The sequence below is a fragment of the Salmo salar genome, chromosome ssa24 (assembly GCF_905237065.1).
Source record: "Salmo salar chromosome ssa24, Ssal_v3.1, whole genome shotgun sequence".
NCBI classification, from domain to species: domain Eukaryota; kingdom Metazoa; phylum Chordata; class Actinopteri; order Salmoniformes; family Salmonidae; genus Salmo; species Salmo salar.
The window spans coordinates 31615490-31687578 of record NC_059465.1 but is presented as its reverse complement, the minus strand read 5'-3'; the positions used below and the strand labels follow the sequence as shown (position 1 = coordinate 31687578).

Genomic DNA, 72089 nt, shown 5'->3' with positions numbered 1-72089 from the left:
ACACAGGACAGGGAGAGGGACAGGGACCATTGAATCTACTCACTCATAAGTTGAAAACATTTTCTGTGTCTGTTTTTCCAACACGAGTGAAAAGAAAACTTGAACTGCCGTGAAACTTTAGGACATGCTGCATCAGATTTTAGCCTTGTTCTGTTGCTGTCAAGAGTGAGAATTTCTGACACTGCCTGCTGTGAGCTCCTCTGTACAACACAGCTTTGTTGTCCTAGTTTTCCTTCCTACCTCGTTCTAACTCCGGAAAGCAGATCCCTTGAAGAGCAGAATTACTGAGTCATCCTGTTGGGAAACATGACAAACAACAACACAAAGATAATAAGCTCTCTAAGTCTGCTACTGCCTGCTCACTAAACACCACATGTTGGATTGTGTGAAAAGCCCAATTTGTATGGCACTCTTTAAACAGAGTGCCATAAATATAAACATATACTCTTTAAACATGTAAAAATGACCGTTCCAACCATTTGTGTTTACAGGCAAATACCTTTCCAAGGGCTTTCTGTGGTGAAATGATACAGAATAAATGAAGGCAGTACCATCAACTGTCCAGAAGAGGTCAGATATGACATGTCTAAATTCGATGAGCTGTTTGTGGCTGCAGTGTTTTTTGACTAGCAACGGGCATACACACACACACACACACACACACACGCACACACGCACATACGCACACACGCACGCGCGCACACACACACACTTCTTCACTTCTGTGTTTGGCAAAGTGATGACTCAAAGGTGAAATCATCTGACTGCATACAAATCAGTTTTTCCCCCACATTGCCTCTGTTGTGTAATAGGACTACTCTATCACTAATTTAATTGTTATATTCATCACTTAGACGCTTGTAAGAGGTGCTTTTCTAAATAATGGACAGACTTCACATCAGGATGTCCTAATACCTACTGTATGTATTTACATTGGAGCTAGTGCAGTGTACATAATTGCAGTGTAGGTACCGTATAATGTATTGTACTATAATACATTGTACTTCGTTATAATATAATGTATTGTACTAAATTGTACTTAACGGTCAGTCGTAATGTAAGTAACCTAATTTATGTTCCTCTAAATGCCTCTGTTAACCTACCGTCCGCAGTAATCATGTGTCTGAACCTGAGTTATTTTTATTTTCATTTCACCTTTATTTAACCAGGTAAGCTAGTTAAGAATAAGTTCTCATTTATAACTGCGACCTGGCCAAGATAAAGCAAAGCAGTGCGACACAAACAACAACACAGAGATACACATGGAATAAACAAGCGTACAGTCATCATACTTTAGCACTGAGAAGGTTTGCCCTAGTAGGAAGCCCACTGTGAACAATTCACCCTGCACTATCGGCTCAATTATAAATATCACTGTCATGTCTACTTCTGATAAGCCTCCCGATAAAAAAAGTGCTAAAAATAGCCCACATTAACATATGTAGCCTAAGAAACAAGGTTCATGAAATCGATAACTTGCTAGAAACAGAAAGCATTCATATACCGGCTATCTCTGAATATCACTTAGATAATTATTTTGATGATACTGTACAGTGGTAGCAATATATGTTTATAACATCTACAGAAGAGAGAATTGCCACTGGATGAGGTCTTGCTGTTTAAATTTAGAGTCATATTCCTGTAAGCTTAGAGAGGATCTCATGTCAAATGCTGTTGAAGTAATATGGCTACAGGTTCACCTGCCTCACCTAAAGCCTATACTTGTGGGAAGTTGCTATAGACTACCAAGTGTTAACAGTCAGTATTTGGATAATATTTGTGAAATGCTTGATAATGTATGTGATAGCAACAGAGAGGTATATTTTCTGGCTGACCTAAATATTGACAGGCTTTCATGAAAAAAAAAGCTTCAAACTATAACCAGCGCCTCCAATCTGGTTCAGGTCATCAGTCAACCTACCAGGGTATTTACAAACAGCACAGGATTGAAATCATCCACATGTATTGATCACATCTTTACTAATGATGCAGAAATCTGCTGTAAAGCGGTATCCAAATCCATCGGATGTAGTGATCATACTATAGGAAACCATAGTTCCTAAGGCTGGGCCTAAAATGGTGTATAAGAGATCATAGATTCGGTTTTATAGGGATTCCTATGTTGAAGATGTAAAGATTATTTGCTGGTCTGTTGTGTGTAATGAGGACAAACCAGACACTGCACTTGACACATTTATTAAATTGCTTATTCCAGTTACTAATAAGCATGCACCCATTAAGAAATTGAGTGTAAAAACTGTTAAATCCCTGTGAATTGAAACATTTTATGGTTGAGTGGGACGAGTCAAAAGGAATGGAAAATAAGTCTGGCTGCACAGCGGATCATCAAACGTACTGTAAATTGAGAAATCATGTGACTAAACAAAACAAAAATAAGAAGAAACTGTACTATGAAACAAAGATAAATGATATAAAGAATGATAGCAAAAAGTTTTGGAGCACCTTAAATGATATTTTGGCCAAAAAGGCAAACTCAATTCCGTGCTTTATTGAATCATATGGCACATTCACTACAAAACCCTTTAACTATTTTTTAATTGGAAAGATTAGTAAACTTAGACATGACATGCCAACAACAACTCTGAACCAACACATCTATTCATAACTGATCAAATTATGAAAGACAAGCATTGTAATTTTTTATCATGTAAAGCGAGTGTGGAAGAGGTGAAAAAATGATTGTTGTCTATCAACCATGACAAGCCACCTGGGTCTGACAACTTGGATGGAAAATTACTAGATTTCCACTCCTATTTTCTATCTCTTCAATCTAAGCCTACAGCAAAGTGTGTCCTCAGGCCTGGAGGGAAGCAAAAGTAATTCCGATACACAATAATAGCAAAGCACCCTTTACTGGCTCAAACAGTCAACCAACCAGCCTGCTACCAATTGTGTTTGACCAGATACAATGCTATTTCACAGTAACCAAATTAGCATCTGACTTTCAGCATGCTTATAGGGAAGGGCACTCAACATGTATGGCACTTATACAAATGACTGATGATTCGCTGAAAGAAATTGATAATAAGAAGATTGAGGGAGCTGTTATGTTAGACTTCAGTGCAGCTTTTAACATTTATCGATCATAATCTGCTGCTGGAAAATCATCGGTGTTATGGCTTTACATCCCCTGCTAAATCGTGGATTGAGAGTTACCAGTCTAACAGAACACAGAGGGGGTTCTTTAATGGAAGCCTCTCCAACATAATCCAGGTAGAGTCGGGCATTCCCTAGGGCAGTTGTCTAGGCCGCTTTACTAATGACCTGCCACTGGCAGTAAAGCCTGTGTGTCGACTGTATGTATGCCGATGACTCGAAATTATACACGTCAGTTACCACAGTTAGTGAAATCACTGCCACACTTAACAAAGAGCTGCAGCCAGTTTTAGAATGAATGGCAAGTAATAAGCTAGTACTAAATATTTCAAAAACTAAAAGCATTGTATTTGGGAAAAACCATTCACTAAACACTATAAACCTCAACTAAATCTCATAATAAATCATGTGGAAATTGAGCAAGACGAGGAGACTAAACTGCTTGGAGTAACCCTGGATTGTAAACTGTCATGGTCAAAACATGTTGATGCAACGGTAGCTAAGATGGGTAGAAGTCTGTCCATAATAAAGCGCTGCTTTGCTTTCTTGGCATTGCTATCAACAAAAGAAGTCCTACAGGCCCTAGTTTTGTCTCACCTGGACTACTATCCAGTCATATGGTTAAGTGCCACAAAGAGGGACATAGGCAAATTACAGTTGGCCCAGAACAGAGCAGCACAGCTGGCCCTTAAATGCACATGGATCTAACACCAATGACATCAGCCTGGTCTCATAGACTAGACATAACGTAGTAAATGTAAATGTAAATACCTGGGACACTCAAATTAGTTTGATATTTTATGTTTGGTGTGGTTACATCAGATAGATGGTTACTTAAGGCAAAAAACAAGAGTGGGGTGGGTGGTTGGGGTAGATGGGTGGGCATATAACGTGAATGCCTAGCAACCCAAAGGCTGTGAGTTTGAATCTCATCAGGGACAACTTTAGCATTTTAGGTAATTAGCTATTTTTCAACATCTTACACATTTTTAGCTACTTTGCAACTACTTAGCAGGTTAGCTAACCCTTCCCCTAACTCTAACCCTTTAATATAACCCTCTCCCTAACTTTAACTTTAACCTGTCACAGTATCCACAGAAGGTGGCGCCCCTCCTCGGTCGGGCGGAGCTCGGCGGTCGTCGTCGCCGGCCTACTAGCTGCCACCGATCTATGTTTCTGTGTTCTTTGGTTTTTGTCTGTTTAGGTCCGCACCTGTTCCTTGTCTGTCATTAGTGGAGGGGGGTATTTAGTTTGTCCTTTGTGTTCTGTATTCATGCGGGATTGTTTGTATGTCTACGGGCAGATGGTGGTTAGCGCTGCCTTAGATTTCAGCGTGGAACTTATTCTTATTGTATTGCCGGGCTGCGCCCTGTGCGTTGTAGTTTTGGGAACTATTCTCCCTTTTTGGGTGTTGTGCGCACCCTGTGCCTTTTTCGACTACCTTGTTTACGGTGGCAATAAACTTTGGCACTACCGGACCTCAGTCTCCTGCCTCTTGACTCTGCCCCTTCTTCCTGCCCTTAAGAAAACGTGACATAACCCTTTAACCTAACTCCTAAACTTAACACTAACCTTATTCCTAACCCCTAATCTATAGCCTAGATCAGTGGTTCCCAAACATTTTAAAGTCCCGTACCCCTTCAAACATTTAACTTCCAGCTGCGCACCTCCTCTAGCACCAGATTCAGCACACTCTCAAATGTTGTTTCTGCCGTCATTGTAAGCCTGCCACACACACACTATGCGATACATTTATTAAACATAAGAACGAGTGTGAGTTTGTCACAACCCGGCTCGTGGGAAATGACAAAGTGCACTTATAGGACCAGGGCACAAATACTATAATAATCAATAATTTTGCTCTTTATGCAACTATCTTACATATAAAACCTTATTTGTATTAATATCCAAGGGGAGGCAAGAGAATGGTCGTGGACAGGCAAAAAGATCATAACAAGGTCAGAGTCCAGGAGGTACAGAGTGGCTGGAAGGCTCGAGGTCAGGGCAGGCAGAATAGTCAGGCTGGCGGGTACAGAGTCAGGCAAGGGTCAAAACCGGGGGGACTAGAAAAAGAGAGATAAGAAAAAGCAGGAGCATGGGAAAAACACGCTGGTTGACTTGACAAGACAAGACGAACTGGCACAGAGAGACAGGAATCAGAGACAAATACACCGGGGAAAATAAGCGACACCTGGAGGGGGTGGAGACAATCACAAGGACAGGTGAAACAGATCAGGGTGTGACAGTACCCCCCCTTCTAGGGATGCTACCTGGTGTCCTACCTGGGCGCATACCTGGCTGACCGGGGTGTCGGCTGTGAAAATCGGCGATGAGGGCCGGGTCCAGGATGTCTTTAGCAGGAGCCCAGCACATCTCCCCTGGGTTATAACCATCCCAGTCAACCAGGTACTGGAAACCCCTGCCACGTGGTCGAACCCTCAGGAGGCGTCTCACCATATACGCTGGCTGGCCGTCGATGACAGGGGGGAGGGATGGGCCTAGAAACAGAAGACAGAGGATTGTGAGGCAAGGGCTTAATCCTGGGAACATGAAAAGTAGGCTGAACACGGAGGGTACGGGGCAACAGTAAGCGGACAGCAGTGGGACTAAGGACTCTAGAAATGGAGAAAGGACCAATGAAACGGGGGGAAAGTGTGCGGGATTCTACCCAGAGGGGTAGTGGACAACCATACCCTCTGACCAATATGATAGCGGGGAGCCTGAGTCCGGTGGTGATCCGCTTGTCAACGATACCTGAAAGTGGTCTTGAGAAGAGCCGCCCGAGCTCTTTTCCAGGTACGCCGACAGCGGCGGACGAACATCTGGGCTGAAGGTATGTTGACCTCAACTTCTTGCTCTGGGAAAAGCGGAGGCTGATACCCCATGGAACATTCGAAGGGGGAGAGTCCAGTGGGCGAGCAGGGGAGAGTGTTCCTGGCATATTCCACCCAGACCAGATGCTAACTCCAGGTGGTGAGGTTACTGGCAACAACTGTAAGGATCTATGTGTAGCTGGTGCAGAGGAGTCAGGCGCAGGACAGCAGAGATGAGTAAATAAAAGTAACTTTACTCAAAGTCATCAAAATACAAGAGAATTACCAAGCCCACAAATACGGACCACAATACAACAAACAATCACTCACAACCAAACATGGGGAACAGAGGGTTAAATAATAAACAGGTAATTGGGTGAGTGAAACCAGGTGTGTAAGACATAGACAAAACAAATGGAAAATGAAAAGTGGATTGGCGGTGGCTAGAAGGCCGGTGATGTCGACCGCCGAACAAACAAGGAGAGGGACCAACTTCGGCGGAAGTCATGACAACGAGACACCAAAGTACCGTCTCCATGTCCTGATTGGCTCGCTCTGACTGGCTGTTGCATTGGGGATGAAACCCGGAGGACAGGCTGGCCGACGACCCGATAAGGGTACAGAACACCTTCCAGAATTGGGATGAAAACTGAGACAATGTCGACCGGGAGTCCATTGATTCGGAAGACGTGCTGCACCATGAGCTGGGCCATCTCCTTGGCTGAAGGTAACTTAGGAAGAGGGATGAAATGGGCAGCCTTGGAGAACCTGTCAACCACCGTCAGGATGGTGGTGTTGCCATCTGACGGAGGAAGCCCAGTGACAAAATCCAGGGAAATATGGGACCAGGGGCGATGAGGAACAGGAAGTGACAAAAACCAGGGAAATATGGGACCAGGGGCGATGAGGAACAGGAAGTGGCTGAAGGAGGCCAGACGGAGCTTGCCGCGGAGCCTTGCTTTGAGCACACACCATGCATGCGGCAACGAAGGCCGAGACATCAGGAGCCATGGTGGGCCACCAGAAGCGTTGTCAGAGGAAAGCCAGGGTACAACGAGCACCAGGATGACAGGTACGCCTGGACTGAGGCCAAGCCGAATCAAGAAGGAACATCAAGCCTCCCCCCGCCCCTGGATCCTGCCCAACGGGCTTGCCTTGAGTTAAGGCGCTTGGCAGTGCGGAAGTATTCTAAATTCTTATGATCAGTCCAAACCCCCCAAAAGAATTCCGCTCTTTCCAGCCAATGCCTCCACTCCTCCAGAGCCATCTTAACCCTGGAGGCAGACGTTCCAGGGAACACACCTTTAGGCAGTGTGAATGGCAGAACGGGCTTCAACCCAGGAATGAACCCGTGGTCCAGTCAATATCGGGATTGTGCTTCTGAGGCCAAGAAAATCCCAAAACAACAGGGATGTGAGGAGAAGCTGTATTGACTCACTGTGATCACCAAATATCCGCAGATTAATGGGAATTGTGCTTTGCATAACAATGGAACAGCCGTCCAGTGCTCTGGCATCCATGGGAACGGAGAGGAGTTGAGTGGGAATACCTAGTTCCGATACCAGGGTAGCGTCCATGAAACTCTCATCAGCCCCAGAGTCAACGAGCCCCCATAGAGACTTTGACTGGTCTCCCCACAGCAGCATAACAGCAAACGGGATATGGGTAATAGGAATTAGAGGATTCCCAGTCTGGCTAACCAATGTACTTTAGGCCTCTTCACAGGGCAGGTAGATATGAAATGCCCCGCAGCACCACAATACAGACAACTGTTGGAGCTTGGTCTATGTGAACGTTCACTAGGCGATAATCTAGCTCTTCCCAGTCGCATAGATTCCGATGTAGCCGACTCACCCGTCGTCGGTGATTCTCGAAGGAGCTCGGGTGGCTTCAGATCCTCTCAGAAAAACAGTCTTCAGGGACTTCCAGATTCCCTCGGAGGTGAGCGAGCCACAGCGGATGAACGAGTGTGACCTATGCCAGACCTCCTCTCACTCCTGTGTTCCCGTAGACGTCCATCAATCCTAATGGTGAGAGCGATGAGGGAATCGAGATCAACAGGTAATTCCCGAGCAGCTAGCTCATCTTTTATTACTTCTGATAATCCGTGGAGGAAGATATCAAAAAGGGACTCCGGATTCCAGGCACTCTCGTCGGCCAACGTGCGTAATTCTACAGTGTAGTTTGACGCACTATGGGAGTCTTGGCGTAATTCAAGAAGTTTTCGGGCCGCCTCTCTCCCGGATACCAGAGAATCGAACACCTTCCTCGCCTCTGCCAAGAAATCCTCTAGATAATGACAAATGGAGGATTGTTGCTCCCAAACTGCCATAGCCCAGGAAAGCACCCTTCCCGATGTCGTGTCTTTGGCTATGCCGGATTAAGTGATATGACATGCTATTCTACAAAATCCTTTCTCTGTAATTAATATTACCTGATTCAGCTAATCATGTAAATGTAATTAACTAGAAAGTCGGGGCACCACGAAATAATGTTTATAGAGCTGTTATCCTCCGAATAAACTCTTAAAGACCTAGTAATGTTTTACATCAATAGCAGTCAATATTAATCGTCACCTTATTTCAGTCTCATATGAAAGTTGTAAATTCTTGCTTATCTTCACGAACCCTGGCTAACAAGTTGAATCAGCAATACAAAATTGGGTTTAATTATTTATTTACCAAATACCTAACTAATCACACAGAATTACATATACACAGAATACAAATTATGTCATACAGAAAACGTCCCTGGTGGACGGAACCTGTATGATGGCTTGTTACACAAAGCGAGGGGGTTGGGCTTGAATGAAAGAGCGGGAAGACTGAGGAACAAAGGGAGAAGCTGTGCTATCGTAAATACAGTATCTTATGCGTTCTAAATTACCGCCCATTTGGAAAAGGAAAATGCAATAAATATTTACTCTGAGCTGCGCTTCGGTAGGTTGGTTGTAGATGCTGGCCGTGCTGGCCAACAGAGATCTTAAAATGTAAATGTAAATCTTCCTGTCCTCGGAAGAATGTCTCTGGTGGTAAAGTGGATATGTTGTAGTATCTTCGTTGTGTGTTAGGCTGGATACGTCGTCCGTCCTTTCCTAGCCCACGTTTACAGCGGCCGCTGCTAACTCAACGGCTAGGAGTGAATAAGAGTTCAAAGTTCATACCATTCACAACCAAAGCTCACGCTGAGGTTGGCTTAGTTCTGTACTTGACATGTTAGTCCTTTTTAACGCAGAGGCTGCAGACTTCACGTACCCGGAACATGAGCTTACATTTTCGTCAAGGGTTTATATAGTGGAGGGGGAGAAGGGTGTGTTTCATAGTTTAAAACCTATGTCTCTTCACAGGGGCGGGCCACTGATTGAGCAGGGCTCTAACCTTATGAAAACTCAATTCTCTCATTTGGAAGCTAAAATTACATTTAATCTTATCACAAATAGTTTCATATTCAAACGTTTAATTTGCACAACAATTCCATGTGAATCTGATAACTAGAATGTGTAGACTTTCCCAGATACAGTTTATGCCGTCCTGTCATCAGTCATAATGTCTCAGATGACAACCGAACAGACATTATATACATTAAGTACCAACGCATATTTTCAACTGGTTCTATTACCGAAATATGGTTCCTTTCAACCACTTGTTTGATGTTCCCAGACTCTCTATGTTTAACAAAGGCTATTCAAGAGTCCTTCAGTAGAGTCAGAGAGAGAGAGAGGGAAGGGAGAAAGGTATTTATGGGGGGGTCATAAACCTTACCCACAGGCCAACGTCATGACAGTCCCCGCATGTTGGGATCAATCTTGCGATTAACCTGCATGTTGCAAACCAACATAAAAATGACCGTGGGTTGTCCTGGATGTGGACCATCGTTGTGGTCCCCATCTGGTGGTCGACCCGGGTAGGGTTTCTGCAAATAAAGAAGTCCGCTCCAAGGCTGGGCAGCAGATGTCCAGTTGGTGATCGCTGTTGTAGTCCCCCCTCTGGTGGTCGACCCGGGTAGGGTGTCTGCAAATGAAGAAGTCCGCTCCATGGCTCGGCAGCAGATGTCCGGATTGGGATCGCCATTCCGGACCCGCCGTCTGGTCGTCCAGACTGGAATATCTGGGCAGTAACTTAGGCAGATGTTAACAACGCACACACACTCATGAAATATATCATTACATTTCCCCCCAAATGAGTGGCGTTGTGGCACTAACTGATGGTTCTATGGGGAAGTTGTTTATGGCTCTATCACTTTCTATGTGCCGAAGAAAATGAAACAAAATGAATGAAATCATAAACAAAACAAAATATAGTTATGACACCTTAATCATCTAATTGGAATGTATTCTATCTACCTCCATGGTCTTGGCAAAATGACCCTATCATGGCATTGTCTAATGTCATATCTAGGGCTTTCTTAATTTGCGGTGCGTTGCTTAGGGTACTATCCTAAGTTGATAACTATATGATTAGTCTACAGCTGAAAGGCACTAGTTGTGGGCAGTCTACAGGGATGACCTATGGACTTCTGAGAAGAAAACTGTTGAGTGCTGTAGCTGTAGAGTTAAAGGCCTCAAAATAAATGTTCAACTTTACTAAGGCTGGTATTTTGCTCGAACCCTTAAGTGATCCTAGCATAAATCCTAATTGGATGTTCCGTTGGGCATGTACGTTTATGCTTACACAAGCGCACATGTCAAAGGAAGAAAACCAAGTATCCTGGCAGATTACAACTTGTTAAGAATGAGTCTGACGTAGTCAGGTACTTTTCAGGTCAATGCCTGGAGGTCAGTCAGAATTGGTGTCGAGGGAGTCTGTAGTGGTTTTACTACCAGTCACTGTCTTCCACTATTGTAGTGGCGGTAGGTATGAAGAAGTCTACTTCATAGCTATGTTATCCACGGAGGAGCTAAGCTCACAACGGAAGTACTCTAAGTATTAGACCAGTCGTACGTGGTGTGATCATGGTGATCATGACTTCTAATAACTTTTCTCCTGAACGGAGGGTTCTATTTATTAGTGGCATGTGTTAACCATTGGAAGAGTGCAATGGAGATTCCCTTCCCCGTGTTGCACTCTGAGTGACTCCTATGTCGCTATTATCAATAGCAATTTAACTTGTGAGTTTACTAATCCTCTGACTGAGTATTGCTGGACTGACTGTGGTATTGGTACTGGTATTCAAGGGGTCCAGTTGTCCTACCGATTTATTCTGAAATGTTATCCTACAGGAATACATGATTAGAGCATTTCACTAGTTGTCTTGTAGTGGCTACTACACATGGCAAGGAATGATTATTGTTGCCATTTGTTTTGGAGGTGGACAAGTCCACTGGACTTCCTTTACGACCAGTGTGGTACACCTCAGTACTATCTTAGATGTGTTCTAAAATAATCCCCATCTAGGGGCGTGTCTGCTCCTCACTGTTCTTAAAGGGGAGTTTACAACTAGATTTAATTTATGCTCTGGCGGCCTTGTACGGTGTTGTCCGTAGTTTCGACCCCCCCACCGGCCTCGATAAGGCTCATCATGGGTCTGGGCTACTATTACCCCCTTTGTGTCTCGGGACCCCCCCCACCAACGGGTGGTGTTGGTGTCCGAGGCAGAAACAAAAAGTTTGGACCCTATGTACGAGTTGTCAGTGGCCGCGTTATTATGAGAATAGCTGTAACCTTTCAACCAAATCTCCTGGTGTTTGTACTTCAAAACGCTCAGTGGCTGTCGAGGTCTGTCAGTCACCACCGCGTCCGCGTGTGGCAACCTCTTCAGTACCTTCGAACTGAGACGAGGATATCGGTCTGTGATATCGCAAAGTGTTTCACCAGTGGGAGTCATCAGGTCAGTTGCTGGACTGACGCCATTAGTGTCATTGTGAGAGGTGACAGTCCCCAACAAAGCGGAAGGTGTATCATCGGAAGCAGAGTATACTCTGCGCATCGATGTTTTTCTTGCTGAGACGGCTGCAGTGCTTGCGGAAGTGTCCGAAGGGCAAGAGAAGTTCATCTCAACTACCGTATTGCACGACTGCAAGGAGGAGAGAAGTTGCTTATTCACAGAGACAGCTGGCTCAAAATCATGAAAAGAATGGTCAATCAGATTGGCTGATGGAATGTGTCGAGATATCGTAATATCTCCTTGGATCGGATTCTGCACCAAGAGGTTTCTAAACGTCTTTTTCCCAAGGGGTGCTTTTGACAGATACCCCTCGTGAATGACTGCATTGCAGCTAGCGTTAGGGGAAGACAGTGTGGTCAGTGGTGAAGGCACTGTAGCCTGTGACCATACCTGGTTGGTTTTCCAATCCATCAATGGGAGTAACCGATCCATCAAGTCTGCTCCCAGTAGCAGGGGTACAGTTTCGAGGCTGGTAACATACACAGGGTGAATGAGCGAAACGTCCTGGAAGTGTAGTTTCAGCATGACTCTCAATGTGAGAGGCGAGGTAGTCTGAGTGACCCCTCGAAGTGTAGTGTCGCACGTTCCACTTTTAACCAACGTTTAGTTGGCTTCAAAGCTCTTTTGAGATCATCGAACAATGTTTGAGAGATGAGTGATATTGTCGCACCCGAAGCAATTAGCGCATGACAAGTTAAGCAGTCCTCCAGGACTGTTTCCAGGTATGGACGTTTCGATTCGTGTTTAGTGGACATATTCCCCACAAAGCGGAGTGGTCGTTCGCAACAACGTGATGTGTCATTTCTGTTTAAGGTGGAAGCAGATCGACTTTTCAGATTTTGAGTGGGCTTGGCTTTAACGAAGCGTTTGACCTTTTTCTTCGCAACCTTTGTATCAGAGTCTATAGACAAAGCCCATGGGCTTGTTTCTTGATCAAGCGGGCCCTGGATAGGGTCTCGAGTGAGACCGGGAGAGATTTTCATTTTAACGTCCTTGCTATGGGTGTTAATTCCTGCGGACCTGGTGTCCGGTAATTCCCTGTCTAGTCCTTGTGACTTATCTTTTACCCTTTTCTCAAATGTTTCTCGCTTTAGTTCTTCACTTAGTGGAACTTCTGGAGAACATTGGTCTACATTTTGATCGTCCTTCAACCCTTTGTTACCCTTGTGCTCTGACACTTTGTGTGGGTTGGGTGCAGGAACGTAGCGAACAGGTCGATTGTAGCGGTAGTCGTTTTGAAGGCGACATACTTTACAGTTATTTCGACCGCGGCGGTTAATGGATTCGTGGTTTCGTGGTAGAAACCGTTGTTGTGCGTCATCTCTCAACACTCCAATACCTGATAATGCACCCTCTAACTGGAGTGAGTGCTCCTGGTCAAACTTCAAAACCGAGTGGTCAGGGCTCTTAGCGTTGTGAGCTTTTGATGCCTCAAAAGCTGTGCTTGCAAGCTCTCTGAGTTGTAAGATAGGCAAGCCAACGTGGGCTGCAGGGCCCAAGTAGGTAACGAAGGTGGGATACATGTTCAACAGAAACATTTGTTTGAATGGTAACAGCTCTTCCATTCCTGTTTCTGTGAGTAGGCCAAAGTAAGCTGAACGAAGCCTATGATAGAAAGCCTGTGGGTGTTCGTTCCGAGCTTGTTTGACCGTGTTAGCCAGTGAGCTATCGTGTTTGCGAGTCGCAGAACCACTGAATTCTAATTTCAAAGCTGTGGCAAGTTTAGCGTAGACATTTAGCACGTGTTGCTGTTGTAGGCGAAAGAACCTCGTCACGTGTCGATTCGATGTTCGCTTCAACAGGTAAACCCTGTCAGAACCCGTAGCGTTCGGGTAGCCACCCAACGCGTCCTCTATGTGAGCTAGGAACGTCTCAGTATCGTTTGGCTGACCTGGAACGGGGTCAAAGGTGGAGAAATTCTTGACGAGTTTGTCAAGGTATTCCGCATCAAGCGGGCGGAGAGGGTTGGCTTCATCCTGTGGGGAAAGTGGGGTCGAAAGGCACTCATACATTCCACACAAGACATGGCACCAGGGGTCCCTTCACAGTCCCCAAGTCCAGGAAAAACTCCCAGAAATGCACAGTACTACACAGAGCCACGACTTCATGGAACTCTATTGCATATCAAGTAACTCATGCAAGGAGTAAAAATCAGATAAAAAAAACAGATAAGACTACACCTTATGGAACAACGCAGACTGTGAGGAGTCACACACACAGGCACACACACACACACACACACACACACACACACACACACACACACACACACACACACACACACACACACACACACACACACACACACACACACACACACACACACACACACACACACACACACACACACACACGCTAGCACAAGCACTCTACACACACATGCACTGTGGCAATGTTGTATGGTGATATTGTATTTGTTGTGTTGTGGATAAGTAGTGGTGCAGTAATGTTATTTGATGTACTGTTTTAGTTTTTAATGTTTTTTTGTATGATGTGCCTTAATGTGTTTGGACCCCTGGAAGTGTACAGTAACTGCTGCCTTGGCAACAGCTAATGAGGATCCCTAGTAAAATACAAAAATACAGGTAACTGTTAGGCTATACCAATTTGAAGGATTTAGCAAATATGCTAGATCAACATTTAAATGGCCTGATACAATCCATATCGCCGAAGTATCTGCCTAAAAATGTAACGTTTTTTTTCAATTGATCCGACACATGGAGCATTTAGCGTGAAAGCAGTCTATGTGACCACTGGAACATTGCATTTAATTGTCAATAATGTTATAAAGCGGATCTTCAGCGCTATGGAATGAATAGAGCCCTTATACTCTGATATACTTTTTGAAAATGGACCCAGGTCTGAGCCACTCCTTCTCCTGGAGCCCTCTCCTCTCTACTCTGCTCCTTTCCTTTCATCTCCTCTCTTTCCCCTCTTCTCTCCTCTCCTCTATTACACCTCTCTCCTCTCCCCTCCTCTCCTCTCCTACAGATCCCCTCTCCTCTGCTCTCCTCAATACTGGAGTTGTTCTGTTGGAGTCAGCCATGCATGTTAATACACCTTATCTCTGGCATGGAGCCCAGTTGGTTGCCAAGAGTGTGCACATGCCATCTGTAACACGAGGGCTATTATTTATATAATGGTTCTTGCTGCCACATTTTTTCATCAGAAATATTGATCCACACAAAAGTCAATGGCAAAGCATTAGCCTATAGTGTACAGAGGAGCAGCTGCTCAATGCGCTGTTGATTGTGTCAGCTCGGAGAGGGCCATGCAGTGAGTTGGTTTAAAAATTAATAAGGTATCTGCAATGTTTCGCAAGCTGGTGAAACAGTCTTATTACTTTTCCTGCAGTAATCAATTATACACCTACCGCACATGTCAATAGCAAACCAAGGAATCGAGTTTCCTAACATTTACTTTGGGATAGATGATGTGGTTTGTGATTCAACAGGCTATTTTTCCCAGTGGGAATTAAACAAATAAATGTAGCAGAGGGCTTACACAACAGGCAGGAGGTTGGGGTACTAATATGTTCTATCTTATTAACAGTTGGTGGTAGAGTGGATAGCAGACAAAGCGTGGGGAAAGTTCTCATTAACAATGCATTAGCATGTTGACAGGTGCAGCTCCAAGAAAATAGTAAGGAATACTAATAGAAAAAATAAATATCACAGTGTCCGTTTGTATACAGGAAGTAAAGATTTGCCAGTAACCTGCCCTGACCTGTTTTGGCCAAGTGGTCATGGTGGAATGTGATTAATCTTATCACATTCCATTTTAAATGGAGTACATCGTTGATTCTCCCATTTGAGGGTCAAGAAGAGGCAGCTCTTCCCATCAGTTGGACATCAGGATCATGTTCATTAGGCACCAAACAGAAGAAAATATACTGAAACTTGGAGAGACTACCTTCACCACCTGGACCAATGTCCAATGAGAAATGCAAATTTTCTCTTTTCGTTGCCAAAAGTTTTAAAACATTCTCAGTGACATACACGTCCTGTGCCCTACACGATTACAGTGTATACCAAATCGTGAGACTCCTCATTGATTACAGTCCAGTGTGTGAAAGGAGAGACTTTCTCCTTGCACTGATCACAGTTGAACATCCACATTTTGTATTTTCACACCCAATTACCACCTAAGAGTGGCTGTCTCTCTCTCAAGCCAATATAATTTGAAAAAAAAAGAACTCATTTTCTTCAGTGAAAAGGGCTAGCAATCGGCCATCCCTAAAACCTTGTTAGAGATTCAATTAGCAGTTAAATCGAAGGCCCGAGATTCCGGGAAGACAGCGTTCTGCCCATTACATCAAACAAGAGCTGTAATCCTTAGTTAGCTATGTCTAGGAATGGCGATGATAGGGAGAAAAAGTCGATACATGACTAAATCCGCTTCGAAATAGTCTCTCTTAAGTGTGGTGACTTCTGGGATGGCCAGACACATTTTGAGATGACATCTCCATCTGATTTACACATGCATCTGATCTAAGGTGCAAAATGTTATGAATGATAAATCCAAGGCAGAAGCACTTGTACTATTCCAAGCCACCGGGGTCTGACAAATTGGATAGAAAATTACTGTGGATAATAGCGGAGGATATTGCCACTACTATTTTCCATATCTTAAATCTAAGCTTACTAAAAAGTGTGTGCCCCCTAGCCTGGAGGGAAGCAAAAGTAATATCGCTACACAAGAATAGTAAAGCCCCCTTTACTGGCTCAAATGGCCGACCAATCAACCTGTTACCAACCCTTAGTAAACTTTTGGGAAAAATTGTGTGTTTGACCAGATACAATGCTATTTTACTGTAAACAAATTGACAACAGACTTTCAGGACGCTTATAAGGAAGGACATTCAACAAGCACGACACTTACACAAATGACTGAGGATTGGCTGAGAGAAATTGATGATAAAAAGATTGTGTGAATGGTTTTGTTACACTTCAGTGTGGCTTTTGACATTATCGATCATAGTCTGCTGCTGGAAAAACGTATGTGTTATGGCTTTTCCCCCGTGCTATATTGTGGATAATGAGTTACCTGTCTAACAGAACATAGAGGGTGTTCTTTAATGGAAGCCTCTCCAACATAATCCAGGTAGAATCAGGAATTCCCCAGGGCAGCTGTCTAGGCCCCTTAATTTTTTCAATCTTACTAATGACATGCCACTGGCTTTGAGTAAAGTCAGTGTGTCTATGTATGCGGATGACTCAACACTATACACGTTAGCTACTACAGCGAGTGAAATCACTGCAACACTTAACAAACAGCTGCAGGTAGTTTCAGAATGAGTGGCAAGGAATAAGTTAGTCCTAAATATTTCAAAAGCTACAATAATTGTATTTGGAACAAATCATTCACTTAACCCTAAACCTCAATTAAATCACGTAATAAATAATGTGGAAACTGCTTGGAGAGACGCTAGATTGTAAACTGTCATGGTCAAAACATGTTGATACAACAGTAGCTAATACGAAGAGAAGTCTGTCCATCATAAAGCACTGCCTTTTTAACAATACTATCAACAAGGCAGGTCCTACAGGCCCTAGTTTTGTCGCACCTAGACTACTGTTCAGAAGTGTGGTTAGGTGCCACATAATTACAATTGGCTCAGAACAGGGCAGCACAGCAGACCCTTAAATGTACACTGACAGCTAACATTAAAAATATCCATTTAAATCTCTCATGACTCAAAGTGGAGGAAACCTTGACTTCCTCACTACTTGTTTTTGTAACAAGTGTTGACATGCTGAATGCACCGATGTGTCTGTTTAAACTACTAGCACACAGTTCGGACACCCATGCATAACCCTACAAGACATGCCACCAGAGGTCTCTTCACAATCCCCAAGTCAAGAACAGTACTATGTAGAACCATGTCTACATAGAACTCTAGTCCACACCAGGTAACAGCAGTAGAATCAGATTTAAAAAACATAAAAATACAACTTATGGAACAGCGGGAACTGTGAAGAGACACACACACAGGCACAGACACACGCCGACACATGCCTACGTAACTGCTGTCTTGGCAGGAACTAATGGGGATCCATAATAAACCCCAGGAAGAGTAGCTGCTGTCTTGGCAGGAACTAATGGGGATCCATAATAAACCAAAGGAAGAGTAGCTGCTGTCTTGGCAGGAACTAATGGGGATCCATAATAAACCCCAGGAAGAGTAGTTGTTGTCTTGGCAGGAACTAATGGAGATCCATAATAAATACAAATATACATGTTAGAGACAGTTCTTACCTGAAAGATGAGGGTATGAAATAAACAAGTGGATAATGAGTGGAGCACACTGCTATTCCCCACTGGGAACAAACTGGTTGAATCAATGTTGTTTCAATGTAATTTGTCAACATATTATGTGGAACCTACGTGGAAAATACATTGGATTTGAAAAAGTACTCAACATAAACTTTTGTTTTGAGGGTGAAATTTCAACCACAGAATTATGTAATCATGGCAACCAAATGTCAACATAGACAAAGCTAGTATAAAATATGTTGAATGTGTACCTTTAAAACAAGGTCAGATCTTCAACGTTATTTCCACTATCAGAAGAGAAAATAAAAGATAGGCTGGGCAACTCTTCCTACTGGAGAATTGATCTATCTACAGCTACCCTCTGGGTTTTAACCAAGCCCAGCCCTGCGTAGCTATGATATTTGTCACTGACGATTATCAATGTGCAATCGTGAGGATGATTATTGAGAGTTCTCCCCTAAAAATGAAATAGATTCACTGTTTCTATCGAAGTAATTCCAAAGAGTAGATTTAACAGAGCTAATTAAATTATGGCCTGTACAATACCAGTGTCGTGACACTTGTTAGTATCGTGGCAAGGAAACAAAACACAAAGAGGATTTAACTTCTTTAGGAAAATAACCCTAATGTTGGAAGCAAACATAATTATGTTGTCACCCAGAGTCACGTTTATTTATTTTCCAAGCTATAGCACACAATATTTGACATACAGCAGGTTTTTAACCCCCTAGAGTCAATCCACCGCATCCGCCGATGTCGCACTTCCGCAGGGTGAAAGGTGATAGAGCTACATCCCGAAATTCGTCCTTCTCAGGACAGGCAAGGGTCAAAACCAGGAGGGCGAGAAAAAGAGAGACTGGGGAAAAGCAGGAGCTGAGACAAAATGCTGGTTGACTTGACAGACAAGACTAACTGGCAACAGACAAACAGAGAACACAGGTATGAGTACCCAGGGGATAATGGGGAAGATGGGCCACACCTGGAGGGGGGTGGAGACAAGCACAAGGACAGGTAAAGCAGATCAGGGCATGACAGTACCCCCCACCCCTCTAGGGACGCCACCTGGCGTCCTACCTGGGCGCATACCTGGTTGAGGGGTCCCGGCTTTGGAATTCAGAGATGAGGCCTGGGTCCAGGATGTTCCTAGTGGAGACCCAGCACGTCTCCTCTGAGCCATAACCCTCCCAGTCAACCAGGTACTGGAATCCCCTGCCCCGAGGTCGAACCTTCAGGAGACGTCTCACCCTTTTATGCGGGTTGGACGGGGGAGAGGGGTGGGCCTGGAAACAGGAGACAAAGGGCTGTGAGACATGGGTTTACATCTAGACACATAACAAGTAGGAAATATGTGAAGGGTACGGGCAACAGAGGACGAACAGCAGAGGAGCTAATGATCTTGGAGCAGGGGGGAAAGGTCTCGGCTTCCGGGGGTGTAGCCGTGGGGCTATAGTGGCATGCCAGCGCATCCGGCTTAATATCCTTGGGTTCCCGGTCAGTGTTGCGAAAGCGAATGTGGCACGGGCCTTACTGAGCCCCTCCCGGAAGTTCTGGAACTCTGTGGAAATGGCGGAGAGGTTCGGGGCAATTTCCAAGCCCCCAGGAAGACGTCCTGGGGCAGGCAGAGCTGATTTCAGGCAATGAGTGTGGCAGAACAGGCTCCAGCCCACAATGGCACCAGTAGACCAGTCAATCGAGGGATTGTATCGCTGGAGCCAAGAGAATCCCAATACCACAGGAACCTGCGGAGACTCAATTAGCAGGAATTGGATCGTCTCGCTGTGGTTCCCCAACACTCGTAGGTTGATGGGGGTGGTATGGTGGGTGACCCGGCTTATAGAGCACCCGTCCAGCGCTCTAATATTCATGGGAATGGAGAGGGGTTGAGTAGGGATGCCCAGCTCGGACGCCAGGGTAACGCCCATAAGACTCATATCGGCTCCCCAAGTCAATGAGTATCTGGAGAGACTTGGACTGGTCAACCCACAGCAGGGTGGCATGGAGGAGGGGGCGAGTAGGGGGAGAAACAAAATTGTCCTTAAGACCCACCAGAGTACTCATTCCTACAAATGAGCTAGGTCTCTTGAAGGGACAGGTAGACACATAATGACCAGCAGTACCGCAATACAGAGAACTCTGGGTGTTAAGTCTGCGTACGTGTTCGGCTGAAGACAGCCTAGCCCTGCCGAGCTGCATCGGCTCGGAAAGAGGTCAAATCTGAAGTTTTCGGAGGCTCTTGGTGGAATTCGCGTAAGCTTGGATCCTCTCGGGGACGTAGATACCGGGGACTTGCGGAGTTCATCAGATGCAAGGTGGGATACTTGAGTGAGCGATTGGGACCGCACTCAGGCCTTTTCTCCCTCCTACGTTCCCGTAGCCGTCCATTGATCCGGATCGTTAAAGTGATGAGTGAGTCGAGATCCGTCGGTAGACCCCGGGGTGCAAGCTCATCCTTTACTTCCTCCGATAATCCATCCAGGAACATGTCAAACAGCGCTTCCGGGTTCCAGGCACCCTCCGCTGCTAGCGTGCGGAAATCCACCGCATAGTCTGCCACACTGAGGGAGTCCTGCCGAAGCTGGAGTAACCTCCGGCAGCCTCTTTCCCAGACACCGGAGCCTTGAAAACTTTTCTCACCTCCGCCACGAATACCTCCAAACTGAGGCAGACGGCGGATTGTTGCTCCCACACCGCCATGGCCCAGGTAAGTGCCCTCCCGGACATCAGCGTAATGATGTACGCTATCCTCGAGCGGTCCGAGGGGAACGAAGAAGGCTGCAGCTCGAAAACGAGGGAGCATTGGGAGAGAAAGGCCCGGCAGGTACTGGCATCTCCATCGTAGCGCTAAGGGGGAGGTAAGCAGGATTCCCGGGAACCGGGGTGACAGCGCTTCTACCAGCCAGGTTACTGAGGGGCTGGGAGGTTACCTTCATGGTAGACTGCCTAGTAGTTAACCCACGGAATTGCTTTCGCAATGTATCCAATGCTAGGTCATGATGTTTGGCCACGGCCTGGAACCCCTCCATCAGACCGCGAAGCAACTCCTCGTGCCTACCAATGGTGGCTCCTTGGGAGGAGATGGTGTTATGGAGCTGGTCCAAGTCTGCTGGGTCAGACATGGCCAGTTCGTATTATCACGTTTCAGGTAAGACCCAAATACAGGCTGTGTTGAAGTAACAATGTTTATTACAGCAACAGGGGCAGGCAAACGACAGGTCAAGGCAGGCAGAGGTTGAGAGTAGTGGGGCAAAGGTACAGGACGGCAGGCAGGCTTGGGGTCAGGTCAGGCAGAGGTCGGTAATCCAGAGTAGGGGCAAAGGTATAGGACGGCAGGCAGGCTCAGGCGGAATGGTCAGGCAGGCGGGCTCCGAGTCAGGACAGGCAAGGGTCAAAACCAGGAGGGCAAGAAAGAGAGACTGGGGAAAAGCAGGAGCTGAGACAAACCGCTGGATGACTTGACATATGAAATAACACATATGGAATCATGTAGTAACCAAAAAAGTGTTAAACAAATCAAAATAGATTTAAGATTTTATATTCTTCAAAGTAGCCACCCTTTGCCTTGATGACAGCTTTGCACACTCTTGGCATTCTCTCAACCAGCTTCATAAGGTAGTCACCAGGAATGCATTTCAATTAACAGGTGTGCCTTATTACAAGTTAATCTGTGGAATGTCTTTCCTTCTTAATGTGTTTGAGCCAATCAGTTGTGTTGTGGCAAGGTAGGTGTGGTATACAGAAGATAGCCCTATTTGGTAAAATACCAAGTCCATATTGTGGCAAGAACAGCTCAAATATGCAAAGAGAAACGACAGTCCATCATTACTTTAAGACACGAATGTCAGTCAATCCGGAACATTTTAAGAACTTTGAAAGTTTCTTCAAGGGCAGTCGCAAAACCATCAAGCACTATGATGAAACTGGCTCTCATGAGGACTGCCACAGGAAAGGAAGACCCAGAGTTACCTCTGCTGCAGAGGATAAGTTCATTAGAGTTAACTGCACCTCAGATTGCAGCCCAAATAAATGCTTCACTGAGTTCAAGTAACAGACACATCTCAACATCAACTGTTCAGAGGAGTCTGCGTGAATCAGGCCTTCATGGTCGAATTGCTGCAAAGAAATCACTACTAAAAGGACACCAATAAGAAGAAGAGACTTGTTTGGAACAAGAAACACGATGGACATTAGACCGGTGGAAATATGTAATTTGGTCTGATCAGTCCAAATTTGAGATTTTTGGTTCCAACTGCTGTGACTCCGTGAGACGCAGAGTAGGTAAGCGAATGATCTCCACATGTGTGGTTCCCTCCGTGAAGCATGGAGGAGGAAGTGTGATGGTGACACTGTCAGTGATGAATTTAGAATTCAAGGCACACTTAACCAGCATAGCTACCACAGCATTCTGCAGCGATACACCATCCCATCTGGTTTGCACTTTGTGGGACTATCATTTGTTTTTCAACAGTACAATTACACAAACACACCTCCACGCTGTATAAGGGCTATTTGACCAAGAAGGAGAGTGATGGTGCTGCATCAGATGACCTGGCCTCCAAAATCACCCGACCTCAACCCAATTGAGATGGTTTGGGATGAGTTGGCCTGCAGAGTGAAGGAAAAGCAGCTAACAAGTGCTCAGCATATGTGGGAACTATCAAGACTGTTGGAAAAGCATTCTTCATGAAGCTGGTTGAGAGAATGCCAAGAGTGTGCAAAGCTGCCGTCAAGGCAAAGGGTGACTACTTTGAAGAATATAAAATACTTTCATTTGTTTAACACTTTTTTGGTTACAATATGATTCTATATGTGTTTACTTTGAAGTATTTTTACTAAAGTACTTTACACCACTGGCAATGAGCTTAGTGGCTATCATTTCTTCAAACCTTCCAAATGCTTTTTATACACTGCAGCATTGTCTTACTTTAGGTGGCGTCACTTCTACGCCACACTCATCCCTCAACCGACAATTGCAGGCGTAATCTGGCGTAAAACAATGACACTGCAGTAAATACTTAAATAATATCAGAAAAGTCTGCAGTCCAGAGACCGTTATGAGACTGTTTGGGGGGTTTACCATGTGTCCCTGAAGTTGTTGCTTTTCAGTTTGCAGGAACAACATTAACGCAACATAAATCTATATGCCAGCCCAGTGAAAGCTTTAGTGCCAGCTAGCGTGTCAAAACAACTATATATCAATGCACAGTGCTTTCTTTTTTTGTTTTGATACCCTTTTATGGCACCGGTTCACCAGAATTATCAAAATATATTTGGCTTTACAATGAATCCTGTGCTTTTCGATGCCAAACAAGCTTTGATCTCAATATACCAATGTTATGCATGACTAATGGGTGGGTGATTTGGAATTTTACATTAAACACATTTATCTTTGGCTATGGATGCAAGATGGATCTTGTTTATCTGCTAAGATATTTCTACTTCAAGCTGCACTTTCTATGCATGTGCACAGCTTCCACCTCTACAAGCTAGTGTTGTTAATGTTAATGGAGGTCAGGTTAATGTTCAGTTTCAGGCATTGTCAATCTGACAATGGGAGAGAGAGGCTTGAGCCATGGACATTTTCTCATACCTGTACTAGCGGTTGGGGAGTAACTGATGACATGTAATCCGTTACATGTAAGGGATTACTTAAAACTGTAACTGTAATCCATTACGGTACCAGCAAAAATATTGTAGTTAGATTACAGATACTTTTGAAAAACTAGATGATTACTTTGTGGATTACTTTTAAATTCAGAAAGGATGTTTGCTAAAAAAAATATTTGACACTTCTATGTTTTCTCAATGACTTCAAATCAGCATTGAAGAAAGGCACACATTTAAATTTGTTCAACGTGAGCGAGTCTGACCATAAGTCAGAGACTACACTGATGGCACACCAAATGTGTATGATGGATCGTGGGAAAAGAGCAGGAATAGGCTTTTGTAGGCTGCAGTCCAAGCTATGTCTTCCAATGGTGCGACTGCTGTCGGTATCCAAAGATTATCCAACTTGAATAAACGCTTGGAGGTAAGGATGAGAGCAGTGATGTAGTCTACGGCAATACGGATATCACTTATGATTGATATCTACATAGCGCATTGATGTGAATCACTCTGCTGCTCTCTCATTTAGCTATTTGAGCCTGACGGTTTGTGGTTGTTGTGGATGGCTGCTCACAAATCTAAATGTGTATTTGAACCCAATAATGGTTGAAGCTGTCTATCAATCATTGTTTCTTCGAAACCAGTGGACAGCCAGTGAAAAATGAGCTCTTGCAACAGCTGCATAGTGTGGATCCCAGCCTATGTAATAAAAGTGTGGCTTTTATTGCTCAATCAAATTCATCTGTTAAAAAAAATCCATAGGCCTAATGCACACTTTTGCTAGACTTAATGGCAGTGGTGGAAAAAGTACCCAATTCTCATACCTGAGTAAAAGTGAAGATACCTGAAAAGAAAATGATTCAAGTAAAAGTGAAAGTCACCCAGTAAAATACTACTTGAGTAAAAGTCTAAAAGTATTTGGTTTTAAATGTACTCAAGTATCAAAAGTAAAAGTATAAATCATTTAAAATTAAGCAAACCAGACAACACAATTGTATTGTTTTTTAAATTTACGCATAGCCAGGGGCACAGTTCAACACTTAGACATAATTTAAAACTAAGCATTTGTGTTTAGTGAGTCTGCCAGATCAGAGGCAGTAGGGATGACCAGGGATGTTCTCTTGAGTGAGTGAATTAGACAATTTTACTGTCCTGCTAAGCATTGAAAATGTAAAGAGGACTTTGGGTGTCAGAGAAAATATAAGGAGTAAAAAGTTTCTTCTGAAACTCGTCAGTCTATTCTTGTTCTGAGGAACTAAGGCTATTCCATGCGAGAAATTGCCAAGAAACTGAAGATCTTGTACAACGCTGTGAACTACTCCCTTCACAGAACAGCGCAAACTGGCTCTAACCAGAACAGAAAAAGGAGTGGGGGGCCCCGGTGCACAACTGAGCAAGAGGCCAAGTGCATTAAAGTGTCTAGTTTGAGAAACAGACACCTCACAAGTCCTCAACTGGCAGCTTCATTAAATAGTACCTGCAAAACACCAGTCTCAACGTCAACAGTGAAGAGGTGACTCCAGGATGCTGGCCTTCTAGGCAGAGTTACAAAGAAAAAGCCATATCTCAGACTGGCCAATAAAAACAAAAGATTAAGATGGGCAAAAGAACACAGACACTGGAGAGAGGAACTCTGCCTAGAAGGCCAGCATCCCAGGGGTGCCTAAGCCAGCTCGCCGGCCTGTCACGCCCTAGCTGACTTGAGAGGTTTCTTGCCCCGGTTGGCTCGGAAGGCGCCCATCACACGTCAGACCTCAGCCTGATCGTCAGGTTTTTACGCCCAGCCAGCTCATCAGGCTGCTACTCCTCCGCCGGATCATGGGGCTCCCATGCCTCAGTCGGATCGTCAGGCTCCTATGCCTCGGCCGGCTCACCAGGCTCTCACGCCTCTGCCGATTCGTCGGGATTTCACGCCTAGCCGGCTTGTTCAGCATTACACACTCCTGCCACTATCATTACGCACACCAGACTTCCCCCGTCACGTGCATCAGCGATTATTGGACTCACCTGGACTCAATCACCTCTGTCATTACCTCCCCTATATCTGTCTGTTCCCCGCTCTGTTCCCCGCTTCAGCATTGATTGTCATTTGTCCTTGTATACCCGTGTGCTGATGCTGTTCTTGTCTTGTTCCATATCTGTTCCGATTAAATGTTTGACTCCCCGTACCTGCTTCTCTACTCCAGCGTCGGTCCTCACAAACTGAATGTAATCAGATTACGTTACTGTGTTTGGGTAATCCAAAAGTTATGTTACTGATTACAATTTTGGACAGGTAACTAGTAACTGTAACGGATTACATTTAGAGAGTAACCTACCCAACCCTGCCTGTACTGAAGATCTTACAACGTCTATGGTACAGGTACAGTCTAAGAAAACCTCTGGAGTTAAAGGAATACCTCAGAGTTTTTGCTTTGAGGCCCCAGGACCGAGTTTTTGAAATGCTGCGTTAAGGGTTCTTAAGCTTTCACACAGATGTAACAACACACAGTTATCATCTGGTATAAAACAATTAAACAGAGCATCAAGTAGCTTAAATGCTGAGAAATTATTCTGCTTTGGATTCTGCAAGTAGCCTCATTGCTAATATTGTTTGAGCAGCATATTTTGTCCATACATAATGGTTTCTAAAGAATTCTTGTGTGGGATGTCACACCATTTTAATTCAGGAGGAATGTATAGGGTATTTCCTGTAGGATCTGTAGGACCTGAATGCAACAGATACTACCCACCTCCCACACACACACGCACCCACACACACATCGCAACAACCCAACCCCCCCTTCTCCCCACCCACACACACACACACCCACAACCCAAACCCCACCACCACCCCCTCCCCCCAACACACACACATGCGCGCACTCACGTACACACACACATACGCACACACACTACAGCCCCCCTACACGTTAGCCATCTGCTTGTAAAAGGAGGAGGAGGAGCTGAGGCAAAGACACTGGAATTGCATAGTTAAAAAAAAATTAAACAGACACCTTCATTGCTCGCCTATGGAATCAAACCTCCATTGGGACGATCAAACCATCTATTAAATGAACCATGACTGACCATTTTCATCAATTTAATATTTAATTAAAACAATGTCCCCATCTTTGAAAATCACCTTGACCTACCAGCCGTAGCCGTGCACTATAAATACCCGTACCTGTTATCAAGAGGCACTATGGCCTCTTCTTATGACTCATTTATTAAGTCCAAGTCTTGCAGGTAAATCACATTTATATAACTCAAGCCCTTTATAGAAGGAATGAACACTGGTTCTGGAAACCCTGCCGTATTCCATGATAAATGAGCGGGAAGCATTAACACAGAGAACAATGACAGCTCAATCTATAAAAGAGCATGTTGGAGTAGCTGTACAGTAATGATCCGACTGGAACTCACTGTGGGACACACTTTAGGAAGGTTGAATTATGCTTCAGTCAACCTACTCATTAAACCAATGTCTTTTCTGGCTGGAAATAACCTCTGGATGTAACAGACCATACAGTGTGACCCCTGTCTTAAGGAGCCATGTTGTCAATGGAGGTTAGAGTAGCTAAACACTTGGCTGTAATTCTATACAACATCATACTACTGTAATAACCACAATGCATTGCAGTTATTGAAAGAAGCAATTGATACACTGACTGGATAGACAAACATTGTCTACAACTTACAACGTCACTATGCTTTCAATAAGCTCAGCCAAACAGCATCTTGCTCCTACTTCTACATGCATGTACACACACACACACACACACACACACACACACACACACACACACACACACACACACACACACACACACACACACACACACACACAGTTCTCCCTGGCAGCCATACATGGCTGATGTCACCTGGTCATGACTCCAAGGCTTTTGCACTCCTCAGTTGGCAGCCTGACCAGTGACAGTCAGAGGAACACTCCCGTTCCATCCACTACTACCACCTGCATGCAGATGAAATGTGTGATCACCCTCTCTCCATCAGAGAATGAGGAAACCTAACGAAAATACATATCCGTATCTATCTGTGTGACAAAGAGGATGGCATGTTTGATTTCCTTTACTGCATTTCTGAGCTAAATGTATCCTCGAAAAAACAGTAATGCAGTCACCAGTCCACACAAGACAAACAGGAGATATATAGTAATGAGATGCTTCTGACATGTTTCAGAGTGCGTAAAAAATGCATATTCTACAACACAGGCTTGAAGCTAAAAAATGCAGTGTGGTCCAGTGGTAGTGCTTATGGGAATACATCAAAAGGTTGCTCTCTGAGGGACTTGGCCATGATGCTTCTGTCTGTGACTGACCATGCTGTGCATGAGTGGGTGGGAACCCGGGTGTGTGCATGGTATGTTTGTTCCCAAACGTCCCATGGCTCGTGAGTCAGGCAGATGGTCTCCCCAGTGAGACCCTGCTGGTCACCATGGGTGGGCACGGAGTACAAGGAGGTTGGCACATCACACTACAACTTCCTGTCACAAGCCCCTCCCCTTCCTCCACTCACACTTCTATCACCAGGCATAAATCACATCCTACCCCTTTCCCTGTCACTAACCCTTCAGTGTTTGCTGATCTGTAAGGTAGAAGCGATATGGTGGTAGCTCTATTAGTACACTGCCAGTACCTATCCAGACCCTACAGATCTGCCAACATCGGATTATTAGGGCCAATGGGGAGGAGTAAGGAGCGATTTGGAATCGGTCATCACACTCCAATCAAGCATACCCTAGGAAAGACCTCATTATTGAGTAGTTTTTCCAATTGGATAGTTGTTATTGAAAAGCAAACAGAGGACTAGATTGTGATGGAAGGGATCATTCTCTTGTTTTTCATTTAATCAGCCTCAGTTCCAGATGCAAAGCTGTTTCTTTTCGTTCTGCTGTTCTAGTAGAAGGGAAGGGACTGAAACAAAGTAGATGGAAAGTGCTGTATATTAGAGCAATCAGATTTGTTCTGAAGGAGTAGATTAGACTACAGAATACTATGTATCTCTTTAGTGTAGACATTGCCGTTGCTTTTTTGTTTGGTGTGGTTATCACTAATAATCTTGCTACTTCAAAGTAAAAATAATTGTGTTGTTAGGGACCACCTCCTCGGACGTTTGATTGAGGTCCTGCTCTTGCCTAAGGGATGTCAATGAATTCTCAAGCCTTTCTGTCTATACTCTGAAAACAATCTTATCTCTCTCGCTCTCTCTCTAATTATTCACACCATTAAAGATTAGAGCAGAGCAGTACATCCCATATAGTGCTTGACCTTTGAAAGGAAAAACATTCTCTGCTGCCAAGGCCCATGTAAAAAGGAATCAATGGCAGTTTAGAGAAGTCCATCTCTCCTGCCATTTTGGCACACACACGCAGTGGATCCAAGCCAATTAAACCCTCATCCCATTCAGGTCTAAAAGAGACAGTCGAAACCTTACAAGTAGTTAAAGAAAACTGGTAGACCGGTCTATATCATGTTTTTCAAAACACACATATGATATTTGTCTGTAGGATTCATATGATAGACTATAAACCTGCATAGCCTATGAGGACCCAGGCTAACATGTTGAAGGGTTTGATGGAGAGCAGTGGTGTAAAGTAGTGCAAAGTACTTATTAAGTAAAAATACCTTAAAGTAATACTTAAGTTGTTTTTGGGGGTATCTGTATTTTACTTTACTATTTATATTGTTGGCAACTTTTACTTTTACTTCACTACATTCCTGAAGAAAATAACGTACATTTTACATTTTCCATGACACCAAAAAGTACTTGTTACATTTTGACAGGAAAATGGTCAGATTCACACACTTATCAATAGAACATCCCTGGTCATCACTACTGCCTCTGATCTAGCGGACTCACTAAACACAAATGCGTTGTTTGTAAATTATGTCTGAGTGTTGGAGTGTGCCCCCTGGCTATCCGTCAATAAAAAAAAACTTGAAAATTGTGTTGCCTGGTTTGCTTCATATAAGGAACTTGATATGATTTATACTTTTACTTTTGAAACTTAAGTACATTATAGCAATTCCATTTACTTTTGATACTTAAGTATATTTACTTTTACTCAAGTATGACAATTGAATACTTTTTCCACCACTGTTGGAGAGTCAGCATTTCCAGACACATTAACCAAGTGGATGTTGTGGTGGCTAATTTCTGCATTACCAAATGAGGAGAGTTACAAACTTCACACACCAGTGAGTTATACTTAAACTACATCTTTAATAATAAGAGTTTTGCAAAAGCACTTTGACTTTCAATGATGCGCCATCTCTAATGAACCATTGAAAGTGACAACACAAAAGTACAAAGATCTTTTATAGCAAAGATACACCCCTCTCAACCTACATGACGAACCACAGATCTTAGAAACAGTTCACAAAGGGACTTTATACTTGAGAAAGGAGTATCCCTTAGCCAGATAACATTCGCTATAAATTATCGTTCAGTTTGGTCCCTAAAACGAGGTTCTAATCTCGTTCCTGGTACTTCATAGTACAAAAACACCAACTCATCCAATGGCATATATCATTTGTCAACTCTAGATACTCCCATCTCAAGTAAACCCCCTCTTGATCCCACTCCTGAACAAGCTCACTGAGGGGAGTGACTTGCGCACAGACATTGTGGAGACAAGTAATTGGTTCCCCATTAATCACGCCATCCCTTCACATGGTTTAAGAATAGGTAAAGACACATTCACATATGAAGACAATGTTCCATTCTGTCCTCTTCCCTTTCTGATATTCTGCATAGCACCAGGAACATGTGAAAGACAAGCCTGACCTCTCCCCTCTCTGGGCCCCAAGTGACTGAGCCCCAGCTAAGGGAAAAGTGCAACTGCCAACATTCATTATCCAAAGGGATACATTCTAATGACAAATATCTCACATAAGCATATTATACAAATAAAACATCTTAATTATCTATGTTACCCAACTAATTCTGATTAATCCGCCACAATGTGGGCTCTGGTTAAATGTAATTATCTACATAGAGGATAGGGTGCCTTTTCAGATGTAAAAACAATTGTTTCCCATTCAGTCTCCACAATGTGTTTGTACACTACCATTCAAAAGTTTGGAGTCACTTAGAAATGTCCTTGTTTTTGAAAGAAAAGCAATTTTTTGGTCCATAAAAATAACATCAAATTGATCAGAATTACAGTGTAGACATGGATAATTTAGCCTGTTTACCGGAAACCTTAAAGGCCAATGTCACGGTTGTCGTAAGGAAAAGCGGACCAAAGTGCAGCGTGTGTGTCGTTCCACATTTTATTTTCACTGTGAAACTTTGCAATACATACACAATGAACTTAACGAACAAAAACAACAAACCGTGATGCAGAGTAGAAACATACACTAACTCAGAAACAATCTCCCACAAACCCAGGTGGGAAAAAAACCTACTTAAGTATGATCTCCAATTAGAGACAACGAGGGCCAGCTGCCTCTAATTGGAGATTATCCCAAACAAAACCCAACATAGAAATACAAAACTAGAACCTGACAACATAGAAATAGAAAACATAGAATAGAACAAATAACTACAAATCTCGAATGCCCACCCAAATCACACCCTGACCTAGCCAAAATAGAGAAACAAAACGTCTCTCTCAGGTCAAGGCGTGACAGCCAAGGGCAGTCAAAAACCTGGTTTTCCTGTGTTTTATAAACAGTTGAAGTTGGAAGTTTACATACACCTTAGCCAAATACATTTAAACTCAGTTAAACTCAATTCCTGACAAATAATCCTAGTAACAATTCCCTGTCTTTGGTCAGTTAGGATCACCACTTTATTTTAATAATGTGAAATGTAAGAATAATAGCAGAGAGAATGATTTATTTCAGCTTTTATTTCTTTCATCACATTCTCAGTGGGTCAGAAGTTTAATACACTCAATTAGTATTTGGTAGCATTGCCTTTAAATTGTTTAACTTGGGTCAAACGTTTCGGGTAGCCTTCCACAAGCTTCCCACAATAAGTTGTGTGAATTATGGCCCATTCCTCCTGACAGAGCTGGTGTAACTGAGTGAGGTTTGTAGGCCTCCTTGCTCGCACACGCTTTTCAGTTCTGCCCACAAATTTCCTATAGGATTGAGGTCAGGGCTTTGTGATGGCCACTCCAATACCTTGACTTTGTTGTCCTTAAGCAATTTTGCCACAACTTTGGAAGTATGCTTGGGGTCATTGTCCATTTGGAAGACCCATTTGCAACCAAGCTTTAACTTCCTGACCGATGTCTTGAGATGTTGCTTCAATATATCCACATAATTTTCCTCCCCCATGATGCCATCTATTTTGTGAAGTGCACCAGTCCCTCCTGCAGCAAAGTACCCCCACAACATGATGCTGCCACCCCAGTGCTTCACGGTTGGGATGGTGTTCTTCGGCTTGCAAGCCTCCCCCTTTTTCCTCCAAACATAACGATGGTCATTATGGCCAAACAGTTCTATTTTTGTTTCATCAGACCAGAGGACATTTCTCCAAAAAGTATGATCTTTGTCCCCATAACCGTAGTCAGGCTTTTTTATGGCGGTTTTGGAGCAGTGGCTTCTTCCTTGCTGAGCGGCCTTTCAGGTTATGTCGATATAGGACTCATTTTACTGTGGATATAGATACTTATGTACCTGTTTCCTCCAGCATCTTCACAAGGTCCAAAGCTGTTGTTCTGGGATTGATTTGCACTTTTCGCACCAAAGTACGTTCATCTCTAGGAGACAGAACGTGTCTCCTTCCTGAGCGGTATGATGTCTGCGTGGTCCCATGGTGTATATACTTGCGTATTATTGTTTGTGCAGATGAACGTGGTACCTTCAGGCATTTGGAAATTGCTCCCAAGGATGAACCAGACTTGTGGAGGTCTACAATTGTTTTTCTGAGGTCTTGGCTGATTTCTTTTGATTTTCCCATGATGTCAAGCAAAGAGGCACTGAGTTTGAAGGTAGGCCTTGAAATACATCCACAGGTACACCTCCAATTGACTCAAATCATGTCAATTAGCCTATCAGATGCTTCTAAAGCCATGCGATCATTTTCTGGAATTTTCCAAGCTGTTTAAGGGCACAGTCAACTTAGTCTATGTAAACTTCTGACCCACTGGAATTGTGATACAGTGAATTATAAGTGAAATCATCCGTCTGTAAACAATTGTTGGAAAAATGACTTGTGTCATGCACGAAGTAGATGTTCTAACCGACTTGCCAAAACTATATTTAGTTAACAAGAAATTTGTGGTGTGGTTGAAAAACGAGTTTTAATGACTCCAAGCTAAGTGTATGTAAACTTCCGACTTCAACTGTATATTTCCACACTAGGAGGTTGGAATCATTTGAAGAGGCAAGGGAGGATGTGATGTGATCTGCATAACATACCAATACCAATTGGCATACCTTTGTACCTTGGCATACCTTTGGAACATTGTGTTAGCTAATCCAAATGTATCATTTTAAAAGGCTAATTGATCATTAAAAAATTAATAAGCATCAGAATTTGCGGGTTCGATTATAGGCTCAAAATAGCCAGAAACAAAGAACTTTCTTCTGAAAATCGTCAGTCTATTCTTGTTCTGAGTATTTAAGGCTATTCCATGCGAGAAATTGCCAAGAAACTGAAGATCTCGTACAACGCTGTGTACTCTCTTCACAGAACAGTGCAAACTGGCTCTAACCAGAATAGAAAGAGGAGTGGGAGGCACCGGTGCACAACTGAGCAAGAGGACAAGTGCATTAGAGTGTCTAGTTTGAGAAACAGATGCCTCACAAGTCCTCAACTGGCAGCTTCATTAAATAGTACCCGCAAAATACCAGTCTCAATGTTAACAGTGAAGAGGTGACTCCGGGATGCTGGCCTTCTAGGCAGAGTTGCAAAGAAAAAGCCATATCTCAGACTGGCCAATAAAACAAAAGATTAAGATGGGCAAAAGAACACAGACACTGGTGAGAGGAAGATTGGAAAAAAGTGTTATGGACAGACTAATCTAAGTTTGAGGTATTCAGCTCACAAAGAAGAACATTTGTGAGACGCGGAAAAAATGAAAAGATGCTGGAGGAGTGCTTGACGCCATCTGTTAAGCAAGGTGGAGGCAATGTGATGGTCTGGGGGTGCTTTGGTGATGGTAAAGTGGGAGATTTGTACAGGGTAAAAGGGCTCTTGAAGGCTATCACTCCATTTTGCAACGCCATGCCATACCCTGTGGACGGCACTTAATTGGAGCCAATTTCCTCCTACAACAGGACAATGACCCAAAGCACAGCTCAAAACTATGCATGAACTATTTAGGGAAGAAGTCAGCTGGTATTCTGTCTATAATACAGTGACCAGCACAGTCACCAGATCTCAAACCTATTGAGCTGTTGTGGGAGCAGCTTGACCGTATCGTACGTAAGAACTGCCCATCAAGCCAATCCAACTTGTGGGAAGTGCTTCAGGAAGCATGGGGTGAAATCTCTTCAGATTACCTCAACAAATTGACAACTAGAATGCCAAAGGTCTGCAAGGCTGTAATTGCTGCAAATGGAGGATTATATATTTTAAGGTTACAATTATTATTTCAATTAAAAATCATTATTTAATACCTTGTCAACATCTTAACTATATTTCCTATTCCTTTTGCAACTCATTTCATGTATGTTTTCATGGAAAACAAGGACATTTCTAAGTGACCCCCAAACTTTGGAACGGTAGTGTATGTCAATGGGATGTTGTCACAACCCAGGTCTTGCGGAGCCACTCTGTCTGCATCCTGCTTTTGGTCTCAACCAAAATCTTATATTTGTTAGGCTTTTTTTATTTAACCTTTATTTAACTAGGCATGTCAGTTAAGAACAAATTCTTATTTACAATGACGACCTAGGAACAGTGGGTTAACTGCCTTGTTCAGATTTTCATGTTGTCAGCTTGAGGATTCAATCCACCAACCTTTCGGTTACTGGCCCAACGCTCTAAGCACTAGGCAACCTGCCGGCTTGATCCAACTGTCATTAATGTCATTTGTCTGTTAATACTGATACTTTGTAAAGATATTATCCACATGTGTTGAAAGTAACATATTATGTTTTGAGAAATTAGTGTGCAGTCAGTGCGCAAACTAAACTCATAATATGTTAGGGTACCAATGACGGACGTTGTGAAACAATAGTCCTGAGGTAAAAGAATATCCTTTATTGTATTACTACCCCCAAGCCAGATCACGGTGAGCAAATTTATTCAGGAAAAGACAGCAAAGGCCCTTGAATAAATGATAAGCATTCCTGATTTAGTACCTGTGTGGAGCTCTGCGCTATCACCAAGGAAATGGGTTAATTTAACACCTCAGGTTCAAAGAGCAGGCTCGCCAAGCCGAAGGCCAGACTAGAATGAATAGTGTCATGCTTTGTTGATTTCAGTATAGTCATTAACTGTAAAGCATCTTGGTTCCCTCTGCTTCCCATTTTCAATGGACACTGCCATTTGATTCATTATGCAGCTCACTACTTCTGGGCGGAGATATTGACAAGGCTCGACAAAAGCAAATGGTATCTTTTTCAGAAAGAGGAAATTGGTGCATTCATCCAAGTGCTCATTGCAATCGTGGCCAGTACATTATTTGAACATGATTCGGTCTTTTGAAATGGGGACACAGCTACAGTGTCCCCATTTAGTTCAGAATACTATTCAGAATGTCTCCGGAATCCAGTCTCTCGGTTGGATAATGTACTGGTGATTACTTTAAGTGAAACTGCAAATTGTCTTGAAACGAGTGGTAAGCTCAGCCGGAGGAAGCATAGTTGATTTAAATGGCCATCTCTTCCACTGAAACACACGTCATAGAGACCTATAGTGCAAATAATTCAAGTAATATTTAATCCTATGAAGTCCAGGAAAGTCCTTGTTTAATAAAGGTAGGCTGATAAATATTTAATCAATCGATTTCTTTCATTTTTTGCAATTTGTCAAAATACATTTTGAAAACTTCTTATTGAACAATCTAATCTGTAAAGTATTACCATAATGCTAAAAATAGCAGTACTGTAGCAGAGCTCAAATGAACCATTACTCTAATCAGTGTTTTCTCTGCTATCAGGCACGATATGGGGCTTGATAAAAAGAACTCCAAGGCCAGAAATGTCCAAATAAACCACTGATGGAGAAATTGCTCGACACGTTCACTGAGTCCGTCTGAACGTATTCCATTGTGTTTCTGCCGATCATACTCAGTATGGGTCAGAACACAGCCTACTCAGCTCATCTGGAAACATCATCACTACTGAGCAGATCCACATCAAATGAAATCATTCCACTTCGCTTCAAAACTCAAAGACATTTGAGCATTGGACATATCAAACATTTACACATTGCATTTGAAACCATTTCAAGCCAAAGGCTTTGAAGAGCGCTCCTGGTCAAATATGCTGTGTTGCGCATTTAGTTGAAGAGTACAATAAAACACAAAATGTGCATGCTTTTCCTGGAGAACATTCTGTTGAAGCGTAATTTGAACGGAAAGCTTAATGTTATACAGTACAAACTTCATGTTATACAGTACAAGCTATACAGAGTACTATCCTATCTGTTAGAAGCACAGTTACCGAAGAGAAATACCCTTGTAAATGAATTTGTAGAATGCAAAATACATCTCCATGGACTGATTGGCTGTAACGCCCTGGCCATAGAGAGGGATTTTTGTTCTCTATTTTTGGTTAGGCCAGGGTGTGACATGGGTGGGCGTTCTAGGTTTCTTTTTCTATGTTGGTGGTTTTCTTTGTTTCGGCCGTGTATGGCTCTCAATCAGGAACAGGTGTAGATCGTTGTTGCTGATTGAGAGTCATACATAGGCAGCCTGTTTTTCCTTTGGGGTTTGTGGGTGAATGCTTTCTGCTTAGTTGTAAGTACCTGACGGAACTGTCGGCTGTCATTGTGGTTTAATTTGTAAAGTGTTAATTTTTGCATTAATTTTCAAGATGAACACATCAACCGCTGCACCTTGGTCTCATTCTGATGACGGCCGTTACATTGGCTTTATCCTGTCATGTGACAGAGGATGTCGAGGCCACCAGGAAATGATAGCGAAGAGTGATTGGATGACAGGCAGCCTGTCAAAAAGATCTGCGGTGGGCCAAATGAGCCTATAACAGTTGGGAAGCAACACCATGGCAGAATGATCACCCAGATGTGAAAACTGCCGAGCTGGTTTAAAATGACTCAGCAAAAAAGAAAAGCCAATTTCAGCTTTGATACCCAAAAGTGCTGTATAATTTATTGATTTTAAGATGTGTTTGGCCTCTCAGTTGCCCTTTCCACCTGCAATTAAACGGGGGGAAATGTACGTGTGAGAATTAACTGATATAAGGATGTGTCAAACAATCTGGCATAAGGATCCTCATAGCAGCACAATCCACAATAATTGACCTCTAAAATGGCACAGCTGAGGTTTTAATAAATGTTTCTCATCGGAGATGACCTGCTACACACTTTGGTGGGAAAATGAAAAGTAAGCTGTTATTTGGAAGTAACTTCTCACCACAACACGCATTGGCCGAAGGAGAGGGAGAGCTATTTCAGATGTGAAAATCTGCCCCAAAATACAGCGTGCATGCTTAGAATATAAATAAGATACAGTTTGAACTATACATAGGTGGTGTTCTCTTATGATGCTGGTACACTGGCAATCTCTACTGTGGCTACCATTATCTGAAAGCTGAGCTAAATCAGTGTAGAAAACGAACATAAAGAGAGTGAGAAAAAATGTGAATGTGTAGAAGTGAACCATGGAGACAAATGGAATTCAAAAAGGCATGTACACAAATCACAACCATCAAAATGGTGTTTAAAGCAGGGTATTGGGGAGGGTGAGTGAAATAGGAGGTGCAAGAGGGGTATTGTATTGGATGTTCCTATGGTAGGCTGTTTTAAGCGGACTCATACTTCAAAGACAGCGCTTCACACCTCACTGTTCTGACTCTGGTCAAGCTGTCCTGAATTCACTCAGCGGAAACGCACAAGAGAACAAATGTATGGCTCGGCACCAGCTACCACCATCTACCAATTCTGTTAATTACCACTTGTGTTTAAACAGCAACACAGCTTTCTGTTTTTCAGACACTTACAAACAAAGGCAAAGTTATGGTGAGCAAGATAAATTATGCAATAGTCATTTATAGCTATGTATATTACAGCAATTCAAGAAAAGGACGTATGAATTCAGTTGAGAGAGAGAGAGAGAGAGAGAGAGAGAGAGAGAGAGAGAGAGAGAGAGAGATATTGATTGATTGATTGATTGATTGATTGATTGATTGATTGATTGATTGATTGATTGATTGATTGATTGATTGATTGATTGATTGATTGATTGATTGATTGATTGATTGATTGATTCTGGAATATACAAGGTCTGAGGTCATCTGCCTTTGGCCTAAAGAGGAGGAACCCAGACTTCATCAAAGAAATTGGAAATACAGACATTGTCATCCTACAAGAAACATGGTATAGAGGAGACAGATCCACTGGTTGCCCTCTAGGAAACAAAGAACTGGTAGCACCATCCAAACTACCAGGTGTGAAACAGGGAAGAGACTCAGGTGGTATGCTAATTTGATGTAGAGCAGACCTAACCCACTCTATTAAATTAGTCAAAACAGGAACATTTTACATCTCGCTAGAAATTAAAAGGGAAATTAACTCAACAGTGAAAAATGTCCTTATGTGTGCTATCTATATCCCCCCAATAGAATCCCCATAGTTTAACTATGACAGCTTCTCCATCCTAGAGGGGGAGATCTACCATTTCCAGGCACATGGACATGTACTAGTGTATGGTGACCTAAATGCCAGAACTGGACAAGAACCTGACACTCTCAGCACACAGCGGGACAAACACCTACCTGGAGGTGACAGTATTCACTCCCAAATATGCCCCCTTAGACACAACTATGACAAAATAACCTACAAAAATGGGTCACAATTCCTGCAGCTCTGTCGCACGATGGGTCTGTACATAACCAATGGTAGGCTTCGAGGAGACTCCTATGGTAGGTACACCTACAGCTCATCCCCTTGGCAGTAGTACTTCATCCCTGACCTCAACCCAGAGTCTCTCAGAGCGTTCACAGTCAGCCCACTAACACCCTTATCAGATCACAGCAAAATAACAGTCTAACTAAACAGAGCAATACTCAATTGTGACACATCAAAGCCAAAGGAACTGCACAATTTTAAGAAATGCCAAAGATGGAAGGAAAGTATTGTAGAAACCTACCAAAAAACAATTAGGCAACAACAAATTCAATCCCTTTTAGACATAAAATTTCACTGTAATAATGAAGGTGTAAACTTGGCAGTAGAAAGCCTAAACAGTATATTTGACCTTTCAGCTTCCCTATCAAATCAAAAAAATTCAAGCAGACAACCTAAGAAAATTAACAACAATGACAAACGGTTTGATGAAGAATGCCAAAACCTAAGAAAGAAATTGAGAAACCTATTCAAATACAAATATAGAAACCCAGAAACAAAGATGTGCGGATAAACCACTTCTCCAATCTTTTTGGCTCTATTACAAAGAACAAACAGCAAAAACATATACATTATCAATTACAAATCTTAGAATCAGCTATTGAAAACTACCAGAACCCACTGGATTCTCCAATTACATTGAATGAACTACAGGCCAAAATACAAACCCTCCAACCCAAAATTGCCTGTGGTGCTGATGGTATCCTACATGAAATGATAAAATATAGACCACAAATTCCAATTGGCTATTCTTAAACTCTTTAACATCATCCTCAGCTCTGGCATCTTCCCCAATATTTGGAACCAAGGACTGATAAGCCCAATCCACAAAAGTGGAGACAAATTTGACCCCAATAACGACCGTGGGATATGCGTCAACAGCAGCCTTTAGTAAAATCCTCTGCATTATCATTAACAGCACAGCTGTACATTTCCTCAGTGAAAACAATGTACTGAGCAAATGTCAAATTTGCTTTTTACTAAATTACCATACGACAGACCACATATTCACCCTGCACACCCTAATTGACAAACAAACAAAACAAAACAAAGGCAAAGTCTTGTCATGCTTTGTTGACTTCAAAATAGCTTTTGACTAAATTTGGCAATGGAAAGTGGTGTTGGGGGGAAAAACATACAACATTATAAAATGTATGTACACAAACAACAAGTGTGCGGTTAAAATTGGCAGAAAACACACACATTTCTTTCCACAGGGCCGTGGGACTGACAGGGATGCAGCTTAAGCCCCACCCTCTTCAACATATATTTCAACAAATTGGCAAGGGCAATAGAACAGTCTGCAGCACCTGGCCTCACTCTACTAGAATCTGAAGTCAAATGTCTACTGTTTGCTGATGATCTGGTGCTTCTGTCCCAAACCAAGGAGGGCCTACAGCAGCACCTAGATCTTTTGCACAGATTCTGTCAGACCTGGGCCCTGACAGTAAATCTTGCCAGGATCACAAACAAATCCATCTAGACACCGTTGCCCTAGAGCACACAAAAAACTCTACATACCTCAGCCTAAACATCAGCGCAACAGGTAACTTCCACAAAGCTGTGAACGATCTGAGAGACCAGGCAAGAAGGGCCTGCTATGCCATCCAAAGGAACATAAAGTTGACATAGCAATTAGGATCTGGCTAAAAATACTTGAATCGGTTATAAAACCCATTGCCCTTTATTGTTGAGGTCTGGGGTCCGCTCACCAACCAAGAATTCACAAAATAGGAAAAACACCAAATTGAGACTCTGCATGCAGAAACCTGCAAAAAATATATTATGTGTACAACGTAAAACACCAAGTAATGCATGCAGAGCCGATACCCGCTAACTATCAAAATCCAGAAAAGAGCCGTTCAATTCTACAACCACCTAAAAGGAAGCAATTCCCAAACCTTCCATAACAAAGCCATCACCTACAGAGAGATCAACCTGGAGAAGAGTCCCCTAAGCAAGCTGGTCCTGGGGCGCTGTTCACAAACACAAACAGACCCCACAGAGCCCCAGGACAGCAACACAATTAGACCCAAATCATGAGAAGACAAAAAGATAATTACATATATAAGAAAGATTTAACAAATAAACAGAGCAGACTAGAATGCTATTTGGCCTTAAACAGAGAGTACACAGTGGCAGAATACCTGACCACTGTGACTGACCCAAAATGAAGGAAAGCTTTGACTATGTACAGACTCAGTGAGCCCATGAAATTTACAAATATTAATGGCTACTTATTGGCATTGGATGAACCATATACACAAGCGCAAATACCACTCAAATGGACGGCAGTTCATCAAAAACATATTGCAAGCGGAACATTGCAAATGCCAAGTGTCATAAACCAAAAATCCCATAGGGGCGAGCACGCTCCACCGTAGGATTTCATATGAAAAATGGTCACAAAGTCAGGTCTCCAGGGTGAAATTTTAAAACCTCATACAAAGTACTTTTTGGACATTTTCAAAATGTTTATCAATTACACATATGTAGTAACCGTATGGATATACATTTGTGTTATTTTATTGAGTTTGTACATAAGGCCTATGTTTTGTCCATTTGCCATATATGATCATAGGAAGTTGGCTTCTGAACCCAAAGTCAGTGAACCATGTCCAAATGGCATAAGAAATGTCCAGAAATGAAAGTACCAAATCAGGATGTTATGTCCATTTGCCATATATGATCATAGGAAGTCGTCTTCCAAACCCAAAAGTCAGTGAACCATGTCCAAATGGTATAAGAAATGTCCATATGGCATATATCAGTATTGAAAGTACCAAATCAGGATGTTATGTCCATTTGCCATATATGATCATAGGAAGTCGGCTTCCGAACCCAAAAGTCAGTGAACCATGTCCAAATGGCATAAGAAATGTCCAAATGGCATATATCAGTATTGAAAGTACCAAATCAGAATGTTATGTCCATTTGCCATATTTGATCATAGGAAGTCAGACAATATAGCATATGTGTTAGGGACACTGTCCAATCGCTCGTTGATGTTGATTTCAGCCTGTCCATTTAGTCATGGTAAATCCCTCATTAAATACATTGGAAATGTACAATTGTACACTGTCCATTTGCAATGTATTACAATGGGCATTTACTATCATGAATTGGACATGCTCTAATATACTGCTGAAGTGCCCAATTGTCTGGCTCGTTGAACTCAAGATGGCCTAGTATTGATAGTGGGTCCTCTCCATCGCTCGTTGGTGTTGATTTTAGCCTGTCCATTTGGTGGTGGTAAATCCCTCAATATATTATACTGCCAACAAGTCAGCCATCAGTCAATAAGATATTATACTGACACCAAACTTATACATACTGACACCAAACTCACTTTATCCAACTCTTTTAGAAGCCAACTATCCCATATTTCAGAACCGGCCCACAATTCATACCGCCTTCTGTCAAAAACATTAAAAAACCTTCAAAAACATAATTACGGTTGAGCTGTGGGTCCAATTCTGACATTATGTGTGTAGGCCTAGCTGAGGCATCCCCGAATCCCGAGTTCCGGGTCAATAGGTCATTCGGAGCCCGAGCAGCAACCTTAATTAGTGCTAAAAAGTAACTGATTTTGGGGGTTGCTACGTGGTCCCTGAACGAGCTATCAGACAGAAACGTGTAGGGTCAGTCTCTATGGGCCGAGGCGGTTTCAATGCACCTAGTCTTGTGATTCTGGGACTTTCCTAAATGTCGTCATTTTTGCAAGTTTCAAGTCTTTACATGGAGAACTAACTGATTTACAGAGGGTTGAATGCAGTGTTTTTCACTAACTGTAGGTTGTGAAATCAAAACCACTTTTAGGGTCAATTTATCCACTTCCGGTTGCTCCAGGAAGCTTGACATCAACACAGGTAATCCTCATAGTGGCCTGATGGATTGTCATTGAAGACAGTTTGATATGGCAATCATAACTCACATAGGCATCAGGTTGAAGTTATCCTCTTACATCTAGACGTTCCGCTAGCGGAACACCTGCTCCAATATCCAATGATAGGCGTGGCGCGAATTACAAATTCCTCAAAAATACAAAAACTTCAATTTTTCAAACATATGACTATTTCACAGCATTTTAAAGACAAGACTCTCCTTTATCTAACCACACTGTCCGATTTCAAAAAGGCTTTACAGCGAAAGAAAAACATTAGATTATGTCAGCAGAGTACCAAGCCAGAAATAATCAGACACCCATTTTTCAAGCTAGCATATAATGTCACAAAAACCCAGAAGACAGCTAAATGCAGCACTAACCTTTGATGATCTTCATCAGATGACACACCTAGGACATTATGTTATACAATACATGCATGTTTTGTTCAATCAAGTTCATATTTATATAAAAAAACAGCTTTTTACATTAGCATGTGACGTTCAGAACTAGCATACCCCCGCAAACTTCCGGGGAATTTGCTAACAATTTACTAAATTACTCACGATAAACGTTCACAAAAAGCATAACAATTATTTTAAGAATTATAGATACAGAACTCCTCTATGCACTCGATATGTCCGATTTTAAAATAGCTTTTTGGTGAAAGCACATTTTGCAATATTCTAAGTACATAGCCCAGGCATCACGGGCTAGCTATTTAGACACCCGGCAAGTTTAGCACTCACCAATATCAGATTTACTATTATAAAAGTTTGATTACCTTTTGTTGTCTTCGTCAGAATGCACTCCCAGGACTGCTACTTCAATAACAAATGTTGGTTTGGTCCAAAATAATCCATCGTTATATCCGAATAGCGGCGTTTTGTTCGTGCGTCCCAGACACTATCCGAATGGTAAAGAAGGGTCGCGCACATGGCGCAATTCGTGACAAAAAGAAATCTAAATATTCCATTACCGTACTTCGAAGCATGTCAACCGCTGTTTAAAATAAATTTTTATGCCATTTTTCTCGTAAAAAAGCGATAATATTCCGACCGGGAATGTCCATTTAGCTAAACAGAGGAAAGAAAACAAAGCTTTCGGTCGACGCGGGCACGAGCCTGAGTCTCACAGTACTGTAACCAGCCACTACCCAAACGCGCTACTTTGTTTCAGCCAGAGCCTGCAAAGCCACGATTCAGCGTTTTGCCGCCTTCTGAGAACCTATGGCAGCCGTAGGAAGTGTCACGGGACAGCTAAGATCCTCACTCTTCAATAAACAGAGACAAGAAGAACGACACCTTGTCAGACAGGCCACTTCCTGCATGAAATCTTCTCAGGTTTTTGCCTGCCATATGAGTTCTGTTATACTCAAAGACAACATTCAAACAGTTTTAGAAACTTTAGGGTGTTTTCTACCCAAAGCCAATAATTATATGCATATTCTAGTTACTGGGCAGGAGTAGTAACCAGATTAAATCGGGTACGTTTTTTTTATCCAGCTGTGAAAATACTGCCCCCTAGCCATAACAGGTGTATTCCTATAGGAAGAGATGTCAATGCAAACTGTTAAGTGTTAATTCCACACGGTCAAGATTAGGCTTGCACAGATCGGGAGGACCTTAGGAACGGTCCTGGGGTTGAATTGTGCTTCTAGCCTTAAAGGTTCTGCTACTGTCACAAAAATCACCTCAAATTTAGGTCAGGTTTCATTTTGGGCCTACTTTTTTGCACGGTCTATGCGGTCAGACCGAACGAGCTACGGTCAAGTGGGGCATGTCCTTGAACTCGGCTTGGCATAGAGACTATGTTGATGCCATTTGTTTCCCTTTCTGTGATGATTTAGCCTGCCCATTTTGGGATTTCAGCCCTATTTAATGGAAGTTCATACTTCCCCTTTAGGATACGAAGGGGACCGTTCAATCTTTTCATGTTGATATCTGTAGTCCTACAGCTGACCCTGAACACGTGGCAAACGGAATTTAGAAAATTGCCTGCACAGAAGCAGAGTTAGAGCATAACCTGTAAACCCATGTGTCAGACTACATGAACCGGCAAGCGCGGCTAGAATAACTGTGGTTTATCCACCCCAACCTCCCCCGATGAGCCCATCGAAAATGGCGTGTTTCTGTGTGACCCAGAGGCCGCAACATGTCCAAAGCATGTTGAAAACTACTTGAAACTGAGCTGCACTTTCTAACCTCCTGCCAAATGTATGACCATATCAGACACATATTTCCCTCAGATTACGTAGACCCCCAAAGAATTTGAAAACAAATCCAATTTTGATAAACTCCCTTATCTATTGGGTGAAATACCACAGTGTGCAATCACAGCAGCAAGATATGTGACCTGTTGCCACAAGAAAAGGGCAACCAGTGAAGAACAAACACCATTGTAACTACAACCCATATTATAGTTTTTTCCCTTCTGTACTTTAACTATTTACACATTGCTACAACAGTGTACGGTGCATTCAGAAATAATTCAGACCCCTTGACTTTTTCCAAATGTTGTTATGTTACAGCCTTATTCTAAAATGGATTTAATAACTAAAAAATCTCATCAATCTACACACAATACCCCATAATGAAAAAGCCAAAACAGATTTAAATATTTTTTGCAAATGTATTAAAAATAAAAAACAGAAACAAATGATATACATAAGTATTCAGACTGTTTTCTATGGGACTTGAAATTGAGCTCAGGTGCATCCTGTTTCCATTGATCATCCTTGAGATGTTTCTACAACTTGATTGGAGTCCACCTGTGGTAAATTCAATTGATTGGACATGGTTTGGAAAGGCACACATCTATCTATATAACGTCCCACAGTTGAGAACGGATGTCAGAGCAAAAACCAAGCCATGAGGTCGAAGGAATTGTCCGTAGAGCTCAGAGACAGGATTGTGTCGAGGCACAGATCTGGGGAAGGGTATGAAATAAATTCTGCAGTATTGAAGGTCTCCATGAACATAGTAGCCTCCATCATTCTTAAATGGAATAAGTTTGTAACCCCCAAGACTCTTCCTAGAGTTGTCCACCTGGCCAAACTGAGCAATCGGGGGAGAGGGGCCTTGGTCAGGGAGGTGACCAAGAACCCGATGATCACTCTGACAGAGCTCCAGAGTTCCTCTTTGGAGATGGGAAAACCTTCCAGAAAGACAACCATCTCTGCAGCACTCCACCAATCAGGCCTTTATGGTAAAGTGGCCAGACGGAAGCCACTCCTGCTTGCAGTTTGCCAAAAGGCACCTAAAGGACTCTTAGACCATGAGAAACAAGATTATCTGGTCTGATGAAACCAAGATCGAACTCTTTGGCCTGAATGCCAAGCGTCAAGTCTGGAGGAAAACTGGCACCATCCCTACAGTGAAGCATGATGTTGGCAGCATCATGCTGTGGGGATGTTTTTCAGCAGCAAGGACTGGGAGACTAGTCAGGACTGAGGGAAAGATGAACGGAGCAAAGTACAGAGAGATCCTTGAAGAAAACCTGCTCCAGAGCACTCAGAACCTCAGACTGGGGAAAAGGTTCACCTTCCAAAAGGACAACGACCCTAAGCACACAGCCAAGACAACGCAGGAGTGGCTTCGGGACAAGTCTCTGAATGTCCTTGAGTGGACCAGCCAGAGCCAGGACTTGAACCCGATCGATCTCTGGAGAGACCTAAAAATAGCTGTGAGGCGACGATCCCCATCCAACCTGACAGAGCTTGAGTGGTTCTGAGCTTATATCAACATTACCCAGGTAAGCTAACAGTTACAGAAATCAGGAATGCAAACAGGGTCTATCTATCTGAGCTACTGTGTCCAATACACTACCACCTGTTATGTTGGGAGCCTACTGACCAATGATATGTATTGTTCAAATAAAGGTTTAAGGAATTACAGGCATGCACCACATTACTACAAGACAAAACAGCTCACATAATCAAGCCTGATGGTCTTGTAAGTATAAAAGCAAAGCTTGCTTTCATTTAATGGGATACTATCCTATTGTGGTGTGTGAAGAATCCAATACTTTACCTTGTATGTGGTACAAATCACATTATTATGGGAGCACCTCCTCTCAGACTATGAACCTGCAAATAGAAATATGACAACCTATCACATTTCAGGTAAGACCCAGATGCAGACAACGTCAAAGTAACAACAGTTTATTAATCCAACAGGGGCAGGCAATAGACAGGTCAAGAGCAGGCATGGGTCAGTAATCCAGATAGGTGGGGAAAAGGTACAGGATGGCAGGCAGGCTCAGGGTCGGGGTAGGCAGTCAGTAATCCAGATAGGTGGGGCAAAGGTACAGGACGGCAGGCAGGCTCAGGCTCAGGCCAGGCAGAAAAGGTCAAAACAGAGAAAACTAGAAAAGAGGAACAATCGAGAGACAGAACAGAGAGGAAAACGCTGGTAGGTTGGACAAAACAAAACAAACTGGCAACAGACAAACAGAGAACACAGGTATAAATACACAGGGGATAATGAGGAAGATGGGCATCACCAGGAGGGGGGGGTCGAGACAATCACAAAGACAGGTGAAACAGATCAGGGTGTGACATAACCGAATTCAAAATATCAGTTACTGAAAACATCTGGTCAAACTAGAAACATGTGGGAGGATTTGACAGCTTTAGCGGAGGATGGGACAGGAGAAATTAATCTTCATCACTCACCATGTTAGGTCATCAGATGTTCCCAAAAAAATATGTCCCTGCAAAAACAATCAACGCTAACTAGCTATGTTTTTTCCTCATTGGACCTGCATTTACAATGTATAAAATTTCAGTTTGTGTGTAGTTGTTGGTTTAGCTTTCTGTGCCTTTGTAGAAAGTACGGTCTGCATGTATAGACGCTTAATGCGTCATGATTGCAAGGTGTCACAATATATTTTCCAACTGATCCAACTGTTGTCCCAACTGCCTACCAACTGTCCCGTTATCAATCAAATCAATCAAATGTATTTATAAAGCCCTTCTTACATCAGCTGATGTCATAAAGTGCTGTTCAGAAACCCAGCCTAAAACCCCAAACAGCAAGCAATGCAGGTGTAGAAGCACGGTGGCTAGGAAAAACTCCCTACAAAGGCCAGAACCTAGGAAGAAACCTAGAGAGGAACCAGGCTATGAGGGGTGGCCAGTCCTCTTCTAACTGTGCCGGGTGGAGATTATTACAGAACATGGCCAAGATGTTCAAATGTTCATAGATGACCAGCAGGTTCAGATAATAATAATCACAGTGGTTGTAGAGGGTACAACAGGTCAGCACCTCAGGAGTAAATGTCAGTTGGCTTTTCATTGCCGAACATTCAGAGTATCTCTACCGCTCCTGCTGTCTCTCGAGAGTTGAAAACAGCAGGTCTGGGACAAGGTAGCACATCCGGTGAACAGGTCAGGGTTCCATAACCACAGGCAGAACAGTTGAAACTGGAGCAGCAGTACGACCAGGTGGACTGGGGACAGCAAGGAGTCATCAGGCCATGTAGTCCTGAGGCATGGTCCTAGGGCTTAGGTCCTCCGAGAGAAAGATAGAGAGAGAGAGTGTGAGAGAGAGAGAGAGAGAGAGAGATAGAGAGAGAATTAGAGAGAGCATACTTAAATTCACACAGGGCACCGGATAAGACAGGAGGAATACTCCAGATATAACAGACTGACCCTAGCCCCCCGACACATAAACTATTGCAATATAAATACTGGAGGCTGAGACAGGAGGGGTCGGGAGACACTGTGGCCCCGTCCGACGATACCCCCGGACAGGGCCAAACAAGCAGGATATAATCCCACCCACTTTGCCAAAGCACAGCCCCCACACCACTAGAGGGATATCTTCAACCACCAACTTACTATCCTGAGACAAGGCCGAGTATAGCCCACGAAGATCTCGCCCACAGCACGAACCTGGGGGGGTGCCAACCTGGACAGGAAGACCACGTCAGTGACTCAAACCAATCAAGTGACGCACCCCTCCTAGGGACGGCATGGAAGAGCACCAGTAAGCCAGTGACTCAGCCCCCGTAATAGGGTTTGAGGCAGAGAATCCCAGTGGAGAGAGGGGAACTGGCCAGGCAGAGACAGCAAAGACAGTTTGTTGTTCCAGTGCCTTTACGCTCACCTTCACACTCCTGGGCCAGACTACACTCAATCATAGGACCTACTGAAGAGATGAGTCTTCAATAAAGACTTAAAGGTTGAGACTGAGTCTGCGTCTCTCACATGGATAGGCAGACCATTCCATAAAAAATGGAGCTCTATAGGAGAAAGCCCTAGCTCCAGCTGTTTGCTTAGAAATGATTGGGACAGTAAGGAGGCCTGCGTCTTGTGACCGTAGTGTACATGTAGGTATGTATGGCAGGACCAAATCGGAAAGGTAGGTAGGAGCGAGCCGGTGTAATGCTTTGTAGGTTAGCAGTAAAACCTTGAAATCAGCCCTATCCTTAACAGGAAGCCAGTGTAGAGAGGCTAGAGTAATGTGATCAAATTTTTGGGTGCTAATCAAGATTCTAGCAGCCATGTTTAGCACTAACTGAAGTTTATTTAGTGCTTTATCCAGGTACTCGGAAGGTAGAGCATTGCAGTATTCTGATCTAGAAGTGACAAAAGCATGGATGAATTTTTCAGCATAAGTTTTGGACAAAAAGTTCCTGATTTTTGCAATGTTATGTAGATGGAAAAAAGCTGTCCTTGACACAGTCTTGATATGTTCGTCAAAAGAGAGATCAGGGTCCAGAGTAACGCAGAGGTCCTTCACAGTTTTATTTGAGACGATTGTACAACCATCAAGATTAATTGTCGGATTCAACAGAAGATCTCTTTGTTTCTTGGGACCTAGAACTAGCATCTCTGTTTTGTCCGAGTTTAAAAGTAGAACATTTGCCGCCATCCACTTCCTTATGTCTGAAACACAGGCTTCCAGGGAGGGCAATTTTGGGGCTTCACCATGTTTCATTGAAATGTACAGCTGTGTCGTCCGCATAGCAGTGAAAGTTGACATTGTGTTTTACGAATGACATCACCAAGAGGTAAAATATTTTGTGAAAACAATAGTGATCCTAAAACAGAGCCTTGAAGAACACTGAAATGTACAGTTGATTTGTCAGAGGACAAACCATCTACAGAGACAAACTGATATCTTTCTGACAGATTAGATCTAAACCAGGCCAGAACTTGTCCGTGTAGACCAATTTTGGTTTCCAATCTCTCTAAAAGAATGTGGTGATCGGTGGTATCAAAAGCACCACTAAGGTCTAAGAGCACGAGGACAGATACAGAGCCTCGTCTGACGCCATTAAAAGGTAATTTAACACTTTCACAAGTGCAGTCTCAGTGCTATGATGGGGTCTAAAACCAGACTGAAGTGTTTCGTATACATTGTTTTTCTTCATGAAGGCAGTGAGTTGCTGCGCAACAGCTTTTTCTAAAGGTTTTGAGAGGAATGGGAGAATCAATATAGGCCGATAGTTTTTTAAATATTTTCTGGGTCAAGGTTTGGCTTTATCAAGAGAGGCTTTATTACTGCCACTTTTAGTGAGTTTGGTACACATCCAGTGGATAGGGAGCCGTTTATTATGTTCATAATTTTCATTCAATGTGTCAAGAGATATAGTGTTAAAAAACTTGAGTGTCTCCCTTGATCCTAGGTCCTAGCAGTGTTGTGCAGACTCAGGACAACTTTGCTTTGGAGAAATACACAGATTTAAAGAGTCCGTAATTTGCTCTCTATTGATCATGATCTTTTCGTCAAGGAAGTTCATGAATTTATCACTGCTGAAGTTAAAGCCATCTTCTCTTGGGGAATTCTGCTTTTTAGTTAGCTTTGCGACAGTATTGAAAGTACATTTTGGATTGTTCTTATTTTCCTCAATTAGGTTGTAAAAATAGGATGATCGAGCAGCAGTGAGGGCTCTTCAATACTGCACGGTACTGTCTTTCCAAGCTAGTCGGAAGACTTCCAGTTTGGTGTAGCGCCATTTCCGTTCCAATTTTATGGAAGCTTGCTTCAGGGCTTGGATATTTTCTGTATACCAGGGAGCTAGTTTCTTATGACAAATGTTTTTTGTTTTTAGGGGTGCGACTGCATCATATTACGCAAGGTTAAATTGAGTTCCTCAGTTAGGTGGTTAACTGATTTTTCTACTCTGACGTCCTTGGGTAGGTGGAGGGAGTCTGGAAGGGCATCTAGGAATCTTTGGGTTGAATTTATAGCATGGCTTTTGATGATCCTTGGTTGGGGTCTGAGCGGATTAGTTGTTGCGATTGCAAACGTAATAAAACGGTGGTCCGATAGTCCAGGATTATGAGGAAAAACATTAAGATCCACAACATTTATTCCATGGGACAAAACTAGGTCCAGAGTATGACTGTGGCAGTGAGTAGGTCCGGAGACATGTTGGACAAAACTCACTGAGTCGATGATGGCTTTGAAAGCCTTTTGGAGTGGTCTGTGGACATTTCCATGTGAATATTAAAGTCACCAAAATGTTTAATATTATCTGGTTTTAATGTCCATTCTAGAATGCCCTTCTTGCCAATCAGAAACAAGTATTCAACAATACTGTGGTATAACATAATAAAAGACGTTAGCGGCAGGTGGACGTGCAAAATCCATCGTCATAGTTTGGGTGAAGCCTGAGCTGGAATGTGAAGCTAACTGAAGCTGATTAGTTTTATAAAAGCCTGAGTAGATCTAGCTTGCATTAAAGTATACCACTCTGAGCTTTTTAAAGTGGTAATCATTAGTTGAAACAATAACAAAGCATTCTACCCACCACTGTTTCACTAAAAAGATGAGGGATGGGGCTAGGGAAATGTAACCACTCTCAAAATCATAGACAGAGCTATGGATGCAATAACTGACCATCCATGATATCACAATTATAGTTTTAACCATGCTTTGAGGCTATACAGTGTTTGTTTACATTTAATTTGTTTACAAACATTGTAGTAAAACAAGCTTATATTTTGGGTTGTGATGGGGTACGACAGTTGAACTAAGCTCCCGAGGCATTTATAAGTTATATTCGTCAAAAAACATCCTTAGTTTACAAGTCCAAATATGGATGTAGCTACTGCATATTGTCACTTTAAATGATCAAATATGATCAATGTCTCAATGGTCTTTAATAGCCTGTGTTACTGTCTGAAATACTGTACGAACACAAACAGTGGTGTCCCCATACTACTAGGACAATTGGGAGAACAGAAAGAAGTGTCAGAAAGTGGGCCACCTCATCCCTAGGCTATTCTATTTTGTCTTTGAGGCTCCTTCTTGGATTGGGGAAAAGGCACTGCTTGTTCAGTACAATTTCTGGGTAGGCACAGCACCGTGCTTGCTTTAAAATCGCTTCAAGATTTTTACACAGCAGTGCAACAGATGTGGAAGCATGCAGTACCTTGTGCATGTGTGTGTATCACTTAGGCATGATTTGCAGGCTGCTCTGAATGTGTGATTGAATTCTATATCTCATGCCCCTTGGAATTGATCCCCAACCCTGTAGGAGGCAGATGTAGGAAGGAAAACACCAAAGAACAAAATGTCTGTACTTTATTAATTCAGCATTGATAGTTTGCCGGAAGGATTTGAAACACTGGAAATATTCCAGAGACTTAAACAAAACCCCAATCTCCATATCCTAATTTCATCATAGCAAGACTCCCATCTAGTAACAGAAATACAACTGTTTCCTTATAGCAAGAATCTCATCTAGTAACATGTTTTAGTAATTGAAATAACTGTACGAACATAAATAACATTGTTTCCTTATAGCAAGACTCCCATCTAGTAACATAAATACAACTGTTTACTTATAGCAAGACTCCCATCTAGTAACAGAAATATCACTGTTTCATTATAGCAAGACTCCCATCTAGTAACAGAAATACCACTGTGTTTCAGGTTGACATGGTTTGATAGAGGAGCTATTTACACTAGCCGACAGTTCATAGGGGAAATAAAATCCCAGCAGGGCTACTATTCAGTTTCTGAACTGGGTGCAAAAAGACAAACTGCTTTCCTTGACTTGTGTCTTCTTTGTGACATTGGCTGGTTATACCACACATTCTTCTGCACCTCACTTTCCATTACATCCCCTCCTTTTCTTGTTTCCCTGTACCCTTTTAGAAAATATCAAGGAAGGTAAAGAGGACGGAGGGAGATTAGGAAATGCCATCTAAAGACCTGGACAGGGGGAAAAGGAATCTAGAGACAGGAATCTAGGAATCTATTATCACAGGGTTGAACTACAAAGAGTTCATATGAGATAGGCATGTAAGACATGACTTTAGTGAGTATTCACAGCATGAACATAGTAACCAAGACAAAGGGTGCAGCCTAAGCTTTAGATGGATGCCATGATTTCATGCAAAACTATTTTGAGAGGTATGTTTAAGCAAACAGCAATATGGGAATGCTACTATGCTGTAGCCTACAACTATTAAGTATGGTCTGACTTCACATCTCAGCAGATCCCAGGACCCATTTTTGCATTGAATCATAGTCATTATGTAGGATTCTGCATGTTATTAACCCCATTCTTTCTATAAAAACCTGTTATAGAACCTCTCTTCTCATATGAGCCCACTCCAACCCCGCCCAATCATTCTTGAATTCCACACGCCCGTTCCTGTCACATCCGGTTTCAGCACCACAGCCAGCTCCCTCCCGCATTCTCACACACACCCCTGTCCTTGTTTTGCGGAGCCAACTTTTGCGATTGTTTTTTCGTTCCATGCTTCTCATGCGAGGTGGCTGACAGAAGGAAGACAGAAGGAAAGGGATCTTCTGCACAACGCACTGAGATGAATTGAACATCATGCAGTGACTGCTCCTCACACTAGATTTGTTCTTTACCTTTAATTTTGTGTTTAGCGCTGCAACGAAGATTGCAAGACGACGTGTAAAAGAGGAAGAAGACATTACAGTGGAAAAAGACAATCTGCATGTGAAAGCACTGGATCTAGTGCTATCGGAGGCAAGCGATGCAGCCTACTAACAAGCTCCTGAGTCTCACCCTCCTTGTCTTGATGGGCACGGAACTCACCCAAGTAGGTTTATAAACGCCATTTTACTCCCCATTTAAGATACCCAAACCATGCTTAGCAAATTATCCTACAAATTACCTATTTAACAACGTTGTAGGCCTTGAGATTAAGAGATTAAAATAGATTATGATGAAAGATAAAGGGATTCCATCATCCTCGTAAAATTGATAAGCGCTAATGTGCGTTCAGAGGCATTTCTGTAGACAAACTATCTATTGTATCTATAACAAAAATTGGACAAAATCCAAATCATCTATTTATTTAATCAGTGAGGTAGGGTAGGCTATACTGAAATGTTTCAATTGGCGTTTCACATTCAATGCATCGAACTAATTCCAAATTCACTCCAATTAAGCTATGTGAGCGATAGGGTAATCTACTTTATAATGTCTACATTGAAATACGCGAGAAATTTCACACTGACATCCTGCATCTAGACAATTGTAATGTGATTTGATAGTCCGAATATAAGAAATATGTCAGATAAAAGGCTTAATTAGAAATCTTATTAAAGCAATGCATTAACCAGATTCCACCCCAGATTGTAGCCTAACACGAATAGACTCTTCTGGTTATACTAGCACTACAGACAGAAATATGAAAACAAAACTATTTCAACACAATAATAATAGACTGCTGTTATTGCTCTAAAATTCTAAACAATTACAAAATATTTGACTTTTGCTATGATCAATAACTCGTATTAATTTGTAATGGTCTCCATGAACATGTTCTTCTTGTCTCCATCTTTCTAAGGAATTGTTTCTCTAGTCAGATATGCATTGCACTCACAGTGCCACAGCGCCTCCTCCTGGCTGCCACAATATAACCTGTCAAACTTTCCTGGACAACAAGGGTTCAAGCTTTTGTTCTAGACTAGCACTAAGATACTTGATCGCATACTTAATCAACTAATCATCAAGCTCGTGATTAGTTGAATGAAATGGCACCAAATGTCGGATTCATTCAACTAATCATTCTTATCGCATTCATGATGCTGGTATGGCAGGCTATGGCAATACCAGGAAGATTATTGACTTTTGAATTCCTTATAATCAATTGTCTAGTTAGTATTATGAACAGTAAATGTGATGTAATGTATTGTATGTTAACACCTTCTTTTTGATCCCAAACAACTAGCGCAATATAACCAACAACAAACAAAGAAAATAAATATATATAGCTTATTAAATGTGGAAGAAATATATTATATTTTTTAAACAGAAAGACAAAAAGAAGCAACAAAACAAGAGATGATGCAATACAAATGTCTGTAACTCATGAAAGACAAAAATAAACAGAAATATATCGTTTTTAAAGCTTATCTTGTTTTTTTTTTAAAACGCAATACTAGGCTAAAGTACCTGACAAAGTGACGTGCAATACCGTTCGTAACGACAAGGTGGCGGAATGTCCCTCGATATCCCTGGACCTGGTTGGTTAAAACAGGCCAAGGACAGTGCATTAACTGCATTTCAGTACAGATGCTGAATATCCCATTATTGCGCCACGGACCTTCTTTCTATGGCACTCGTCAAAAATTGTGGCTGATGGTTTCAATGTGATTGGATTATTCCAGTTCTTGTCCGCATAGAGTCATCAAGCCACCGTTATTAAAGTAGCCAACCTACACAATTACGCTATCCAGTCTGAAAATGTCGTTTAGGTTCGTTTTGTCTCCATTGCGTTTGCAGGGTTTCATACTTAAATTGAATATATCACACAATTGACTTTAATGTCTGAAGTTATGCTATTTAGATATTGTTTTCCTGTCATGGCATGTTCTTGTACTTGGTGGCAAGGTACATAGTCCTGTTCCGCTGTGGCAAGCGCCAAAGCGTGGCGCCATGAACTTCATTTCAACGGAAGGTTGTTTTATCCGTGCGCGGTGGGCGGGGGAATTCAGCGAATGGGAGAGGCGACTGAAACCCTGTCATCTTCTAAACTCGAAAGCGATTGCGGGAGAACCACTTCACATTTTCCAACAACTGCATTGAGCCATCATCAAGGTGGCTTTTGAAGAGAGCAGAAACCACCTGTCAGCCAAAGATGTTCAAACCTAAACGCACCGCTGTTGCTGTCCCGCCGTTGCATCCAATGATTGGCTATATGAATTGTCTAGTTAGTTCTTCACTGGAATGTGGACAAGGACATTTTTGGTAATACGACAAGAGCGCAGATATGTCGGTGCCTTTACTGAAGATTGGAGTGGTGTTGAGCACGATGGCTATGATTACTAACTGGATGTCGCAGACGTTACCGTCCTTGGTGGGACTTAACACCAACAAGCTCTCGGTAGCATCAGGAGGGACAGCGGACCGGAGCACCGGCGTGAGTGACAGCAGATACAGGAACAATTAGAACCATGTACTGCAGAGGGTAGATTACAATAGTTATTTAGTAGTGGTTGGAAATTGAAAGAAAAAAACAGGTGTTGCTTCTGCATCAAAAAAAAAGGACTGTAATGACTATAGCCAAAACGAGTAGGCCTATCAATAAACATATAACGTTAGCTGAAAAAACGGCAAACCGTTACCTTACTATTCTTGTTAGCCATAGTGCAGGTTTCAACAACTTTCACACATTCTTTGCTAAATGGTTTAACTGATATATGTTGGAGAATAAGTGTGGCAAAGATGGACAATTATAACAGTTCTGAGATTGTCTGTGACTAATGTAATTGAATAAAAAGAGCAGAATAATGCTACATTATATAAGAACACTAACAGATAATGTAGTCACATTGTAGACAATGGATTTTAGCATAATACACTGCATGTCACTACTTGTCAGGGTTAATCTAGAGCCATATTTCTGTTCATATGTCTATTTATGGCTCTGGGTTCAACCATGTAGTAGTAAAGTTGTAACCAATCCAATCCTCTGTATCGAATTTTTCCTCTGAAGGCTTAGTGCTAAATAGGCTTGGTCCTCTGTAGTTCACTTTGCAGAGCATAGCGCTTGCACCGCCAGGATAGTGTGTTCGATACCCCGTACCACCCGTACATAAAATGTATGCGCGCATGGACTTTAAGTCGCTTTGGATAAAAATGCGAAATGGCATATGTATATATATATTGAATGACTTTACGCCATTACTTTATTGGAGGGTTGAACATGTAAGGTTTCCTTGACATAAATGGCACAGATTACATTCCTGTAAACTACATTAAGTATTTAGAAATACTAGATTATGACTTAATATCATCACAATCCAGCAAAGCTATTTCAGTAGATTTACAAAGTTGTTTCCCTCAATTTGATGTCAACTCCTTTTGTCAGCCCCATTGTCTTTAGAATATGGATAGTCATGTTGATGGTCAGAGATTAGGCGGGAGCATACGGCAAGGTTCATCACTACAGATGGCATTTTATGTAACCATATGTCATCATCTAAGAAAAAGGTTATGTAAATCCCTGTGGTGAAAATATTCTGCATCAAACTGGTACACATTTCTTGGCAGAGATCATGCTTTTTGTCCAAACCTCAAAAAATGTAATGACATAATTTTGGAGTAAACTAATATGTTTTAGATAAGAGTAGTAATGTAGTCTATGTTAAACCCTACACACTACGGTGAGTCGTGCCCTGCCAAGCCAAAGCAAGCTGAACTGTACTGGCTTGGTTACGCACCCTCCACTGCTGCTGGAACCGTGCTGGAGAGGACAATGTGAAAGAGAAATGTCTGAACCAGCACAGTATGGTGTAAACACGTTAATGCTGTCACATCACATCTCTATATGAATAACCTTTTTTCATTCATCTGTCTCTCCCCCTCTCTCACTGTCTGTCTATCTCCCTGTCTGTCTATCTCTCTCACTGTCTGTCTATCTCCCTGTCTGGCTGTCTGTCTCTCCTTCCCTATCTGTCTTTCCCTCTCTCTCCCTGTCTGTCTATCTATCTCACTGTCTGTCTATCTCCCTGTCTGGCTGTCTGTCTCCTTCCCTATCTGTCTTTCCCTCTCTCTCCCTGTCTGTCTATCTCTCTCACTGTCTGTCTATCTCTCTCACTGTCTGTCTATCTCCCTGTCTGGCTGTCTGTCTCTCCTTCCCTATCTGTCTTTCCCTCTCTCTCCCTGTCTGTCTATCTCTCTCACTGTCTGTCTGTCTGTCTGTCTGTCTGTCTGTCTGTCTGTCTGTCTGTCTGTCTGTCTGTCTGTCTGTCTGTCTGTCTGTCTGTCTGTCTGTCTGTCCCTATCTCTCCCTGTCTATCTCTCTCTCTCCCTATCTGTATTTCCCTCTCTCACCCTGTCCTGTCTCTCTCCCGGTCTGTCTGTCTTTCCCTCTCTCTCTCTCTCTCTCTCTCTCTCTCTCTCTCTCTCTCTCTCTCTCTCTCTCACCCTGTCTGTCCATCCTAGGTGCTCCCAGCCAACCCTGAGGAGTCATGGCAGGTGTACAGCTCAGCCCAGGACACGGAGGGCCGCTGTGTCTGCACTGTGGTGGCACCTCAACAGTCCATGTGCTCGCGGGACGCCAGGACCAAACAGCTCCGACAGCTGCTAGAAAAAGTAACCCCCCCCCATGTAGCATGATGTACTACAGTACCCATAACCCCCCACTACCAGACCTCCACTAGAACAAGCACCATTCACCAGTTGCACCATGACAACCATATCTCCCACTCTCCCTCTCTCATTTCTCTACATCATCTTCTCAGCAGCAGCAGCCTCTGGCCAGAGGACAAGAGTTACTTGTATGGCTTCTTGACAATAGCAGTTCAGTTCACCCTGTATTGCCAATATTGATTTTCTGTCATCATCATTTGATATGATCTGACATTCAGTCTTATACAGTAGATTTTTTTGGAGGCCAGATGTTGTGCAACTTTGGCACCTTGATGTGGAACAACCAGCAGTCCATGTATGGCATACTCTCAATCTCTATCACTGCTGTGGGTCATTTGGGGTCAGAAATGGATGTCTTTCTGATTCGGCTTGATCTTTAAGTACACATAACAGTTAGTTGCTCTTGAGCACCTGAAATGCTGTATTCTCTGTCTAGACACGTCAGAGTTATACAGTGTCAGATTTTGCAGTCAGTTATCCACACCATATCTACAAGAAAATGTGTCATACACCAACATTGTTAAAGGAGCATTGATGGCTAAAGTCTATATCTTTGCGTTTATTGGGTGTATAATTTGTTTATTTTCATTCCAAAAATGGAATTAAATAATAAGCCTGGGAAGACCCGAATACACAAGTGTTTAGGGCTGTATTTAGGTATATTTAGAGCTTTAAGAGACATGTTTTTCTATTTTCCCCTGTGTTAGGTCCAGAACATGACCCAGTCTATCCAGGTGCTAGACCAGCGGACCCAGAGAGACCTGCAGTACGTGGAGAGGATGGAGGTCCAGCTGAAAGGTCTGGAGACCAAGTTTAAACAGGTGGAGGAGAACCACAAGCAGAACATTGCCAGGCAATACAAGGTATGTCAACATTTCTCTTAGGGTTGCTAAATTCCGGGAACTTTCAATACATTTCCTGTTTTTCCTGAAATCCTGGTTGGAGGATTCCGGATTTCCTGCTTATTCCCTCCCGATTCCGGGAAAACCAGGGAATTTATTTAATGTTCCTGGAATTTTGGAACCCTAATCTTACATAGACAACATTGTACAAAGATGTGCTGTAAGTGGAGTTCTGGGTCCATATTTATCAAGCCTCTCAGAGTAGGAGTGCTGAGCTACGATCAGGTCCTTACTGTCCATATAATAGTATTCATTCACATCCTAGATCAGCACTACTACTCTGAGAAGCATGATACATACAGCCCCTGCTGTGTATGAAACCCGTACACCTAAATGCTTGTCTCTGGAATTAAAATTTAACGTCATCAACTATTTTGATGACGTTTATGTTTGTTAGTGTGTGTATGTTTGTGTGTGTTCCCCACCTATCCTCACCAATGCTATGTTTATGCTATGTGTCTGTCATGAGCAACCCTGGGAGTGATGACCCTTGCACGTTTTGTGTGTGTATATTAGGCTAGTGAGTTAGATTATTCAACACTCAACAGTATCTCATTTTCTTGCTTGCAGGGCTAACTTTAGGAAATTATATCAAAGCTGCAGAGACTGAAGAGGCAGTTCTATTCCAGTGTTCTATCCCTGAACTTGACCACTGACTATTTGCACCATGCAGTTTATTTGAAAACTAGCACCCTTTTCACCCTCAGACCTGCACTACTCTTTGCATTTCTGCATGTTACTGTCAATGCATTCCATCAATAGATTTAGTTCAGTTTTTTTTAAATTAATATTACTTTTGTTTTATTCAATTCCATATCCTGTTTAGTTTTGTCAATGCATAACTGGTTATCACAAAAAAATACAGAAACATTGTTGTATGTGACACAAAAGCATGTAACCCTAAGATGTTGCATTTTAAAAGGTGAAAATAAAATATTTTCCCAATTGTTTTTGGTGTACCGAGGACTTGTTTCATGCTGCTTATGTTTGTGATGATGTCACATCCGTTCATGATACTGTTGAATGTGTTAGGTCCACTCTGAACTCACCATAGGGAGACAGCCAGAGTAGGGCAAGACAGGTGTGGAACACCCATTTGCTCGCATAACACTGAACCAAGCCTATTTTAACCTTTCAGGCAATAAAAGCGAAAATGGAGGAACTTAGGCCATTGATACCAGTGTTGGAGGAGTACAAAGCTGATGCAAAATTGGTATTGCGGTTTAAAGAGGAGCTCCAGAATCTGACGTCTGTGCTAAACGAACTCCAGGAGGAGATCGGCGCCTATGACTACGAGGAGCTACAAAACAGAGTGTCAAATCTTGAAGAGAGGCTTCGTGCATGCATGCAAAAATTAGGTAGGCTCAGAGAACACCGAAACACCCTCTTTGCTTCCTTGTGCAACGGGCCAATCAGATTTATAGTAGTCATTCTTCTCACACCAACAGATCTCTGTCTATCCACCGCACCTATGGTACATGCTCTACATTATAGCTTTAACATACTCAGTCATTCTCTGATGTTAGGCAATCACGTGCCTTGACTACACATCAATGCATAATAATATTGCTGATGAAAAAAGACAAACAGTTCTCATATGTCAGGTTAGATGCTATTTAAACATGTTAGGATTTAGAGTTGTTAGATGGTGATTTGGATTAAGTTTTGCTAATGTAATCCTATTAAACCGAAACTACATCCCTAGCACGTCATGTTATGTGTGCCAGAAATGAGCTGTGAGCTTATGTCCACTTCTTGGCCAAAAGCTTCACACCATTGTAGCGACAGTCATCTAAAAATAGTACCAGGATGTAACAACTGACAGATTATTTCTCTCAGTAGTCTCTTTGTTGCATGGGTTGTCCACAGGATTGTATACAAGGGCAAAGTAGATGGCATGATGTGTGTCTAAACCAAGGGCTCTCCCAGCATATACAGTATCCTATCTGTCACCATATTTATTCGATTGATGTCGTGACAGGCTAACAGTAAGTGAAAGGCTGAACAAATCGATGAATGGTGCAAAATACATGATTCAAAATAAAATAGGAGGAAATAGGTAGAAGAAATCCAATTGTAAGGAATGAGGCATTGAAGTCGTTTTCCTTTGTGCCACTGTGCTTTGACTGTTAGGATGCTGACTGTAGCTCTAGGGATGACGCTGTAGGCAGGGAGTAGAGCCAATGTGCTGGCAACTTCTTAGAGATTAAAGAAGGGCTCACTTCAATTTCAGAGGATTATCCATTTTTGTTTCAAGCGCTCAGCAATAACTCTCCAAGTACTATAGCTATGGTAGACAGCATACACTACCCAGCTAGCACATTTGGTTCCTTCGAAGTTGTGGGAACAACTGCTTTTGGTTTCACATTGGTTGTGGGAAAGAATGACTGTTTCCTGACTAGTAAAATTTCATGTTTTTTTAAATGTTCTGAGAACAGAAGTGGAAATTTACTCTTGTTTCCTGAAAGTTTTATTAACACTTTGAGAACGGTAATAATAGGTTATTTTGAGGTTTTTGAATTACTTCCTTAACTTTCACTGAATGTATCAATAAGACTTTTAATAACACTACTAGCTTATTTTGAGTTAACTTTTTTTTAAACTCTGAGCACAGATGGAAATGCATTTCCTTAGGCATTAATCATGCAAACACCTTTATTTTTTATTGTAACACAGCATCAGTGAGATTTGAACATATAATCTTCTGTTGTGAATCCATGGAATTAGTCCACTGCACCACCGTGATGGAGTGAGGATGTTTTTTTTAACGAATACTAAGCTGTTCATTTTAGTCTATTCAAACAGAACCCATTTCAAAGAAAACAAGCACTTTTTCAGTTCTGCCCACAAATTTTCTATAGGATTGAGGTCAGGGCTTTGTGATGGCCACTCCAATACCTTGACTTTGTTGTCCTTAAGCCATTTTGCCACAACTTTGGAAGTATGCTTGGGGTCATTGTCTATTTGGAAGACCCATTTGCGACCAAGCTTTAACTTCCTGATTGATGTCTTGAGATGTTGCTTCAATATATACACCACATTTTTCATCCTCATGAAGTCATCTATTTTGTGAAGTGCACCAGTCCCTCCTGCAGCAAAGCACCCCCACAACATGATGCTGCCACCCCCGTGCTTCACGGTTGGGATGGTGTTCTTCAGCTTGCAAGCCTCCTCCTTTTTCCTGCAAACATAACGATGTTCATTATGGCCAAACAGTTCTATTTTTGTTTCATCAGACCAGAGGACATTTCTCCAAAAAGTACGATCTTTGTCCCCATGTGCAGTTGCAAGCCGTAGTCTGGCTATTTCATGGGGGTTTTGGAGCACTGGCTTCTTCGTTGCTGAGCGGCCTTTCAGGTTATGTCGATATGGGACTCGTTTTACTGTGGATATAGATACTTTTGTACCTGTTTCCGCCAGCATCTTCACAAGGTCCTTTGCTGTTGTTCTGGGATTGATTTGCACTTTTCGCACCAAAGTACGTTCGTCTCTAGGAGACAGAACGCATCTCCTTCCTGAGTAGCGTGATGGCTGCGTGGTCCCATGGTGTTTATACTTGCGTACTATTGTTTGTGCAGATGAACGTGGTACCTTCAGGTTTTTGGAAATTGCTCCCAAGGATGAACCAGACTTGTGGAGGTCTACCATTTTTTTTCTGAGGTCTTGGCTGATTTCTTTTGATTTTCCCATGATGTCAAGCAAAGAGGCACTGAGTTTGAAGGTAGGCTTTGAAATACATCCACAGGTACACCTCCAATTGACTCACACGATGTCAATTAGCATATCAGAAGCTTCTGAAGCCATAACATAATTTTCTGGAATTTTCCAAGATGTAAACTTCTGACCATCTGGAATTGTGATACAGTGAATTATAAGTGAAATAATCTGTCTGTAAACAATTGTTGGAAAAATTACTTGTGTCATGCACGAAGTAGATGTCCTAACCGACTTGGCAAAACTATAGTTTGTTAACAAGAAATTTGTGAAGTGGTTGAAAAACGAGTTTTAATGACTCCAACCTAAGTGTATGTAAACTTCCGACTTCAACTGTAGTAGAAAGTCTACATGGCCACTTGATTATTTTTAGTGGCAGTTTAGACCCGAAACAGACACTTAAGTTCGCCGCACTCTACCTTCTCAGACTGTTAGCTTACGTTAGCGAACAGTCGTGGCTAATACAAAACAAGTCGAATATGTTAGCTAACATTAGCCACAATTCACAAACTATTTCCCTTGTTGAATGCAACTCTGTAGGAAACGTAATGCTGCAGTACAGACATTTCCACAGAAGAACGTTATTTCTTATCGTTCTCTGAACTATTTGAGAATATTCCCAATGTCAAACCAGTTAGAGAACGTTCCCAGAACATGACCAACATTTTAATGAAATGTAACCATATTTTAACTTTTAGGAAACGTTCTGTTAAAGTAATGAAATACCAAGAAAATGTTAGTTTTTTTGGCAAGTTCCTTAAATGTGCTGAGAATGTACCAAAGCCAAGCAACTATCCTGCACCGTTACCTGAAAATTGTGGGAAGGTTGTATGCAAAATAACCATAGGACAACCACGTTCTCACCAAGCTCTAAGAAACATATGTATCTCAGAACGTTATATGCTAGTTTGTTATCTTGGGAAAATGGGGGCAGATATTTGTGTAACCCCCAACATTTATTTCTGGACATGAAGTTAGGGGGAGGAATTGTGTGAATTGACTCAAACTTTAATATTGCACTGACTGTTCCTGTTCTTAATATAGCATTTGAAGAGGGGAGCAATTGAGTGTGTGGTTTTTGTAAAAACTGAAAAGTCCGTTTTCATTATTCATAAGTAATGTTATCATTTATCTATGACATTGAAAGGATGTACAAAGAGACTACAAGCCAAAAGGTTGGGCATCACTCCTTGGAATTGCCCATTTCTCATCTTTGGCTCACACCTTGTGGTTGTGTGGTCTCTGTACAACAGTATCCTTTCAATGTCATTGATAAATGATAACATTACTTATGAATAATGAAAACGGACCTTTCTGTCCGAATACATCATTCTGAGGCAGAGAAATCGGTGGCTAAAGCAGGAGATCTAGATTCTGGTACATACATTTATACAGTATCTACACAGTTCTTTCTAGAAAACCTCCAGCTTAAACAGTATTGTCAAAACCTGAAGAAATCACCAAACTGATCAATAGATTGTAATACTAAAGCTGGATAAACTGTCACGCTCGTCGGAAAGATGAGTTCCACATCTTTAATACAGTGAAACTAAGAAAACAACAAACATGCAACGAACGTGAAGTCGTAGTGCTCGTAGTGCTCAACACAAAAACAATATCCCACAATGCAGGTGGGTACAGGAACTCCTTAAGTATGATCCCCAATTAGAGACAATGATAATCAGCTGCCTCTAATTGGGAACCATACTCAAACCCAAACATAGAAATATAATTGACTAGAACACCCCCTAGTCACGCCCTGACCTGCTACACCATAGAGAACCAAGGGCTCTCTATGGTCAGGGCGTGACAGTACCCCCCCAAAGGTGCGGTCTCCGGCCGCAAAACCTGAAAACAAATGGGGAGGGTAGGGGGCGTGATTAGTGTCGGTGGCGGCTCCGGTGCAGGTCGTAGCCCCCGCTCAGACCCCGGATCCGGCCATCGCACCGGGCTGAACACCGTGCCTGGACTGGGCATCGGCGCAGAGGAAGGCTCCGGCCTTGGAGCGGGACTGGAAGCCGTGCCTGGACTGGGCACCAGCACAAAGGAGGGCTCTGGCCATGGAGCTGGGTTGGACGCCGTGCCTGGACTGGGCACCGGCGCAGAGCAAGGCTCCGGCCTTGGAGCGGGACTGGAAGCCGTGCCTGGACTGGGCACCGGCGCAAAGGAGGGCTCTGGCCATGGAGCTGGGTTGGCCGCCATGCCTGGACTGGGCACCGGCACAGAGGAAGGCTCCGGCCTCGGAGCGGGACTGTACGCCGTGCCTGGACTGGGCATCGGCGCAGAGGAAGGCTCCCGCCATGGAGCAGGACCGGACACTGTGCCTGGACCAGCCACCGGCGCAGAGGAAGGCTCCTGCCCTGGAGCTGGACTGGACGCCGTGCCTGGACTGGGCACCGGCGCAGAAGAAGTCTCCGGCATGGAGCAGGACTGGACGCCGTGCCTGGACTGGGCACCGGTGCAGTAGAAGGCTCCTGCCAAGGAGCGGGACTGGACACCATGCCTGGACTGGGCATCGGCGCAGAGGAAGGCTCCGGCCTTGGAGCTGGACTGGATGCCGTGCCTGGACTGGGCACCGACGCAGAGGAAGGCTCCTGCCATGGAGCGGGACTGGACACTGTGCTTGGACTCCGGACCGTTGACCGTCACTAGAAGCTCCGGGCCATTGACCGTCCCTGGAAGCTCCGGACAGTTGACCGTCCCTGGAAGCTCCGGACCGTTGACCGTCACCGAAAGCTCCGGACCAATGACCATCACCGAAGGTTCCGGACCGATGACCGTCACAGAAGGCTCCGAACCGTTGACCATCGCTGGAGGTTCCGGACCGTTGACCGTCACTGGAGGTTCCGGACCGTTGACCATCGCTGGAGGTTCCGGACCGTTGACCTTCGCTGGAGGTTCCGGACCGTTTGCCGTCGCTGGAGGTTCCGGACTGTTGACCGTCGCTGGAGGTTCCGGACTGTTGACCGTCACTGGAGGTTATGGACTGTTGACCATCGCTGGAGGTTCCGGACTGTTGACTGTCGTTGGAGGTTCCGGACTGTGGACCGTTGCCGGGGTTTCCGGACTGTGAACCGTCGCCTGAAGCTCTGGACTGTGAACCGTCGCCAGAAGCTCTGGACTGTGAACCGTCGCCGGAAGCTCTGGACTGTGAACCGTCGCCGGAAGCTCTGGACTGTGAATGCGCACTGGAGGCCTAGTGCGTGGAGCCGGCACAGGTGGCACCGGACTGGTGACACGCACTTCAGGGCGAGTGCGGGGAGCTGGCACAGGACGTACTGGACTGGGGAGGCGCACTGGAGGCCTGGTGCGTGGAGCCGGCCCAGGTGGCACCGGACTGGTGACACGCACTTCAGGGCGAGTGCGGGGAGCTGGCACAGGACGTACCGGACAGGGGAGGCGCACTGGAGACCTGGTGCGTGGAGCCGGCACAGGTTGTACCAGACTGGTAACACGCTCTTCAGGGCCAATGTGGTGCCGAACACACCAAACCATCATCTCTCTCTCTCCCAACTTCTCCATCGCCTCTCTGACGGTCTCTGGCTCTTCAGGGCGAGTGCAGGGAGCAGGCACAGGACGTACCGGGCTGGGGAGGCGCACTGGTGGCCTGGTGCGTGGAGCCGGCACAGATGGTACCGGGCTGAGAAGGCGCTCTTCAACGCACCTGCGCTGCAGCATACTCCTCGCCAAAACCTCTCTCCGGTATCCCTCGTTGAACTCCTCCAGAGTTTGCCATTCGGGCTCTGGCGCTCCCCGCTGCTCCGCCAACCGCTCCATGTGCCCCCCCCCCAAAAAAAATCTTGGGGTTTCTGTGGCCGCGGTCCCCGGCGTCATCGCTGTCCCCCTATGCTCCTTGGCGACTCCCGCCAAGGAAGGCTCTCGTGTCCTCCCATGATTTCCTCCCAAGTCCAAAACTCCTTTACCTCATTTACACGCTGCTTGGTCCTGCGTGGGTGGGATATTCTGTCACGCTCGTTGGAAAGGACGGACCAAGGCGCAGCGTGAGTTGAGTTCCACATCTTTAATATACAGTGAAACTAAGAAAACAACAAACATGCAATGAACGTGAAGTCATAGTGCTCAACACACTAACACAAAAACAATATCCCACAATGCAGGTGGGAACAGGAACTCCTTAACCTGTTGGGGCTAGGGGGCAGTATTTGCACGGCCGGATAAAAAACGTACCCGATTTAAACTGGTTACTACTCTTGCCCAGAAACGAGAATATGCATATAATTAGTAGATTTGGATAGAAAACACTCTAAAGTTTCTAAAACTGTTTGAATGGTGTCTGTGAGTATAACAGAACTCATATGGCAGGCCAAAACCTGAGAAGATTCCATACAGGAAATGCCCTGTCTGACAATTTCTTCTCCTTCTGTGGCATCTCTATCAAAAATACAGCATCTCTGCTCTAATGTGACATTTTCTAAGGCTTCCATTGGCTCTCAGAAGGCGCCAGAAAGTGGAATGACGTCTCTGCAGTCTCTGGGCGAAAAACAGCAGGAGTTTTTGTGAGTGGTCAGGCAGGGAACAATGACACTGGAGATGCGCGTCCACGAGACGACTCCATGTTTTTCTTTCGGTCTTTGAATGAATACAACGTCACCCGGTTGGAATATTAAGCATCCCACCTTGCCCAGGGAGGTTAAGTATGATCCCCAATTAGAGACAACAATAATCAGCTGCCTCTAATTGGGAACCATACTCAAACCCAAACATAGAAATATAATTGACTAGAACACCCCCTAGTCACGCCCTGACCTGCTACACCATAGAGAACCAAGGGCTCTCTATGGTCAGGGCGTGACATAAACAAGTCAAATTGATATTATCATTTTCAACAAAAAGTATAGTAGGTATAGTTGGTCACTGACCTACACACGCACACACACACACAATGTTTTCCAACCTATTAACACCATTGATAGTCCAGAGATGAATGCAGTATCTTGCATTGTGTCTTTGGCTCTTGCAGCATGTGGGAAGCTGACAGGGATCAGCGATCCAATTACCATTAAGACGTCTGGATCAAGGTTTGGATCCTGGATGACTGACCCCCTGGCTCCTGAAGATGACACTAGGGTAGGTCTGGTTCTGCAATGCCTATGCTATTCATTATACAGTTAACACAGACTCACCAAAAACGTTGTTATCAATTATGCAATTAGATGACACTCAGTACAGATTTGCAGTGTTGTAAAATATAATCTGTAAATGTTAGCTTGTATGTTTGTATTAACAGGTTTTATATAAACCAGTGATTATTGACCAGAATGGATCACAACTTTAGTAATGTGTTCTCATGCCTCACTGTCTGGGATTTGCTCACTGGCCTGAAAAGAGAAGTTAGCACCACAACACATTCTGAGGCTAATCTGGAAGGTAGCTACATGTCCTGGTTGTCATTGCAGTAAACTATGTCATTCTAGGGAATGAAAGACATGAATCACAGGATTGGATAAAAGTTATTTGTAAATTTTTATGTGTTGCACATACTAAGATATCACTCATTGTCCTGCCGAACTTGTGTTGTTAAATTCATTAAGGAATACCCCTGACATTGGGGTGGACATACTCTATCCATGTACTACCTGATCTCTTGCTAAATTCAATATCATACTATACCTGAGATAGAGTTTCTAATGCTCTTGTATTCCTTTCTAGGTGTGGTACATGGATGGCTACCACAACAACCGATTTGTGCGGGAGTACAAGTCCATCTATGACTTCATGAATTCCGACAACTTTACATCTCACCGTCTCCCCCACCCGTGGTCAGGCACTGGCCAGGTGGTCTACAATGGCTCTATCTACTTCAACAAGTTCCAGAGCCACACCATCATCAAGTTTGACTTCAAGACCTCCGTCATCAGCAAGTCACGCCAGCTGGACTACGCTGGCTACAACAACATGTACCACTACTCCTGGGGCGGCCACTCAGACATCGACCTCATGGTGGACGAGGGCGGGCTCTGGGCCATTTACGCCACCAATCAGAACGCAGGGAACATTGTCATCAGTAAACTGAACCCCAACACCCTGCAGATCGTCAAGAGCTGGACTACCAACCACCCCAAGAGGAGCGCAGGAGAGGCCTTCATGATCTGTGGCACGCTGTATGTCACCAATGGCTACTCCGGTGGGACCAAGGTGTATTATGCCTTCAGCACCAACTCGTCCACCTACGAGTACATTGACATACCATTCCAGAATAAGTACTCTCACATCTCCATGCTGGACTATAACCCTAAAGACAGAGCACTGTACGCATGGAATAACGGTCACCAGGTGCTTTACAATGTCACCTTGTTCCATGTCATTCGGTCAGAGCAGGAGCAGTAGATAGCTAGCCATGCTGTTACCTTCTCAGTCACCGGCAGACCTGGGTTCAAATACTATTGGATAACTTTCAAATACATTTAACATTTGTGTTAGCCTGCCTGGAGTGCCAGATGGGCAGGGTTTGCAGTTTTGCAAAAATTGTATTAATTCCATTATACCAGGCAAGCCTAATCAAGCCCGGCTATATCATGCAAATTTGAACCCAGGTCTGGTCCACGGATGCTTCAAAGTAGAGGAGATACTATATGTAACTGTGGAAGTAGAGAAGTATCCTATATTTTACTCAGTAACAAGAAATACAGTACCTAATGATATATAATGTATAGAAACAAAGAGTAGAACAGGAACAGAAAATGTCATGCCTTTCTTGTTTTAGATGACTTCAAATGGCTTATAATGATTGTGTTTTTATGGAATTACACACTCTTCACTTGTTTTTATTTCATCACAGATAGTGCAGCCTATTGTATCATAGTTTTGAATTGAATTACATTTGGAATTGAAGAGAGATTATATCCCGGGCCTTGTTTATCAACCTGTATAAAGCCAAACTGTAGGACACAAACACACAATCATGACCATTTTCCCCAGGTGGGGGATCCTCATTAATGAATGAATTAATTAATTATGTTACATGATCAGATGGTAAAGATGGTCAAATGTAGCAGCAATGTTCCATGTAACTCGATTCCTGCTTCTGTAAAGGTGGAGACTAGTGATCGTCCTAACACAGAGCCATGTGCAGAATAGAAATCCAATTCTATCCCCATGTATTGGTAGCAACATAACTTGGAAAATGTGTAATGGCACCTCAAAACATGTACTCAGTCTTTCCTGCGCAATACAACCTCTCAGGAACCAATATAACACAACCTGTCGTTTGCATGGAGTCATCTACATGGACATTATAGGATCTGAGTATGATTGATAAAGGAGGCCCAATGGAGCACAGTTTCAAGAATCCAGTCAAACCACGAGTCAATGACAAAATACTGTATATCTGGGAACACCGACTACAGACTGTTGGAAGCACCCTGTTTCATTTCTGTGTCTTTGTGATGGTACGATGTATTTTCTCTTTTTCTATCTTGTTTTTGCATGGGCATTTTTACTGACCAAAATGGTTTTCTTCTCCGGATGTATTTTGCAATATTTGATGCTGTAGTGCAGGAGACTAGTTTAGCACTGTTAGAAGGCAGGCTTTTTACTTTCTTATTGTCATTGGGGTTGATATATGTTCTTATTGTTGGTATTGATATTTACTGTGATAGCCTGTCTTTGTAGATTGGATTGTATTGACATAATTTGTCTAGCTCATATAGTTCTGTCTGGCAAAAAGAATAACTATAACAATCACAAGAGAATGTACCAAACAATGTATCTATGAGCCAGTGACATATCCACTGGCTGTTTTATTCCATTTGACTTCACAAGTCTACTGTCTGTTTCTTAGAGAGATCAATTGTGACATCTTATTCTGTTGAGCTTGCATATGTGTTGTATCTGCAATAACATTCATATAAATAAACAAGATCTTTGTTCTACCATTGACTCTCTCAATCTCTGAAAATAAACTTGTGAATAAGATGCCTCAATTGAACCCCTTTTTGCAATGCAGCTTATAAAATGCACAGGTTTTCAGTTTAAAGAAGTGTGGGAAAGGGTCTTTTTCGGAGACATCCATGTCTGAGAATAGCATCAACCAGAGGACCTATTCACCTTTGAATGAGCAGGTTACTTGTCAAAACAATGATTATCTGAGATATAGTCTCCTATTTGCAATTTGTTAATTTCACATATATTTAGATAAGTGCTACAAATCTCAATGTCCAAATTACATGTTCAACTGTTTGATCAATGGGGCATAGGACAATCTAACACAAAAACACAGTACAACCCAGACGATAAAAAAATAGGAAAGAAAGTACATTAAAGACATGTCCAACAGGGCATATCACGTAATTTCAACGTGTATAATTGGGTAATATTTTGTTGAGACATTGATCAATGAGATTACAATTTATTTTCACCCACTCAAAAAGACAGCCAAAAGTTAGTTTACTTTCGAATGTGGTATTACTATGCTTTCAACTATTTAAAAGCACAACCAAATGAAAAAACAATGTCTGATTTTTGGTATAGTTGTTATCTAAATGTGTAATTACAGATATCTCATCATGATATAGGAATGATAGAGTATGGTCACAGTTCATTTGCTCTGTTAAACCTACACTTTGGAATGACTTTGATAGCAACAATTTCATTTTTAAGTAGAGCTCCTCTCACCAATCACTCTCCTGATCACACATTGGTAATAGTCAGTGACAAACATAACTAAGCAAGGCTGGGCTTGGTTAAAACCCTGGATGGGAGACCACATGGTAGCTGTACGGTAGATAGATACATTCTCTAGTATGAGGTGCTGCCCAGCCATTGTTTTTCCCAATAGTGGATATAACGTTTTAAATGTGACGTTATTTTAAAGGTACAAATGGAACATATTTTGTCTATGTTGAAATGTGGTTAGCATGATGACATAATCCTGTGGTAGAATGTTTACCCTCAAAACAACAGTTGATTACTTTTTTCAAATCCAATGTATTTTCCATGTAGATTCCATATCACAATATGTTGACAAATTATGTTGACAAAATGCATTGAAAAAAGCATTGATTCAACCAGTTTGTGCCCAGTGGAGTTTCTCATTTTGCTATTGTAGCTCATCTGGACCCACAATTACCTCTCCATGGCAACGGAGATAGACTGTAATAACATCTTTCCGTCTGGCAGAGGGGAACAGCTGGTCTGGACACAGCGCCGTACATCGCTGACTGAACTTCTGCCACAAAACACAACACGCTTTATTAGCTGTCCCCACTTCTCCCAACACTGAGAAAATGATTTGTTTCACTTTGTGAATAATGATGACGAACAACACAGAAGCAACGATGCCTA

General features: G+C 43.0%; 1 protein-coding gene across 3 annotated transcripts; it reads left to right on the top strand.

Annotated features, from left to right (window-relative positions):
- Nucleotides 1-53208: 53208 nt before the first annotated feature.
- LOC106585777 (noelin) lies at nt 53209-70678 on the top strand. Of its 3 annotated transcripts, none has more exons than XM_014172384.2 (6): nt 53209-53608; nt 57964-58113; nt 58878-59033; nt 60211-60430; nt 67768-67874; nt 68457-70678. In XM_014172384.2, exons 1-6 carry the CDS (start codon nt 53543-53545, stop codon nt 69132-69134), a joined length of 1377 nt encoding a protein of 458 aa, XP_014027859.1. In that variant the 5' UTR covers nt 53209-53542; the 3' UTR covers nt 69135-70678. The 3 variants fall into 3 exon arrangements, with proteins under 3 accessions (XP_014027859.1, XP_014027860.1, XP_014027858.1); XM_014172383.2 differs by lacking the exon at nt 53209-53608 and adding an exon at nt 55398-55936; XM_014172385.2 differs by lacking the exons at nt 60211-60430; nt 67768-67874; nt 68457-70678 and adding an exon at nt 59643-60022 and having other exon boundaries at nt 53223-53608.
- The last annotated feature ends 1411 nt before the right edge of the window (nt 70679-72089 follow it).

Bases quoted from the DNA above. Each gene is read 5' to 3' on its own strand.
- LOC106585777 (XM_014172383.2), top strand. From the start codon at position 55,787: ATGTCGGTGCCTTTACTGAAGATTGGAGTGGTGTTGAGCACGATGGCT. The intron at 55,937-57,963 runs GTGAGTGACAGC...TGTCCATCCTAG, and splicing joins CAGCGGACCGGAGCACCGGC to GTGCTCCCAGCCAACCCTGA. The intron at 60,431-67,767 runs GTAGGCTCAGAG...TGGCTCTTGCAG, and splicing joins TGCATGCATGCAAAAATTAG to CATGTGGGAAGCTGACAGGG.